At 35.7% G+C, this 68,716-nt stretch overlaps 8 protein-coding genes across 14 annotated transcripts in view; 4 read left to right on the top strand and 4 right to left on the bottom strand.

Annotated features, from left to right (window-relative positions):
- The first annotated feature begins 313 nt into the window (after positions 1-313).
- LOC109004375 (kinesin-like protein KIN-14S) lies at positions 314-6,154 on the top strand. Of its 2 annotated transcripts, none has more exons than XM_018982908.2 (14): positions 314-524; positions 638-721; positions 1,042-1,110; positions 1,220-1,264; positions 1,761-1,891; positions 2,160-2,256; positions 2,353-2,616; positions 2,744-3,023; positions 3,423-3,584; positions 3,821-4,036; positions 4,152-4,189; positions 4,416-4,579; positions 4,876-4,989; positions 5,079-6,154. In XM_018982908.2, exons 1-14 carry the CDS (start codon positions 518-520, stop codon positions 5,868-5,870), a joined length of 2,463 nt encoding a protein of 820 aa, XP_018838453.2. In that variant the 5' UTR covers positions 314-517; the 3' UTR covers positions 5,871-6,154. The 2 variants fall into 2 exon arrangements, with proteins under 2 accessions (XP_018838453.2, XP_018838454.2); XM_018982909.2 differs by having other exon boundaries at positions 315-524; positions 1,084-1,110.
- A 927-nt stretch (positions 6,155-7,081) lies between these two features.
- Positions 7,082-9,459, top strand: LOC109004374 (microtubule-binding protein TANGLED-like). The gene is made up of 4 exons (XM_018982907.2): positions 7,082-7,357; positions 7,671-7,813; positions 7,942-8,000; positions 8,358-9,459. Exons 1-4 carry the CDS (start codon positions 7,277-7,279, stop codon positions 9,194-9,196), a joined length of 1,122 nt encoding a protein of 373 aa, XP_018838452.1. The 5' UTR covers positions 7,082-7,276; the 3' UTR covers positions 9,197-9,459.
- A 1,153-nt stretch (positions 9,460-10,612) lies between these two features.
- On the bottom strand, positions 10,613-23,770 carry LOC109004371 (mitogen-activated protein kinase kinase kinase NPK1-like). Of its 3 annotated transcripts, none has more exons than XM_035693405.1 (17): positions 23,276-23,770; positions 22,726-22,767; positions 15,729-15,794; positions 15,539-15,649; positions 15,387-15,467; positions 15,242-15,307; positions 15,039-15,121; positions 13,543-13,624; positions 13,365-13,465; positions 13,098-13,137; positions 12,867-12,923; positions 12,738-12,787; positions 12,436-12,637; positions 12,108-12,344; positions 11,670-12,004; positions 11,514-11,581; positions 10,613-11,146 (listed from the first exon to the last, which is right to left on the bottom strand). In XM_035693405.1, the coding sequence occupies exons 1-17, from the start codon at positions 23,561-23,563 to the stop codon at positions 11,043-11,045; spliced, it is 2,013 nt and encodes a 670-aa protein (XP_035549298.1). In that variant the 5' UTR covers positions 23,564-23,770; the 3' UTR covers positions 10,613-11,042. The 3 variants fall into 3 exon arrangements, with proteins under 3 accessions (XP_035549298.1, XP_035549299.1, XP_035549297.1); XM_035693406.1 differs by having other exon boundaries at positions 12,436-12,520; positions 15,230-15,307; XM_035693404.1 differs by having other exon boundaries at positions 15,230-15,307.
- A 2,018-nt stretch (positions 23,771-25,788) lies between these two features.
- On the bottom strand, positions 25,789-38,040 carry LOC109006833 (mitochondrial Rho GTPase 1-like). Of its 2 annotated transcripts, none has more exons than XM_018986242.2 (15): positions 37,815-38,040; positions 37,345-37,597; positions 34,329-34,461; positions 33,922-34,071; positions 31,996-32,172; positions 31,631-31,882; positions 31,072-31,140; positions 30,852-30,907; positions 29,541-29,622; positions 29,089-29,300; positions 28,925-28,994; positions 28,150-28,262; positions 27,055-27,205; positions 26,447-26,633; positions 25,789-26,188 (listed from the first exon to the last, which is right to left on the bottom strand). In XM_018986242.2, exons 2-15 carry the CDS (start codon positions 37,560-37,562, stop codon positions 26,115-26,117), a joined length of 1,944 nt encoding a protein of 647 aa, XP_018841787.1. In that variant the 5' UTR covers positions 37,563-37,597; positions 37,815-38,040; the 3' UTR covers positions 25,789-26,114. The 2 variants fall into 2 exon arrangements, with proteins under 2 accessions (XP_018841787.1, XP_035549094.1); XM_035693201.1 differs by having other exon boundaries at positions 25,835-26,188; positions 37,345-37,613.
- A 1,107-nt stretch (positions 38,041-39,147) lies between these two features.
- Positions 39,148-43,400, top strand: LOC109006831 (peroxisomal adenine nucleotide carrier 1-like). Its single transcript, XM_018986240.2, has 5 exons — positions 39,148-39,407; positions 41,123-41,354; positions 41,977-42,123; positions 42,276-42,433; positions 42,573-43,400. The coding sequence occupies exons 1-5, from the start codon at positions 39,265-39,267 to the stop codon at positions 42,850-42,852; spliced, it is 960 nt and encodes a 319-aa protein (XP_018841785.1). The 5' UTR covers positions 39,148-39,264; the 3' UTR covers positions 42,853-43,400.
- Positions 43,401-47,243: 3,843 nt separating this feature from the next.
- On the bottom strand, positions 47,244-53,257 carry LOC109006830 (serine--tRNA ligase-like). 2 transcript variants are annotated; one of them, XM_018986238.2, is made up of 10 exons: positions 52,964-53,255; positions 52,792-52,862; positions 52,330-52,491; positions 52,140-52,245; positions 50,740-50,933; positions 50,126-50,229; positions 49,856-50,039; positions 49,027-49,206; positions 48,174-48,364; positions 47,244-47,616 (listed from the first exon to the last, which is right to left on the bottom strand). In XM_018986238.2, the coding sequence occupies exons 1-10, from the start codon at positions 53,094-53,096 to the stop codon at positions 47,490-47,492; spliced, it is 1,452 nt and encodes a 483-aa protein (XP_018841783.1). In that variant the 5' UTR covers positions 53,097-53,255; the 3' UTR covers positions 47,244-47,489. The 2 variants fall into 2 exon arrangements, with proteins under 2 accessions (XP_018841783.1, XP_018841784.1); XM_018986239.2 differs by lacking the exon at positions 47,244-47,616 and having other exon boundaries at positions 47,698-48,364; positions 52,964-53,257.
- Positions 53,258-54,001: 744 nt separating this feature from the next.
- On the bottom strand, positions 54,002-60,947 carry LOC109006829. 2 transcript variants are annotated; one of them, XM_018986236.2, is made up of 11 exons: positions 60,193-60,947; positions 59,823-59,891; positions 59,295-59,585; positions 58,909-59,211; positions 58,521-58,823; positions 57,199-57,873; positions 57,051-57,119; positions 56,369-56,536; positions 55,437-55,653; positions 54,904-55,242; positions 54,002-54,596 (listed from the first exon to the last, which is right to left on the bottom strand). In XM_018986236.2, the coding sequence occupies exons 1-11, from the start codon at positions 60,901-60,903 to the stop codon at positions 54,484-54,486; spliced, it is 3,258 nt and encodes a 1,085-aa protein (XP_018841781.1). In that variant the 5' UTR covers positions 60,904-60,947; the 3' UTR covers positions 54,002-54,483. The 2 variants fall into 2 exon arrangements, with proteins under 2 accessions (XP_018841781.1, XP_018841782.1); XM_018986237.2 differs by lacking the exon at positions 59,823-59,891.
- Positions 60,948-67,638: 6,691 nt separating this feature from the next.
- Positions 67,639-68,716, top strand: part of LOC109006828 (heat shock cognate 70 kDa protein 2-like) — a 3,070-nt gene continuing 1,992 nt past the window's right edge. The window contains exons 1-2 of the mRNA XM_018986235.2: positions 67,639-67,952; positions 68,220-68,716. The exon at positions 68,220-68,716 is cut by the window's right edge and continues 1,992 nt beyond it. Coding sequence (XP_018841780.2) covers positions 67,739-67,952; positions 68,220-68,716 — 711 coding nt within the window. The 5' untranslated portion in view covers positions 67,639-67,738. The remainder of the gene's footprint in view (positions 67,953-68,219) is intronic.

Consider the following 68,716-nt stretch of genomic DNA (forward strand, 5'->3'; position numbering starts at 1 on the left):
CTGGGGCAGCATAAAAATATTTCTCTAAAATGTATTAAATATAACTATTGAAGTCGGAGTCTTGTTGAACTTCAAACTCCGATTCCGACCATTTTAGGTGTCGGGAGTCCGACTCCAATTCTGAATTTCGATTTTTCTGATTCTGTTGGAGTTGAAATCGGAGTGAGCATCGGACGGACGGAGTTGGAGGGGCCGAATTTTTGCCCGGGTGGGTGGGGGCTCCGGCTGACTATCCGGTTGTGCTCTGTCGACAAAACGATGATTTATATGGCAACGTTCCGGAAAGTTTTATAGCCGTTACAAGCAGCTCCTCCATATTAATCTAACGGCTCACACTTCTCTTAATTCAAACTTGAACTGAATCAAAACCCTCCATCTTCGTTAAACGTAAAGCACCAACTCTGTGTCTGTCTCTGTCTAGATCTCTTTCACGCTCAAGCTCTCGTAGATCTTCCCTTCTCTTTAATCTCTTCCTCTCTCTCTCGGAGATCTACAATCTTGCTTTGGATTTGAAGCCATGGATGGTACTCTCTCTCTCTCTCTCTCTCTCCCTCTCCATGGTTAATTACTTTTTTTTTTTTTTTTTTCTCGAATCGATTTGTTTAAAATGCGAAAAATCGGTGTTTTATATAATCAGATCGAACCGTGGAAATGGTCTCAGAAAACTGTGATTATTTCGCATCTAATTGTGATTTGAAGCCTTCGCCGCCATCTCCTTCAGGTTCAAGTTTGCTTTTACTTCTTTTCTTCAATGTTGGAAAATAAGATGAGTTCTCGAGCAAATCTGTGTTTAATTAAAGCCCGAGCAGCATTGTGTGAAAAATATTTTTGCCTTCTTCTGTTCTGTTATCATTTCATTTTTGTTCACTTCTCTCTCTCTCTCTCTCTCTCTCTCTCTCTCTCTCTCTCTATTTAATTTTTTAAATGCAAGAAAATGTTGCTCTGAGGTTTGTCTGTTTTGGTTTGAGTTCAAACCCTAGGGGGGATTCAACCTCTGACTCGGGTTAGTTTTTGTCTGTTTCTTTATTTTAATTTTTTCAGAATTCATTAAAACATTAACTTCAAGTTCTGCTTACATTTCAGATCAAGAAACTCAAACTTGTGACAAAGGTTAGGCCTTTTCTATTATTATTTCTGTTCTTTACCAAGAAAATGGCTTATTAATAGAGAAAATTCAAGAAATATAGATTCAACGTGTTTGGATTTTTCTTTTCTTCAGAGCAAACTCTAGAGACTGAAACTAGCGAGTCAGGCATTGATGACGGTTTGTATTTTCTTCTCTCTCTCTCTCTCTCTCTCTCTCTCTCTCTCGCTGTTTTTGTTATTTAAAAATGCATTAAATTGGGTATTTAGATTTCCACAGCCTGCTTAACATTAAGCCATAAAAATTCATTTGTGATGTTTTTGTTTAAAACATCTTTATCTTTATGGCATCTGGAGCATGGAAGTGCCACAACAAGGTCATTTCGTTTAAACTAATAGTTTGATTGCTGAAAAATGTGAAATAAAATTCTATGTTCCTTGGGGTTATTGTTCCCTGAAAGTTAGAATTGCTTCAATCTGCCGTGCTAGATAAAAGTTAAGTGGCGATTAATGTTGAAATTAAAATGATATGTGTTATATATACACGTTTGAAATATTTTTCAACGACTGGATGTAGTAATTATTTGACTTCTATAATTTTTGCTTTATTCTTATAAAAAATAATGATTATAGTTTTTTGTTTTATTAATTGGGATGGCTTTGAAATATTTCTTTAGAACAAACTGAGGGAAATTCTAATTTCCCGGATGAGAATAGCTTGTCAAATGGAATCCAAGAAACTTCTCCAGACCCGGGACAGACACTTCCCATATTGCAGAAAATCGTATATTTGAGCACCAAAGTGCAGGTAAATTTAGTTACAACCAATTCCCTTTATGTTTATGAGAAATCAAAGTTTGAATAGAAAATATAATTTTTTAAAGTTACTTATAAAATAACATTTTTTTTAAATTAGATCTTTCTAATATTAGTGACCATAAGAACTTGCCCATCTATGTGTTTGGCTTGGTTAAAATTTCATCATAGTTTCTTAGCTACCAAACTTTGGTCTTGATTTGTATTAGAAGACTTTTGTACTGTTTGTTTGTCACTTGATTCTGCTCTTCATGTTTCAGGATCTGAAGAAAGAGCACACTATCCTATCTGATCAAGTGAAGCTCACTACAGATTCTTTCCCTGGCCTTGAAGTTCAGAACACTCTTCGTCTTCTAAGTGAGCCTTCAATACTGATTCATGAAATCTTTGTTCCAACCCTTTTTCTCGATCAAGATGTAATGTGTTGTCCTGCTGCCTTGTGTGGTATATTAGGTATTGATTATGAGCGTTTAAAGAAGAAGTACGCTGAGGAGTCATCTGATCGTAAGAGGCTTTACAATGAACTAATTGAGCTTAAAGGCAATATCAGGGTCTTCTGCAGATGTAGACCATTAAACGAAAATGAAATTACTGATGGGTGTACCTCCGTTGTTGAATTTGACTCATCTCAAGATAATGAGCTGCAGGTCATTTGCTCTGATTCTTCAAAAAAGCAATTTAAGTTTGATCATGTCTTTAGGCCTGAGGACAACCAAGGTACCTTGGAAATAACTGATGATTCTGTCACTGCTAAAAAATAAAATTTTCTGATCATGTTAATGGAAAGATAATCTAATGGATTTTAATTTTTTGAATTTTTCTTCTGGGATTTTACAATATGCAGATGCTGTTTTCGCTCAAACTAAGCCTGTCGTTGCTTCGGTGTTGGATGGGTATAATGTCTGCATATTTGCCTATGGACAAACTGGAACGGGGAAGACATTTACAATGGAGGGAACACCTGAAGATAGGGGAGTAAACTACAGGACACTAGAGGAGTTGTTTCGGATTTCTGAAGAGAGAAGTGGCATTATGAGATATGGATTGTTTGTTAGCATGTTAGAAGTTTACAATGAGAAGATACGGGACCTACTGGTTGAAAACGCCCATCAGCCTGTAAAGAAGTGAGTTCTTCTCAACTTTATTATCTACTGACTTGGCCTTGCAACTTTCATTTGAGTCAGATGACTAATTTGATTATTACAAACTGTGGTGCTACCAAAATATATTGCATTGCCAGATGAAAAATTATGCATCAGAAAAGAATAGTATTATCGCCAGGACTGTGGACTTGGATGATGATTACCATAATGAGCTCGAAGAATGGATGTCATAGTTACCTATCAAAAAAAAAAAAAAGAATGGATGTCATAGTTATCTCTTAAGCTTAACCAGCAGCCATATCACTGATTGACCTTATAGAACTCCCCCCAGCTACTATATTGTCTTAGAAACTAATCCAAGAGATTTTTTCATGATTTATAAGGTGATTTTATTGGATATTTAATGTTGTGTGAATGAAGATTGGAGATAAAGCAAGCAGCAGAGGGAACACAGGAAGTCCCAGGACTCGTTGAAGCTCGTGTTTATAGTACTGAGGATGTTTGGGAAATGCTGAAGTCTGGAAGCCAAGTGAGATCTGTTGGGTCTACCAATGCTAATGAGCTCAGCAGCCGTTCTCACTGGTAAATTTTGCACCCTTGGTTATCTTGATTTCTCTTCTTTTATATCTGTCTATGATTTTAAGAAAAAGAAAGAGAGAATCTCAATAAAAACTCATCTATAGAACTTGAGCACTCACTCCTTTGAATTTTATAATGGGAATGAATATTATAATGTGTTTTGATGCTGTTACGGTGCAGTCCTTGTGTTAGATATATTCCTTTTATTGTCGTATCGACCGAATTTTCTTTTACTGTAGCTTGTTGAGAGTGACAGTTAAGGCAGAAAATTTAATAAATGGACAGTGCACAAAAAGTCATCTTTGGCTTGTAGACTTGGCTGGTAGTGAGCGTGTGGGGAAGACTGAAGTTGAAGGTGAAAGATTGAAAGAATCTCAGTTCATTAATAAATCCCTCTCAGCGCTTGGTGATGTTATTTCTGCCCTCGCTGCAAAAACAGCTCACATTCCTTACAGGCATCTCTCTCTCTCTCTCTCTCTCTCTCTCACACACACACACACACACCCTCACACATGTTTATCAATCTTCCATTGACATATGATATCTGATGTTTTTATTTTTTGAAATCAGAAACTCCAAGCTTACTCATATGCTGCAAAGCTCTCTAGGTTAGTATTTTTTTCACTATCATATCATATTAGTTAATTGCGACACAATCCATGAGGATTGGTTATGCTGCTAATCCTACGGTCCTGGAATCACCAGGATCAGCTGCTCAATATCAAAAAGAAAGAAAATAAAAATTAATATTCTGATTGAAAACTTTCATGTGTTTCGAATCTTTCGATATTCTTTCTTTATCAACTCCCATGCCAACTGAAGCTTGAATTGTAGGAGGAGATTGCAAAACCCTGATGTTTGTCCAGATCAGCCCAAATGCAGCGGATCTAGGAGAAACTCTTTGTTCACTGAATTTTGCCAGCCGAGTCCGTGGAATCGAGAGTGGCCCTGCTCGCAAACAGGTGGACATAAACGAGCTTTTCAAGTACAAGCAAATGGTAAGTTGAAATGGCCCCCCTTCTACTCATCATCCCTACACTACCCACCACACTTGTTTTTTTAACTTTTTAATTTAATTTTTTTGTTTTATTTTGGCTAAACTAAAGGAATTCTTCTACTCATCATCCCATACAACACACATTTGCTAAGGGAAAAACAAAATTAAAAAATCAAGTGTAGTGTGTGGTGTAGGAATAATGAGTAGAATTTTTCTTGTTCAATAAGTCAAGTTTTGAAAAAGCTGACTTTCTTTGTAGTTTTGGATTTGCTTATGTAAGATTTTTAAAACTAACAGGCAGAAAAGCTCAAGCATGATGAGAAGGAAACAAAGAAATTACAGGATAACTTGCAGTCTGTGCAGTTAAGGCTTTCTGCCAGAGAACATATCTGCAGGAATCTTCAAGAGAAGGTAGCTACTTTTCTCTAAGTAGAAGTTATTAACTTACTGATTTTTTCTACTTGTTGATTCTTGACCGGTTTCAACTGGGTTTTTAACAGGTTCGAGACCTTGAGAACCAACTGGCAGAGGAAAGGAAAACCAGACTAAAACAGGAAAATAGAGTTTTGTCTACCAGTTCTGCTCAGCTGTCAGCATTGTCATCTTTAAAACAAGCAGCACAGAAGTCTATGACAGAGAAGAAGCCACCATTGGGTCCTTCAAAGCTGAGGTTGCCACTGCGAAGAATTACCAATTTCCTGCCCCCACCATCTCCGAAACCACCCAGAAAGACTGGCTCAACCACTTCTATCGTCCCAGCTTCAACTGCTGGAAAAGAGAACTTTTACAAGACAACAATGGTGGCAACAAACAGTAAAAGCCTCATGAAACCAAGACGGTTTTCTGTTGCCGTGAGGGCACCTCCTCTTTCAACAACAACAACAACAACAACACAGGTTCTTCAGCCGAGGAGACGGGTATCCATTGCTACCCTCCGCCCGGAATCCAGCTCTTACATGACAACACCACTCCACTCCTCTGCATCTCGATTCAAACATAGTAGTGCAATAGGCAGGCAGTCATTTGTGAGGGACCCACGGAAGGCACGATATTCTAGGATGTTCTCTCCATTGCCAGAGTCAAGAAGAGCAGTAGAGACAACCCCGACTGCCTTGAGGAGCAGTAGTAAGTTTATGGGGAGTCCCCCAACACATGCCGGTTCATCGCAATTGAGGAATCCAACAGTTGTTGCACTACAACGGAAGGCATTGGTGTGGAGTCCACTGAAGTTGAGAAGCTTGAAAACTAACAGGAAACCCTCATTATTGCCTTCTCGGCCCTCTATGCAATAATGAAACCATGGCTTCTTCACAGCTCATACAGTCTTCAAATATCGTATTCTTTTGTTAGTTCTCTTTTGGATATTAGTGCAAATGCACGCTGGTTGCTTACCAATGAGATTGAACTGCATTTTCTGTCCCCCCCCCCCCCCCCCGTATATCAAGCATTTTCTTAACCTTCATGTATCTCCTACTGTTCTGCTTAACTTGTATAAGTTTTTTTTTCCTTGTATCTAATGCAAGGATTTTCTTAGTTGGTTGAAAACTTAGAAGCTCATGTACAATCTTCTGTGCTCACCAGCTAACAAAAGGGGAGAAAAGTGGTTATAGTACAACAGAATATGATGATAAATTTTCTCTTGGTAGATTGCTGGAGGACCGACCAACTGGGAATTAGACCACAGGTTACAAAAACACCCTAAAACTACTGTCAAACTTTCGAAAACACCAAACCGTTGCGTTATTAGAGTCTTGATCATATTTATTTTGAGTAAAGTTAGATTAAGTTCTAAAGTGTGTAAATCTCGCGCATTTTCTTTGAAAAAAATAGGATTTACTGTTAAAAAAAATAATTTTTTCACGTGGATCTTAGACTTTTAGATGTATTCATTTTTTTCAAAACAAGTGCACGAACTTGTACATTAAAAAATTGTAAATATCATTTCTCCCTATGAGCGGTGCTACTCTACCCTACCACTCATATCTACCCACTGCAAGTTACCACTAGGCCAAAATCAGCTTTTCATTTTTTTTTAATGTTTTTATTCATATTTTTTTATCATTTTAAAACATTTTTAAAAAATATAAAAATATATCAATACACTAATCTTTAACTATTAAGTAAAGAAAAAAATTTAAAAAAATTAAAATATATAAAATAGCATTATTCTTCTCCCTATTATGTACGAGGGTTTCAGAAAAAACTCATTTTTCGCTATGTGATATGATTTTGACAAAAATAGGTGTATGTGATATGATTTTGACAGTCAAATCTCTGGTTAGATTGATGTAAATTTCAACTTTTTTAGTAATATGAAATACTTCAATTTAAGTGCAAAACACGGATAATTGCGAAGTGGATTAGTCCTTAGCATTTAAGGATGAGAATTAAAGTAACAAAAGAATAATGCCCGAGTTTAAAATAAAAGTAGCCGTTGTGCTTACGTTTTCGGAAGATAAGAGTCGACCGTTGGAACAACATAGATCCGTTAAAAGAGTTTATGTCGTAACCACCCGTTTTGACTCCTCCACTTCGGAAACGGACTGAGTAAAAAAGCAAAGGAAAAGAAGAGTTTGAGAGAGACAGAGAGCGTGTGCGTAGCTGAAAGTAATCGACTTCCTATCTCTGGGTCACTCATGGGGGGGCATATAGAGAAATAGGTTTGAGACCCACTTCGGGTTTTCTTCAGTACTGCAAAATGGTAGCGAGAACCCCACCAAAGCAGACGAAAATGGCAGCGCCTCTCAATCCGGTCCTACTCAGAGAAACTGTAAAAAAGGTAGAATACATCATCCTCTGATTAATTAATGGAAAACGATACAATATAAAAATCATTTTGCTTTCCTAGAAAAACGATCTTTTCTTTTAGCTGTTGATTGATCAATGTGTATTTGTCCAAATCCTCTATACTAATGTAACAAGAAAACTTGGTTATCGAATTTAATGGTATCTCGTGTTTGAATCAATGAAAAATCAGCTCCATTTAACCTATACGACTCAAAAGCTCATGTTTCTTTCCATTTCCTTCATTTTCTCGGCGGACGATCTTCTTTCAAACTGATGGGTTTCCATGTACTGATGGGTCTGTGAAGGTGGATAGGTGTATGGCTAGGTTGCAGGAGCTGCAGTATACCGTGACAGGCGGGACAAAGGTGATCTCCGGGGTGAGTCTCAGCCCTCGAAGTACCAGAGGCTATCTGAGGACTAGTCTCAGATGCAAGCAAGAGTCTGTAAGGTACACACTTGTGTCTGCGTCGGTTTTGTTTGTTTATCTGAAACACAGTTTTCTTTTGTTTTTTTTCTTATTTTCTTTAGCAATACTCTAAACGTGTTCTTCTGGGTTTTTTTCCCATGGATTTACAGGATCAAGAATGCTGCTTCCAAGATATCTCCAGGGAAGTTTCCAGCTCCTCAATCAGCAGGTCTCTCTCTCTCTCTCTCTCTCTCTCTCTCTCTCAGAGACGCGCCCACACATTGAATAAATTAGAGACAGTAGTTTTCATCTGTCGGGAATTGTCCCAAAATGTGAACTTAGGACTCCCTTTGGTTGCTTAGAAAGCGGAGGAAAATAACATTTTTTTTCCTCGTAGGTTTTTTTTTGGATTTCCTAAAGAAAATAACTCGAGTTGAATACGTTGTAATAAGCCCATTTGTGTTGAGAATACATTTTCTTGGTTATCAAACAAAAAAATTACCCAATTCTCCTTTCTTTCATATAGTTTTGACAAAACCAAAGCCGAGGACTAGTTGGATATGACAACCTTAATGTTTCCTAACAGGGGAGTGGCGCAGGATGTCATTACCAGCAATGCTTGTAGGAGAAACAGTTGGAGAAATTCTACAAGCAAGCCAATTTGCGAGAGAAATAGCAGCAGCAGTTGCCAACAAAACCACCCTTGAAGATCCAAAAACTCCGGTAACTCATCGGAGAAACCAGAAGCCACAACTCGAAAACACGGAATTAAGGAGCAGAAGAAAGAGGGAGAAGCAAAACAAGCTGCAATTAATTCGATCGGAGTCTGATTCACCATCACTCCAAAGGGCTCGATCACGAATCAACTTCAAGGTTTCTTCACCTCCAAAGGTCAGAGAACTGGGAAAAGAAAACAAACGATACTTGGCAAATAGGGTATCCCCAAAGAATAGGCCGTGGGTGAAAAAGACCGTTCTATTCCCTAACCCATTGTTCCTGTCTACAGCTTCTGCAAAGCAACAGAATTTCTGCAAGACAGGGTCTCCTGTTATAGCAAGAAACAAAGAGACACCACATAAGTTCTTGATTAAGTCCCCATCCTCGGCTTCTTCCAAGTTTCAAGTCAAGATCAAGAGCCCGCCGGTGGTGGGGTCTCTTTCTCCGACAAGGCCTAAGAGCTTGACCCAGAAGTCACCAAAGATGTCAGCTGCCTTGAAATTTCGCCGGTCTTTCTCTCCTTCAAGACTGGCAACCAGATTGGCGTCTCCATTGAGGAGCACAAAGGGTGTCCGTTCTTTCTCTCCTTCAAGACTGGCAACCAAATTGGCGTCTCCAATGAGGAGTAGGAAAGGAGGTGCCCAAAAGAGTGATGGGCTAATGAGTGGATTGAGACAGCGTCCAACTTTGACAACAATGCGATTATAAACTTGTTTGAGCAATCGATTTGTTTTTGCATAGTTTTTGGGTAAGTAGTCTGTGATTATTTCTTGCTGTCCATAGTTTTTTCTTTCACTTTGGTGTGGTGTGTGTCTGAGCATTCCCATTGTATTGGTTGACATTCAAGTTTGCAAGGATCTGATTCCATCTGAGAAAGAAACGAGTTACCGACTTAATCACTATTTCCTCTCACATCCTACACCTATAATTTTTTTATAGAGTGTGACATATTTTTCAAAGATTGTGACGATATTTTTCTATGAAATGTGAAGTAATGACTACGAAAAGAATTTTCCGTTTCCTAAGATGAGCTTTGCTACACAACCTCCACCACACTCCACACTCCACATTTTTTTAAATTTTTTAAATTTTTAATATTTTTTTTAAATTTTTTTTTGAGTTTATTCTTTTTAAATTATTTTAAATTTTTTATTCATTATTTATATAATAAATATTTAATAAAAGAAAAAAAAATAAAAATTAAAAATAATGTGGAGTGTGGAGGTTGTATGAATAGTAGGATGTTGAGTAAATTTTTTGTTCCTAAGATATATAGTTCTTTATTATTTACTGTCAACTTGAAAGCAGTTTTGGCCGATAATGTTGAGAAGAATGGTACATCACCCACATAAACTGCAATGTATGGAAAGATGACATGTGGCTTCTTTTATTACTAATTTTAATGAACTTTTATATGGTGGGAAAGATGTTAAATGATGAAAGAACAAGTAGTGCAAGACATGATGAATACTCAATACAGCTTACTTCATCATGAGTTGTTTAGTTTTCCTTTTTAATTATTTAAATAAAGCTGTCCACTCGATCGAGCTGAAATATATTTCTTATAGGTTCTGTTATGTTGGATGGGGTATGTCTTAAGAAGACCTTTTAAATTCCACCATCTTTCAAATTATTCGACATTTATGCCATTTATAGTCATTTAATACAAAAATTAATGAGGTGACCCAACATGAACAAAGTTGCCATTTCAAATATGAGTTATTTTATTCATAAGTCTCACAGGCACACCACTTAAAAAATATGTGATTTTATTATTTTATCTTCATATTTCATATTTCATGAAACATGAGGATAAAAGAATAAATTTACATATTTTTAAGTAGTGTGTAGGAGCGTAAGACTTATGTATATAATTTTTCCAGATGGTTTATATATAAAGGAAAAAATATGAAACATAGATAAAACAATACCAAGTGTTGTTCCAGATAGTTTTGAATTTATGATTATTTGAGACATGAATGGATAATACGACTCAATAAGAACAACTCTTGCTTCGAAAACTATATTTGTTATATATCCTGCTTAGCTTATATGTAACTATAATGTAAGTAGGTGGTGCATGTATTCTCTACTACACGTAATATGGTATAATCAAATGGAGTTCATTCAACACAAGTTATCACAGAAAGAGTGGCATAATAAAATGTTTTTTTAGGCCATTCTGTTTATGACCATATTATATCTCTATATTAGTATTACAATTTCTATGCATTTGAGACCAAATTCAGAAAAAGACAATTATCAAGGACCAACCAGCATTACAAAACACAATTATTCCAAAACGCCACCTTCAACAATGCTTTACATGGAGCATCAACATACACACTAGCCAGGCCTCACTAATGAAAGGACTGATTCATGGTATGAACAACAGTAATTGAATAGTACGCGAGATGCATAATGGATTCATTCAAAGCTGGCAAACTGGCAACCTCAAGTATTAGTATACCACTGGCCAAAACTGCAGGTCGTGTGGAACGCCTGGTGGGAAAATTCAACCATCAATGAACCAGCACAAACATTCAGGCACGAATTATCTGTCCGGGGATGCAAACCTCGTCCGTTCTCTCTGCCGATTTAGAGCTCGATCCTTTGGTGACGATGTTTTCCCTCCCACACCTGCTTGGCGCATCATCTCTGCAAGGCAGATTTGAAATTATACAATAAAGTATGTAAAACAGACTAGGGTACATCTATTTCAACACAACGCCGACCAGAAATCCAAAGACTTTTGGAACCTTTAAGCCAAAGTAAAACAAAACAGAACTTAGCGGTGGTATACTGAGGTGAAGATGTTACCCCAAAGGTACAATTTTCTAAAACAATTGAGCAAATTAAATTAAACAATGGTGTCACTTTTTTTTTTTTTAAGCAAAGCAATGGTGTCACTGAAAGTGAAGATGATACCCCCAAAAGAAATCAACGAATTGCAAAACTGCAAATCATTGGAGGAACAATATTTAGCACATTTGAAATTATACAAAGCAAGGCAGGAAATATTTACCTCGTTTTCTCGCTAGTTCTTGATCAAGCTCTTCCTTCCACTTCCTCTGTCTCTCCGAAAAGCTCATACTGTGAGCATATAGAAATTCAGGTTACTCCACATCTAACAGAACATCACACCAAGACATGCTATGGAACCACTAACTGAGGAACAAACCTTGGGCTACTTGGTTCTTGCTGATCATCAACTAGACGCTTTTTCCAATCATTGAGTGGAGAAGAACGGATGTCCTGTGAACTGTGATCACTTGCATTGATATTATTTGACACACACCTGCTATTACTTCCTGGGCTTCCTGTATTAAGAGCATCAACTGCTGGAGATGGAACACCAGTTGAACCTTGACTTGGTGACCTACTTTTTGGGGGCAATTTCAAGTACTTTGGGGTAGCCTCATCACATGTGCTCTTGACAAAACTTGGCGAGCAGGTTAACAAACTGTTGTTAAACTCTTCATATAGAGGCGTTTGCAGTTTCTTCAGCTCAAGAGCCTAACATGTTGAATTCAAGTTCAACTGTTCAACACGCAATAACAGGTGCTTGAAAGTGTATAAACACGATTGCTAATTTTGACTCTTCAACTGAAAACAGTACCTTCTCGTCCAAAAAGGCTTGAATTTTTGACTCGGTAAGTTCATCATCATCCACAGAAAGTAACTGTCCATGGGAAAAGGAAAAATCTTTGTCCCCCTCGCCAGAAACTCCAGAGCAGCTAGCAGGCTCAGAAATCTGTTCATCGGTGTCCAAATTTGTACCCCTCTGTTCCAATTCTGGTCTTCCATCCATTTTGCTCCCCCAGTCATTGGAGGGTTCAGAAATGGGGTTAAAACTCTGATTACATCCGAATAAAACGTAAACAACTAAATCTGTGTTTCTCAAGTGCTCATACAAAGTTAACAATGAGGACATAGAAAGCAGTTACCTTGAGGTTCTCAGGAATCAAAGAACTGGACTTGATTTCCCCCATGGTAAATTCATCTTTGTCAATCCGACACATGTCATCATCACTGTTATTCAGTCCCCAAATATGTTTATTTTCTGGTGATTTCACAGGATATTCAGCTGTGCAGCGCAGAATATCCAGATTACAAATATGTGTTGAGTCAGGGCAGGCTGACATTTTACTGGTGACAGTAATTGCTATCATGTCAAAGAGAGTACTAGCATAATAAAAGACACTATACATAGTTCTAAATTCAAAGGAAATGAAATTACAGAACATACGAGGTTTCCAGGATTGCGACGCTTGACAGAGAAGGGGTTTCGGAATTTTCCTGATGATGGAAAAAAGGTTATAACGAAAATGGTTCTGAGAAACGTTTGAATAACATGGTATCATTGAGCAGTACTGACCATGACAGAAGTATGAAGAGGATGAGATTTGACTTGGTCACCAGTTACAAAAGGATGCTGCTTATAAATAGCACATAAGAACAAACCTTAGTGATATATAACAATAGAATGGTCAAATTTGTGGCAATCACCAAAAGCACATGTAAACAGTAAACTGGATAAGTGACCACAGATACTGCAGCCTACAATGTTGCAATTATTACCAAGATATGTGAATAAAATTAAAATAACCTGCAGCAATTCAGACGCAGAAGGCCTCAAATTTGGCTCCCTACATTCGATTGTGCATCACAAAGTATTAGATAAGAAAAAGAAGAAACTCAAATCTGCAGTTGGAGTTTTACCCCTCTCAGTGTAAAGATCACACAAAATTTGCTTGAAATAATTTTTGTCAAGAAAAAGAAAGTTTTCAAGTGCAACATAGGTTAAGGACATCTTCAATTCAGACCAAAACTATTTGAATGAGATGGGAAGTTGAAGGCAATCAGGATGACATACTGTTGCAAGCATTTCAGCAGAAAATCTTTTGCTTCAACAGAGAGATGTTCAGGGATTGGTGGATGAGACTTTGTTTTCCCGATATAGAAGAGAGCAGCAACCTGAACAAACATGTTGTTAAAACAATGTATGTGAGAACGCCCTCACAAAAATTACTACAATCTAGCAGAATGGATACCTCTTGGTACTGTTGACTCCAAGGAGGCTTTCCAGTGGCCATCTCAATTACAGTACATCCAACACTCCATATATCGGCAGAGCTAGAGAGTGTTCTCATACAACATCAGAAACTTTCAATCGCCATATAAAGAATATAATAGCATGACCCAGACCATATAACTAAGATGACAGAGTTACAGATACAGTAAGCATGACCCAAATAAGATAAGGGTGCATGCATAAGCTAATACATATTACTCAAATAAAAATACAAAAAAAAAAAACCTCCTTTGTATTGATATAGAGGAGCATGAATGATATAAAGTATCCAGTTCTGCTAGATGTTAAACTGATGTTAAACTGATATGGTAATAACCATAGGGACGGATAGCTTGGCACCTGGAGATATAGGCATAGTGCAGGGCAGGATGGACGAGATAAGAATTCAAGAGTATACTTTGTTTGAGTGAGGCAAAATCCAGAGGTGGAGTATACTTTGTTTGAGTTAGGCAAAATCCAGAGGTGGAGTGAGATCTTCGAAGCGTAACAGAAATAGAATAAATAGAAAACCCTATTTTCATTCCCAATCCACTTTCCTTCCATTTTCTCCTAGATCCAAAGGACCAAGGAAAGTCTAATTTATAACTAATAATAAATGTTCTTCTTCTGCGAGGATGTCTTTAAGCAACCAAATAAGAAAGGATTTTACCAGCCAAATTGAGTTGGTCCAATAAGCGGAGTACTTATTGTTTGTCGAAGAACGACACATCCTCGCTTTCCAAGGTCTTTCCCTGCTTTCTACCATGGTTTTTGTTATTTTACTTATATATATATATATATAAAATAAAATAAAAAAAGATTTTGGTTTGTCAAATCTATACAAGATGGCTATAATGCTCTTTATGAATAATGTAGACTTCTTCTGATCTCTTACGTATTAGCGACAGAGCAAAGACAGAGAGAGATGAACCATTAAATAAATGGATTCTTGTGAAAGGATATAACCCTGATGTCAATAAATTGTTGAACGTAGAGTGTAAACTGTGTTAATCAAATCCTCTCAATGTAGCTATCATGGTGCCTACAGATGTTAGCAATGCTGCATTTACTTAGGATCAGTCAGTTAAATCAATCCCCTTAAACTTGAGGATTTTTATCAGCAAGGGATAAGTTTTATTTGTTTAAAGTATATCTAAACCTCTTTTGCATCTTTTATGGGGAGAGCTTTCCTCTTTACCTTCCTGTGCTTTCTAACTCTTTCAATAAACTGTCAAACTAAAAAATAAAAATGAACATAGGAAAAGGAAAATAAGACTTCCATGATAACTTGTCACCTGATCTAACAGTGTGAAGGGTGTAATCATGGATTCCATACACACCAGGTGCACGTGTAGTTTTAGCAATAAAAAAGTTCTCACTACCAACTTCGGGAAATCCCTCTTTTCAAAGCATACGGAAAATAAATTAGCGTGCTGCTAATTATTTAGACAACAATAAGGTTTTGATTGTACTTACAAGCTATGCCCAGTCTGGAGAATGACTTCAGGAGCCATCCAATATGGAGTACCCTTCATAGACTTGGCACCTGAAACAGTAGCCTACACTAGCGTACATATCTCCAATTAGATAGTACGAGAAGTACGAGTGTTTCCACAAAATAAAGTGGATATCTAAACGGAAAGTGATGGGAAAGACAGCAGTAGTACCAGCTCAACAACCTGTTTGGATGCACCAAAATCTGCAAGTTTAATGCACCCTTTATTATCTACAAGAATATTTGCCCCCTGAAATTGAGGAAATAATGAGTCAAGGAAAACAGATACTTTTTCACATGTATATCCCAATTAGGGTAAGAAATGGCACCTTAATGTCCCTGTGCATGATTCCATTTTTGTGCAAATACTCCAGCCCTAGTAATAATTGCTTTGTGTATGTTCTTATAACCTGCTTAAAGATTAGACCATAAAGTTTGCATTTGAAACACCTAATTTTAAGTTTAGTAAGCAAGAACTTACAGCCTCAGGGAAAGATCCAAATTTCCCCAGAAGTGAAGATATTGATCCACCAGGCACAAATTCCAACAAAATATTTAAGGTTTCCTCCTCCCTCACTGTACCCAAATATCTCTAGTAAACCCAAACAAAGCATGCCGTCAGAAGAGTGATAGGATTCATCAATTAAATGCATAAAGCATATTATACTCACAACAATGTTTGGATGAGAGAGATTTTTTAGAAGCTTCACTTCTTCCTCAAGCTCTCTGATGTGAGCCTACTTATAACATTAAAACTAGTATTCAGTAAATCGATATTAAACAACGAAATAAGGAGATCAATCATCACAAATCCCAAACTATTCACAAAACAAAAAGACCTCGGAGTTCAAACTATGAACTCCATTTGGCTGCTGAAAAAATTAACTAAGAAAGGAAACTAGAAAAAAAACAACAACAATGTCAACCACAAAATAATAAATATTGTGTTACATGATGTTGACTTTCAGTTTTCAGACTTGAAATTGTATATTTTTGTTATTATTTATATTTTTTTACCTCTCTTAACTATTAAAAGAGTAAGGCCCCGTTTGGTTTCACAGATAGTCTCAACCCATCTCATCTCATCTCATCTCAACATCCAAACACTATTCAAACACAAACACGTTTCAATTTCAAATTTTTAACTTTTCAATTTTTTCATCTAATCATTATCTAAACATTACAACTTTTTCAAACTTCTAAACAAAATACAAAAAACAATTCAACTTTTTCAAATCCCAAAACAAAAATTATATTAAAAAATTATATTCTAATAATATTTTTATTTAACTTTTTCTATTTCCTTTCCCAAAACCCCATAAAACATCTTAACTCAAACCATTTCACTACTATTCACAGATTTCTCATGTCATCTGTATAACCAAACGAGGCCTAAGAAGTAAATAGCAATGCTTCTATTTATTAGCATAAATAAAATAAATGCCCCATTTGTCAAGTCCTGTCTTTAGTTTCAAATATTGAAAAGAAAAAGTTCAATGCAAAAGTAAAATCAACCACCTCCACTTAGTGCAGTTTCACACAACCATTTTGCCTTCAATGATAGAAGTTCGTCATTCTTCAGAATAAATCAATATGGAGCATAAAGTTTGAATATGAAACAATCTCACAGCAATTTTACAGAAGAACCAAAACAAAATGCAGTGAATAGGTCAGGAAGAAGCTAATCAAACAGAGATCAGTAACAAACAAATATTTATGAATGTTATCTACCGCATTTCGAGGAACCTAAAAGACCAAGGCTACCAATCAGTTGAACCTAATGCAGGTAATCTAAGTGCCTCCGTTGATGTCTTAAGATCTACAGTCAGTCAGAAATAATAAAATCTAAAAATTTAATTTGATTTCTTTCCCCTCCGTTTTCATGCCAACCAAACAGAAAAGAAATAAGTCGCAAACACCACAGAATTGATGTCAGTCATAATCTTAGCATTGATATTAAAGTCAGGCTGTGCTTTGGCTCCCCCCCACCCCCTGCCCTGAAAAAAAAAAAGATGGTCTGAGTAGTTCACTCATATCATTATTCCCAAAAGGTGATGGTTATGATGGGTCGGTTTATAGAAATAGTTATTGAATCAAAGTGCTTTATCTTAGAAAAATGTGGAAGGGGTGGTTTGAGAGTTACTGAGCGTAGCTGGAAAACAGAGAACTCAGTGATGCTGGGGTATTCTTCGATTTCTTGGCTTGGGAAGGTGCTGGAGGAGAGTCTAAGCAGGGGGAAAAAGGAGGTATATTCAGCGACTCGTGATGGATTTAGTAGCATTATTGCTCAACGTTGTGCTAATAGGAGAGGGAGATATGTTGAAATATCTGAGTATAATCAGGGGGGGAGAAGGAATATTTTATGTATTCCAGAAGGGGAGAATGGATGGGGTTGGAGAAAAATGAGGGAGGCACTGTTAGAGAAAAGGAAAGAAGATTTTAATACCGGTGGAATTCATGGAGGGGGCCATCTGAGTGATGGAAGAGGGGGACTGAAGCCCCATGCGCAGTCGTATAAGGAGGCTCTTTCTTCATCATTTCCGAAAGTTGAGAAGGAGAAGATGGCTGGTGTAGAGGTCTCTGACAGAGGCAAGGGTATTTGGTGTGGTGGTATGTTGAGCCATACTTTGGGCAGGGATTCTGTGGCATGTCAGGATTCATGGGAGGTGAAACGTAAACTGCTGGAAATGCAGGGACAGTTGCGTGCCCTGCAGAGAGATATGGCTGTAATTGTTGCTTTTGTTGGTTCTTTTAAAGAAAATGAGGTGGCTGATAAGACTAAGGGCTTTGTGGAGAGAAGCTGGCCGAGCAAAGGAGCAGTCTGGCAAAGGAAAAATAAAAAGGAAAAAAGTTGAGTTTGGCGTCGGCACAAACAGACTGATGGGGCTGGGCCATCCCAACCAAGGGCCCAGAACAGTGGGTCTCAACCCAGGGCCCATTGTGGTGGGTCTCAACCTAGGGCCCATAGCTGTGGGACTCAGCCCACGACCCATGGAGGGTCAAAGCCCAGCTCTGGGCCTCAGCCCACGACCCTTAGTGGCGGGTCAAAGCCCAGTACCCGTAATAACGGGTCTGGACCCGATCCGAAGGAAATCATGATTCTGAACCCTAGCTCGACATCTACCGAGCTGTTCAATCTCGGATTCGTGCTGGAAAGCTTACCGACGGTGAGGGGTCAGGCCGCGGGGTCACAGACGACGCCGATGGAAGCAGTGGGGGCTGCCGGTGAGGTTTCGTCGGAGGTTCGTGCGCAACAGGCTTTGCTAGTCGAAAATCAAGTTTCTTCTCCTATGGAGAAACAGAGCTCGACGAGGACAGATTCTGGGGTGTTTCTGGCCCCGGCGACAGATTCTGGGATAGGTGAGGTTTCGCCGGAGGTCTGTGCGCAACAGGTTCTACTAATTGAAAATCGAGTTTCTCCTATGGAGAAACAGAGATCGACGAGGACAGATTCTGGGGTGTTTTTGGCCCCGGCGACAGATTTTGGGATACCAGAGAAGGGTTTCGAGTTGGCTGAGGTTGAGGATGATTCGGATGATGTTATGCATTCCGTGGAAGACGAACTGTTCATCCCAGAGGTTTGTGGTTTGGAGGAGTTTTCAGTGGGGACTGAGTTTCAGAATTTTCAGAATAATAAATTGGGAAATCCGATCCCATTAAGTTACTATTTTCCAAATCAAGCATCAGATTGGGTTATTCATAAAGCAAAGGAAATTCAACATGTCGTGGGTATTGAGTGTGATGGATATGAGGAGCAATTCATAGCCTTGTTAACTGCTATGGAAGATGAACATCACCAAAAAAAGAGGGGGAACACAAAGAAAACTCGAGAATTAAAAAGATTGATGTGGTCAATGAACTCGGAAGCTAGTTCCAGCAGGAATAAGGCAAAGGGGAAGGGGCTGAATGTTCCCCAATGAAGCCCAAGATAGTATATTGGAATGTCCGAGGTCTAAACGAGGTAGAGAAGCGCCTCCGGGTTAGACGTTTACTCCGTGAGTGGAAGGCGGACATAGTATGTTTACAGGAAACGAAGTTGAAGATGATTAGTAGGAGGACTATTCGGAGTTTATGGAGCAATATTTATGTAGACTGGGTATATTTGGCCTCTTTAGGGGCTTCGGGAGGAGTTGTGGTTATGTGGGATAGAAGGGTAGTGGTGAAAGTGGAGGAGTACATAGGGAGATATATGGTTGCTTGTTCTTTTAAGTGTGTGTCAGATGATTTCTTATGGGCATTTGCAGGTGTGTATGGGCCTAACTTAGATGTTGAAAGAAGTGTATTATGGGATGAGCTTGCAGGGGTACAGAGTTGGTGGGAGCTGCCTTGGTGTATTGGGGGGGATTTTAATGTGATTAGGTTCCAGAGTGAATGTCTTAGTAGCAGGAGATTGAGGCCAGCAAGCTTGGAGTTCTCAGAGTGTATCTTTGAATTGAATTTGTTAGATCTTCCGCTAGCAGGAGGTCCAGCCACATGGTCAAATAATCAGACGTGGTCCCGCTTGGATCGCTTTTTAATTTCACCTGAGTTTGAATGTCATTTCCCGGATGTATGGCAAAAGCGTTTGGCACGTATAACTTCGGATCATTGGCCTATTATGCTGGATTGTGGAGGTATTCAGAATGGTAGAAGGTATTTTAAGTTTGAAAACATGTGGTTGAGGTCAGAAGGCTTTGTGGAAAGGGTTAAACAATGGTGGACTTCGTATCATTTTGAAGGTACAGCCAGTTTCATTTTTGCTAACAAACTGAAAGCCTTAAAAAAGGACTTAAAGGAGTGGAACAAACTATCCTTTAATAATGTGGAGGAGAACAAATATACAAAGTGGATGGAAATTCAGGAGCTAGAAAGACTGCAAGAAGGGAGGCCACTTAATGAGGAGGAACAAGCTCAGAAAACTTTATTGGAGGCTGATCTTGAAAGGATAATCCTACAGAAAGAAATCTCATGGCGTCAAAAATCAAGAGCTCTTTGGTTGAAGGAAGGGGACCGGAGTACGAAGTTCTTCCATCGAATGGCAAACTCACATAGAAGAAATAACAACATCGAAGTACTGAGAATTGAGGGTGCCGAGCGTAGAGAAGAGGAAGTTATTCAAGAGCATGTGGTTGTTTTCTTTGAAAAGCTTCTTACTGAGCAGGTGGGCTGGAGGCCTACTTTAGATGGATTGGCTTTTGATACTATTGATCCTGGGGATGTTACCAGTTTGGAGAGGGCTTTTGAGGAGGAAGAGGTTTCTGGAGTGATAAGGAAGATGGCAAAAGATAAGGCTCCCGGACCTGATGGGTTCTCTATGGGTTTTTTCCAGGAGTGTTGGGACGTGATTAAGGAGGATCTTTTGAAGGTTTTTCAAGAGTTCTTCACAATAGGTAAATTTGAGAAAAGTCTCAACACTACTTTTCTTGCATTGATCCCTAAAAAGGTTGGGGCCATTGAGATCACAGACTTTCGGCCTATTAGTTTAGTAAATGGTATTTATAAGATCATTGCAAAAGTGCTTGCCAATAGATTAAGTGGAGTATTGAAGAAGATTGTTACTCAACCACAGAATGCTTTTGTCAAAGGTAGACAGATCCTGGATGCGGCTTTAATAGCCAATGAATGTTTTGACAGTAGAGTGAAGGCTGGCAACTCAGGGATTATGTGCAAATTAGATATGGAAAAGGCGTATGATCATGTGAATTGGGATTTTCTTCTCTATTTACTGGGTAGGTGTGGTTTTGGAGAGAGGTGGAGGTCTTGGATAAGATGGTGTATATCTACGGTACGTTTTTCGGTGTTGATTAATGGCAGCCCAGAGGGTTTCTTCCCAAGCTCTCGTGGTTTGAGACAAGGGGATCCGTTATCTCCTTTACTTTTTGTCATAGTTATGGAGGCACTAAGTAGGATGATTTCAGCCACAGTGACTAATGGTTTCATCAGTGGTTTCCAGATTGGATCGCCTAATAGGAGTAGTACAACTATCTCTCATTTGCTGTTTGCAGATGATACGCTCATTATGTGCGAGGCTGATCAAGGCCAGTTAAGGACTGTGAAGGCTTTATTGCTGTGTTTTGAAGCAGTGTCTGGTTTAAAAGTGAATTATGATAAATCCGAGTTGGTACCAATTGGGGAAATTCAGGATATAAGGGAGCTGGCTGATATACTGGATTGTAAGATAGCGTCTCTTCCTATGACTTATCTGGGATTGCCTCTGGGTATAGTATCGAGGGCACGCACAATTTGGGATACAGTGATTGAAAAGGTAGAGAGAAGACTAGCAGGGTGGAAGAGAATGTATTTGTCTAAAGGGGGCCGGATCACATTAATCAAAAGTACACTTTCAAACCTACCCACCTATTTCCTATCATTATTCCCTTTACCGGCAAGTGTGGCGGGTCGACTCGAGAAATTACAGAGAGAGTTTCTGTGGGGGGGCTTAGGAGAGGAGTTCAAATTCCACCTAGTTAAATGGGAGATGGTATGTCGTCCTATCTCCAATGGAGGTTTGGGTGTCAGAAATTTGAGGTTGTTTAACCGGGCATTACTTGGCAAATGGTTGTGGCGATATACTAAGGAACCAGAAGCCTTATGGAAGATTATGATCGAGAGTAAATATGGTGTTCTAGGGACGGGGTGGTGTACTAGAGAAGTTGGAGGAGCTCATGGAATGGGGCTATGGAAACATATTAGAAGAGGATGGGTAGTCTTCCATCGTCACACTAGATTGCAATTAGGGACAGGTTCTAAGATCAAATTTTGGAAGGATGCTTTGTGTAATAACAGTGCTCTACAAGATCTGTTTCCATCTCTTTTCTTGATTGCAAGTTTTAAAGATGCCACAGTGGCGGAGGTTATGGAAGTCTCAGGTGAAAGCATCCATTGGAATATCAACTTCAACCGAGCGGCACAGGATTGGGAGTTGGAGAGTATAGTTGATTTTTATAGCCTCCTTTATTCTGTTCGTCCAAATATCCAGCAGGAAGATGGTTTGTGGTGGTGTCCTGCAAAGAATGGGGTGTTCTCTGTTCGCTCCTTTTATAAGGTTCTCACACAAGTTCCAGAGATACAGTTTCCCTGGAAAAGGCTGTGGCGTCATAAGGCTCCTCCCAAAGCCTCTTTCTTTGTGTGGGCAGCATCGCTGGGTAAGATTCTCACTACGGATAATCTAAGAAAGAGGAGGATTATTATTGCAGACTGGTGTTGTATGTGTAAAAGCGGTGGTGAGTCGGTAAATCATTTACTTTTACACTGTGAGATAGCCAGGACTCTTTGGGACGAGGTGTTTAAAAAAATGGAATTAATGTGGGTTATGCCGCAAACAGTTTTGGAGGTATTGGCTAGCTGGGTTTCGATTCGTGGGGTGAGACAGATCAAAGCAGTTTGGAAGATGATCCCTATCTGTATTGTGTGGTGTCTATGGCAAGAGCGCAATGAGAGGACATTTGAGGACAAAGAGAGATCTTTAGAGGAGCTTAAACTGTTTTTCTTTAGGACCCTTTGTACTTGGGCCATTGCAATAGACTTTAATGGCATGGACCTTCATGTTTTCCTAGATTCTAATGCGCCTACATAATTAGGGCATTTTCTCTGTATTTGACATGTGATATATTAATAAATTCTTGTTTTACTTATCAAAAAAAAAATATTAAAGTCATCACAATAAACGCAGGAACTTGAAAACAAAACCTGGGCTTTGTCCTTTGAAGCACTTTTTGCTGCAATCAGAACCTGGAAAAGAATAAGCACAACACAGCTAAATTCAGATCCCAAACCAGAATTATTCAAATCCCAGAAACACCACCAAGTAACCGTTACATACTCCAACTTCAGGCACAAAAGTAAGGAACACAATTAGAAGCAACAGGTGTGAGAAGCTGAAACTATTAAAAAACCATTAAAATCGATCAAGAAAAAAAACTCAAAAATGGAGCTCTTAGCATCAAATTAACCAAAGGTCTAAAACCCCTTTCGACCAACTAGAAGAAGACTCAAAACCAAACAAAACTTAAAAAACAAAAAAAATCAGATATAAAATCACAAGAAAAAGAACTAAGAATCGAGCTCCCGAATAAAAAACCAACAAAAATCGAGATATAATTAACAAGTAAAAACCCCAAAACTTCCCACCAAAACCATAACTAGCAAAAAGCTATTGCCATTATCCACAAAACCATAAAACCGCACTCCTAAACCAAAAATGACACCCCATGAACACAACAAGAACAAGAAAAAGAACCTGCTTCACTGCTAGCAGCTCCCCTGAATCAAGATTCATGCCCATATAGACATGCCCGAACGCCCCGCATCCAATCAACTCGCCCTTTCGCCATCGGATGGGTGGCAGTGGAAGAGAGGATTTCGAGAAGACTCTGGATTTGCCAATGCAAGAATTGAACTTGTCCACTAGGGTTGATGAAGCCAATGGTGATGTTGATGGTGATGGTGACGGTGGTGATTCTTCATTGTCTGGTGGGGCTGTTCGAAATACTCGCGATCGGCGTACTGATTCAAATATATCTTGCATTTTCGAGAGAGAGAGAGAGAGAGAGAGAGACAAAGAGAGAGTATTGGGATTGGTGGGGTTCAGTCCCTGGTCAAGAGCGAGAAAACGAGAGAAAATAGAGAGAGAGAGGAGGGAAAAAGGTGGAAGAAGATTGTTTTTTCAAAAGGAAGAAAAATAATAATTAAATGAAATTCAGAAAGGAATGGGGCTTGTGCCTTGTAATATTACAGAACTCATCGTTCATCTATGAGCCATATTGAATCAAATTCAAACCTTTATTATAGACATCTCCATACTTTTTTTTAAGTGAGCTTCTTTTGATTAAATTTGAACAAAAACTTGGAATATGTGAGCAGAGAAATTCTGCAACCGTGTCATCTATGAGCCATATTGAATGAAAATGCAACCTTTTCAGAAAATTAAAATTTCATAAATTTATCTTTGTATTGCGGAATTGTATTAGAAAGAAATATGAATTGAAGAAGTTTATGCCAAAACAAGAGGAGAAACCCTTCTTAACTATATAGAAAATCATGACTTTATAATTTATATCATCTCATTTAGATGTTGAGATAAGATAAGATAAAAAATTTATGAATAGTAATAAAATAATTTGTAAATCGTAATAAAATTGTTTGAATTAAGATATTTTATTATATCTTCCCTTTAGCCTTTAGGCCTTGTTAGTAGGAGTGTAACTTGTCTAGTTGGTCTAGTTTTGGATATTTTTTAAAACCAAATCGGTATACATCGGTTTTGGAAATTTAAAAATCAATATCAGACCAATTCATCACCAAAACCAGAACTTTCGGTTATTTTGATTTCAATATAGTTAAGTCCAATTTTTTTAATTTTATGGATAAACAAATTGTTAACGTTAAAAAACGCACACTCTGAAAGGGAAGAGAGATCCATTCCCAAGACATGCTAAGGTGGGCTGGATCTCAATCGGTGTTGCTTGGAGCCCCTGGCGGTAATCCGGTGCGGCTGTACTGTGTTGGTGTGTACATCCATAGTGGTGAACAATATTTAAATGCAGAGGAAATAAGAATAAATGATTACATAGATTTACGTGATTCAACACTTGGCCTACGTCCACGGGAGTTTGGGGAGAGGAAATTCCACTATAATAAGCTTGTTTATAGTCTCTCATAACCTCTCATTTTTCACTGTACAATGAAAATTATGGATCTATTTGCTAGAAAAGAAGTTCTCTCTAAAGCTCTTCGATTGAAGAAGTCAAAGAAGAACCAAAAAGTCCGAAGAAGTTGAAGAGTCCCTGAAACCATAGGTCTTCTACCCATTTTATCTGATCCCTCAACTTGTGTACCCCTCGATAATAATGAGAGATGTATGTTTTGTGTGTTTGACTCTATCTTCCTCTCCAACGTTCTTTTGACACTTCTCTACAAACACATTCACTCCTGGTACTCTTGTTTTATGTCAAATCACCAATTTTCCTTTCCTGACATTACTTTCCCACTCGGTTCACCAGTTTTCCCATTTTTTTTTAACGGCCCTACTTGTTGGTACCATGTTTCACTCTATTTTTGTGGGATTTCCTTTTTTACAAAGGACTTGTACGAAACTTTGTCTATTTAAAATTTGTACCTAATACTCTTTTCTATTTATTGATATGAATGTCCGTACGAATACCATACCGACGCCCCAAACTGCCACCTTGAGCTTCAGATCACTTCATCAATGTGTATTGTTAATATGGACCTTTTTTTTTTTTTTCCTTTTAATTTCTATAGGCAACAAAGTTTAATGAAGAATTATTTAGAGAACAGCCTTGTCCTTAGCTAGCGTGCCCTTGTCTGCAGAAATCATCTATAAATTTGCCTACAAAAGTGCTGGCATTATTTCACCAAAATCAATGACAACAAAACAAAGCAAACAAATTAATACCTTTGCTGGGAATAATTTATATTTTTGGTTTTCCTTGTCCTTCCACTATTTTACAACCTACCAATGCTCATTTTTTTTATAACCATGGAACCCAAAGATGCATTTTGGCAGTTGTGGATCAAAGATTGCTACCAATTTGGAGAGGTTGAGGATGATGGTGTAGGAGCTTCCTAAATTTTTTTATGCATCCTGGAAATAACACGATAATAGTGTAGGAAATTTGCTTTCTTTTTCTTCAATTGATTCCAATACCCAAGCATAGAGGGTCCCACGGCAATAGCCCTAATGCCTTTCCATTATGGTAAACCAGAAAGCTTGAAACATAAAAAATGAAATTATCAACAAAATGGGTTTAGGAAGCTTCATATACACATTGGAAGATTTTTAGCAGAACTCTTCATATTTTACACAATTCCTACTACTTTTCAATTCTAAAATTTGAAAAGCCGAAGAAAAAATCCTACAAGGAACAATTCAGGGGGGCAGGATGCACAGCCCTCTTAAGTACAAGCCAAAGATGAAGATAAGTTAAAATTGAGGTTGTGATTTTTCAGTAGAAACTTTATCAAGAAACCCAACAAGGTGCCAAGAGTTGAACAGCCAATTTTATATAAAATGGTGAGAGGACAAGTACGCTGTTTGATGTGCAAACTTCCAACCCTCAGCTAGAAGCATTTTTCCTTGCAGCATAGACACGGTAAGCTGCAAGCCCAACAATGGCTACGGCAGCTCCGACTGTCAAAGGCACAAGATAATTCAGAGAGACAAACTTAAACAAGAAGATCACAGAACAACATAACTCAGCTTCATTGTCATAAGAAAATGATCATCCATAAGGAACAACTGGCCAACAGATTCAAGGATAAAGCAATTTTAGCAGCACGGGAAAACGCGAGACTGGAAAGATATCACAAACTTAACTTGGAGAACTCATACAAGATATCAAAGATGACAAGATCTAAGATATTAGTAAAACAACAGTTTCAGACGAACCTGAAAAGAACACAAGTGAGTGATTTAGAAGCCGATGGTATTGCTTTCGGCTTCGCCCAGCTTCAGTTTCAGGTATGCTCAAATGTGGGTGTTCGGAAGTACTTACAATCCTTCGGAAAACATTATTCAGATCACCCAGCTTCACACTGATAGGTATAGGAGCCTCTATTCCCATGTCCTGACTAACCTACAAATACAAAATTGCATTGAAAATATGTTGACAGTCTAGGGAAAGAAAAACACTATTACAGTATTACTATGTCATTATTTAGACCTCAGATTTTAGGTGCTCAAGTCCTTTAATTATGACAATTTTATGTAAAAGAATTGATAAAATGTTGTCCATGTATGTCAAGTTCTTGCTACCAACACTCCTCAATGATTTAAAGAATTGGTTTAATTAATTTTACATTCCCATTACAGAGAAAAAAAAAAAAAGCATGCATAAACAAGGGCAGTAACACCAATACGCCAATGATAGAAACCATTATGTTCAGAACAAGCAAACAACTTTTTTGATCGGTAAAACAAGCAAACAACTAACCTCAGTAAATATTTTTAAGGGATGGTTTAGCTCGGATAAGCAAAATTTTGAACAGAATAAATACCCTGGTAGATTCTTGTATGGCCATGGGAAATGAATCCCGATCATCTTTAGCTGCAACTATGAGACAAGGCACCTCAAAGCCAGTATCCTCACCATGACTAGCAACTTCTACCAGCAACTCAGTCGCTCTTTCCCATGAGAATGCATCAGTACTGTAAAAGTAAAATGAATCAATCCTTGGAATCTCCAAATGCAAGGGCAAACTGTAAAACAGGTCATAAATATATATGTCGAAATATAATTAGAGCAAACTTCAAGTTCACTTGTCAATAGAGTTAGTAGCTTCCAAAGTATATAATCAAAGACCCAAAATCCACATAACAGGAGCCTAGCATGCAGACAAGTTAAAATGCTATTAAGTTGAAACCTGCACCATGTTGTCAACGTCCTGATTACTAGTAAAGATAATTTAATTTCCTATGAAATTCAGAAAATAAAAAGGATAACAAAAAGATAATAGCTATCCAGCATCCCCATCCATAAAACTTTGTAACCTTCACTAAAGGCACCTCAAGATTACCAGTAACATTAATATACAGGCCTAAACCGACATACAACAGCAATGTTAAAAGAATATATCAAGCTAAAAAATACAGTGAAACCAAGTTAGAAAAAAACATGAATCCAGAGTGAGAAAATTTAGCACTTATTTTTCAAAGATAAGTAATAAAAATTCATTAAAAAGATGATTAAACACTTATCCCATGCAGAACACTGAAATAACATTTATTCTTATTTTTTATATTTTTATTGGCACCGTGTATCCGGGAACAGTGTCCCAACTAATCCCAGGGGTGCACAGGCCCTCAATAAGGAGTTTTCCGCAAATGCACCTCAGGTAATTCAAGGGGAAAATCCCCCAGACCGATGGCTCCTAGAGATTGTTTGCACCCAAGGGGATTTGAACCTTAGACCTGGGGGGAGCATACCCCCAAGCCCAAGGCCTTCACCACTTGAGCCAACCACTAGGGGTTAAAAATTCATCTTAACCCCTATTTATAACATTTATAAAAATTCATCCCATGCAGAACACTGAAATAACATTTATAATTCATCTTATCACTAAATACAACAATATTTGCAGCCTTTTATTTACCTGTCATGAACAAACACTGCTATGTCACAAGCAGCCAAAGATTCTTTTTCTAATAGCAGTTTCGAAACTTCATCTTCGGGTATCTCTCTCAACACAAGAGTTTTCTTTGCTCCCTGGGAAGAAAATAACAAACAAATACTCAGACAAATAATTTAAATATGAACAAGATTAGTGATTACGGCAACTGACGGCATTTTGATTTACACAAAAGAAATAACAAACATCAGATAAGGGGAAAACAGAATTTAGTAATAAAATCAAACTACAAATTCCAATCAGATGTCAGTAATTCAGGTTGATCAGAGAGAAAACAACGACTACATATTTGAAACCCTCTTCAACCAGCCCAAAAATAAAACACAAAATAAACTTTTCCATTGATAAATAATTCAGACATCAGTTGTGAATTAATTCAAGGCTGCAAAAACTCTCATAAAATTGCTCTGTCACATCTAGAAAAGCTTATGCAAAATCTACATACACCTCAACATGATTTGGCTATCGACATAGCATAATTATGTAATGCCAACTTGATACGTAAGACTCGGTAAGAATTACATTGGTGACAGCAGCTCCCCATCTTTTAGACAAAAACGTTATTGATTCAAATAGGTCTTTTGTTTGATTTAATTTTGCAACCAACCAATGGTGGACGGGGCTTATATCATGGTGTTGCTTAAGAATACTTTCTCCTCTATGGGACCTATCAAAACTGGCCTGACCAATGCACATGTTCAACACTAATTTCAGGGGTGCGTGATGCAATTGCACTCACCCCGGGCTGATCAACAACGTTCACTGCATATAGCTCGTCAGTGGTTGAAGTATAATTATCAGAGAAACTCCTGCACTTCCAATTCATATAAAATAAGTGATATTATTTTATCACCAACTAAAATTATTGAGATATATTATATTTAAAAGGATGATTCAAAAGACCTTCCAAGAAAAGAATTCAATAGTGCAGACTTTCCAGCCTTCTTGGGCCCAAAAACAAAACACTGGAAAACATTTCTATCTGTCTGCTGCTTTTTGCGATCCACACGCCGCCTTCTGGTTACACGGAAAGCAGACAAAGGATCACCAGGATAACCAATGTATATCAGATTCTCCATGCTCCAAGCTGGGTCTATAAGAGTCATAAGGGCCCACTGCAACCACACATGTCACAAAATTTAAGCACAGGTCTCCAGAGAAAAATGTTAAATTTTTTTTTTTTTTAGATAAGTATGTTAAATTTAAAACTTTACGGCAGCCAACTAGCTACATTGAGACCATAATAAATTGGAAGTTGTCTTATAAGACTATGGAACATTTCCACCCAAACCCCCCCCCCCCCACTATGAAAAACAGAAAGGAAAAAGGGAAGAACGAACGAATGAAAGACATACCTCTGACAAAAACCCATCAAGTGAGAGCCCACCAAATGCATTTCTCTCCACAGCATCCACATAAGGGGCTCTATCCCAAGGACTGGCAAAAAAAGTATGTCAAACATCCAAACCTTTCAGATGCTAATCATAATAGTTGTTAAGAAAGAAATAAATCAAATATACAGGTTGAGCCCTTTCCTCTCCTTGACTCGAATAAATCAAAGATACCAAAAATACGTCTAAACATTAAAAAACCTCACAACGCCACGAGGAGGAGGGCCCTTCACAGGGGATGGGATGTGGGGATGCAGGACACATGATATGCATGGTTATGCTCATATCAGAATTATCTCAAACTCGCGAAAGATTGAAATGCCCAGACTATAGTTTAAAAAAAATGAGAGAAAAGAAAAGAAGAAAAGATACTTATAAAAAAAAGTTAAAAAGAAGAGAAGTGACTGAAAGATAACATAAAAAATAAATAAGCATTTGAAGTAAAAGGTTTATACTCATAATCAAAGCCATAATTTCCAATTCCTAATTGTTCACTTATGAGATGAAAGACTTCTGAATGATGGAATTTTAGACGATAATTACATCTTTCTGAAAAAATATTTCTAAAGACAAGTAAATGGAAATAAAACATGTGAAAATGAAAGTAAAATTTAAACAATTCAACACTACCAAAAATAAAGAAATTTGGTCTTACATTCTGGCAACGGGAATATATCTCCATAGTAACCAGATTTCTAATTTTTCTTAATCGGTAAACAAAATTTTATAGATCATGAGATTAGGCAAGAGCCCAAGTATATGGGACATATACAAGAGCATTGCCTATGCGTGATTGTTCAGACCAGATCTCAAACATTATCATATCAACAAACAAAATCCAGGATTTCAAAATCAATAAACAAAATTCAAGAAAAAAGTATGTGCAATTTAAAATGGCCAGGAAATTACATTTCTGGTGTAACAAATGAGCACGTTTTCTTCTGCGCTTGCAAATAAATAATGCATCTTGCATATATGCAAGGCAATTAATTGTTAGCCATAAAGCATCACTTCTAAAAGTAACCAAGCCATAAGCATTGTGAAGTTACAATGACTATGACCAATAGTAACTGAAAATTAACAGAAGATGCATTGGTAACAAGATTGATGAGGGTTGTCATGATGAACCACTTAATAAACATAAACGAAAGGAAAGAACCCCATGCAGGTAAATTAAATGAACATGAAGCTGTACAGGATTTCCCATGAACCATAAGAGTTGTAACAAGGTAAAACAAGCCACATAGTCACAAATGATCTTAAGAACAAAACTACCTTTCTGCGGCAGTGGAAAACAAATCATCAATTTCACGAGGTCGAAGAGCCCCATCCTAGTAGAAAAAATAAATATCATATATGATTTCAAGTTGGTGATCGATAAATAGCAACTTGAATTAACTGTGGCTACCACAGTAAATACTGATTGCACAAGTTATATGATAATATAATTAACAAACTTGGAATAGAAAATACTCAGAGAGTAAAAAAGGCATACATGATCACTGTCAAACAATTCAAAGATTCCTCTTAGATACTCAATGGCTTCATTTGTCAGCTCCACACTCTACACAAAAGAGAACCAGCAGTAAGCCTTTTTAAAAAAACATTGCATGCTTCACAGCTTTTTTTTTGGGGGGGGGGGGGGGGATATGGTTCATGTATGATTTAGTGACATGTTACATGATATTAGAACTAAATGGTATGTTATACTCAAGCAAAGAAGTTTAATAGAACTTCAAATTATGTGCACATAAGGGGATTAGGGTGGGAAATTCAGGGCTTGCCCACCTCAAAACCTTAGCAAGACGAATAATCCTGGATGTCAATGCCAAGGCCAACAAGACTTGGGAGCCACAATATATTTTAAGGGTAGGGCTTGGTCAGCTAATTACTGATAGACCCAGCTTGGCTATGCGTGACAGTTAATTTCACCTCAAAGTCTAAAACTTCAAGAAAACAAATACATCATTTCTGCATGTAATATAGTTATTTCCATATTCCAAGTAAAATTGTGGATATTGTATAAAATGTGATTTGAATAAACAAGATATTACCTGATCAGGGGCTCGTTTGAGAGACGAAGGGATGAGTTCCTCTGAAAGTCTAATATCGTTGTTATATCCAAATTTTCTGAGGACAGTCCATGTAGTCTCAAGACGACCTTTTTCTATGAATAAAGCGTGAAGAAAGAGGAATCCCGTCAAAGTAAGCCCACGTTCATTGACTCCTTCGGCCAACTTTTCTGCGACAACCCTCTTAACACCTACTATTTCTGAAGGTTGTAATGGAGCATTGAAACATTTGACCTATTTACAAGTATTTGGATCCCTCATTTATCTTTAGCAAATATTATTATAACTTTGATAGATGAGAAACCTGCTGCAAGTAGAGTTGCAAATAAGCGGAAAAGAAAAGAAACCTGAAAATCATTCAACTCTGCATCGCTGAGGGCCCCATCCTTATCATGGTCACAAAGAATAAATATCCGCTTCAAGGCTCGCACACATCGAGGCTTCAAAGTCTGTGTTTCCTGATCAAATAGTGGACCTGTTGGATGAAGCACAGCTTTTTGTGCGTAGTAGAAAACTTCGGGAATCTACAAGTAGAAACATTTTGACATTAAACTCTAAAAATTATAATGACAATGAAAGAATTCAAAGAATTCCATATATTTTTCTTTTATAAGTAAGAATTCCATGCATTTCTTCAGATGATGAGAGTGCTTTACAGGAATTCCACACATTTCTTCAGATGATGAGAGTGATTTACATACTTTATTAGAACTGAACTTACTCGATATAAACTCCTACTCCAATCTCAAGCCAGAATTCATATAACAATATTTGTTGCGATTAACTATATAAATTAGACTACCTCAAAATTTTCTAATCCTCGATACCCAATCTTTAAGTCAATTTCTCAAGTTCAATTGTTACTTTTTTTCCCAACAACAGTACAAGGAACATAGCTAAATTTATCCTAGAATTGAACTTCCTCAATATAAACTCCTACTCCAATCTCAAGCCAGAATTCATATAACAATATTTGTTGCGATTAACTACATAAATTAGACCACTTCAAAATTTTCTAAACCTCGATACCCAATCTTTAAGTCAATTTCTCAAGTTCAATCGTTACTTTTTTTCCCAACAACAGTACAAGGAACATAGCTAAATGTCTCCTCTAGCATGGCTTCCATTTCATTTACGAAGTAGATTTTTTTTTTGATAAGTAATAATCTTTATTGATGTGAATGAAATTAGGCGATGCCCAAGTACACAGGAAGTATACAAAGTGAGACACCTAATTACATTCTAGTAGGCTAGAAAGAAGATAAAAACTCATGAACATTCTGTCCCTTCAATACAAGAGCAGAAAACCACTGGAAAAGAGAGAATACAAAAAAGTTCCAAATTTCCACGCTCCTTGTTATTAAAGCACCTGTCATTCATTTCCGACGATAAACACCACATTAAGCACAAAGGAATCACCCGCCACACGGCTGCTAGTTGGACACTACTATGAGATCTATTCCAGCATGATAATAGATCCACCACACTTTTGGGCATAGCCCAACTCAGCCCAGCTCTACTAAGAATACCAGCCCATAGCTCCCCAGACACCTCACAATGTAAGAGCAAGTACTCTACCGATTCCCCACTCTTTTTACACATGTAGCACCACTCCGTGATCATCATACCTCGCTTTCTTAAATTATCAACCGTCAAAATCCTCCCATGAGCAGCTGTCCAAGTAAAAAAAACAACTTTAGATGGAACTAATACCTTCCATATACTCTTCCATGGAAAGAAAGTGGGCTGTAGGACTGTCAAGACCTTGTAGAAGGATTTTACGAAGTAGATTTGTGCTCAAAAGCCCATTGGACCCATATAAATTTTTAGAGCATGGTATTAGAGGTAAATTCTCGACAAATCAGAAAATAACATCTATAAGGCATTTGAGTCTAGCATTAAAGTTCTATTCAGTAGCAGCTGGCATATTGGTTTTTGAGTTAAAAAACCAATCTTCCATAGGAAATTTTGCACAAAAAATCACAGTGGTCTTAGGACCCCAAACATTGTCTCATTATCATCTCCTAAAATATGTTGCCCAATACCGAAAATTATGCAGGAGATAATATATGCATGGTAGACAAACATATGTGTCTCTACTCCTCTGTGTAGATTTTTTTAATAACCAATAAATTTTTTTATCAAAGAGTGCCAAGGCTTGGCCAAAGTAGAAGGGCTGTGCTTCTGTGTGTTTAAACCACAAATGAAATCAACAACACAGGTACCAAATAATTTTACAAAAAATAACAGAAAGGAGCATCAACGCATAACACCTGAATTTGTTTAAGTGCTGAACACTCGATACAAGTTTCAATCTCCCGAAACTGCTGCATTATTGGTGACATCACCTGCTCCAGGCTCATCTGCTGGTTCTCATCTCTCAAATCCAGCTTACAACCCACCACTATGACTGGGACTTTCACCTGCTCATTTGATTTCATATGGACAAATCACAGATAAATAATAGCGAAATTCATGGTGACTCCACATATTGTTATGCAAAACACGTTCCAAAAAACCCCCAAAAGCAAGAAAGCCAAAGGGGCTCAATTTATTACAATGCATGATCATGTAGTCAACCTCAAGGTTTCCAGCAGCGTATTTTTATCTTCCATGATAAGTTCTCCATGATGCAATAGCAAAGAGGACATGAAAACTAAATGAAATGAAAAATAGAGACCTCTAATTTACGAAGCTTAGGAAGCCAAAAAGTACTCAATCGATCAAGTGTAGAAGGCTCATCACAAGCATAAGTAAACACAACTGCATCAGCCCGCTTCAATTCTTCGGCCACTTTACCATCATCCTCCACACTGATTGAGAAAACAGAAAAAAACAATTAGCGATTCAATATCGAACTGGAAAATTTGTGTGATTGCCACATATCAAAAGCCAAAACGATATAATTCTTTTCCGATTTTACAATTTCCGGCTTCAAATCAATCCAATTGTACTAAGGTCAGTCAAGCAGAGGCATTATTTTCCATATGTCAAATACAGCAATAGAATCTCTAACTTTTGTCAGTAACCACACTGATATTAAAAAATAACAGTAATGGCAAAAAAAAAAAAGACAAAATCATCAAGTAAACCTTAATGCTGTCTAGTTCCAGAAAATGTTGTGCATCAGTAGGAGGGCCATGATAAATCCACTTACTGCAGTGTTTCAAAGCCTTTCCACTACTCTGAACACTAACAAAACTAAAATGAAAAATTTCATAAGATTCGGTTCTAGTTTTCTTGTTGACCAAAAAAATAAAACAAAAAAAAATGCCAACAAGATTTTTCCTTGTAATCCATTTCAACATTCTCTCCTAAATCACACAACTTAAGATTGAACAAGGCATTTTTCCTATTTTAAGAGAGATATACATATTTCACTCTCCAAATTGACACGGACGCCGGGGCGAGTGGCTCCCGGCGGCACAAAATTGATTGACGGACCCCGGCGGCCACGCCAAGGGTCTTTCGGCGTTGGTCACCCTCCGGCGACCTGATTTTCTTCTAGATCCGTTTCGGGCGTCCGTGTCGTTGGTTCTATCTCCTAAGAAAACAGATCTGCCGCCACACACCCTTATAGGCGAGAGACACAGCACGGTGGTCACAGACCACCCTCTGTCATTCTAGCTCGTTGGTCTTCAGCAGTGGTTCTTAGCCATGAACTGGTTTCAATGTGATGATGAATGGCTGTTGAAGGTGGGGAGTTGGTCAGTATGGGTTCTTCTATGGTATTAGCCATAGAATCTAAATCCTTTATTGGTGAAGGAGGGGAGTATGTTGGCCATTACTGAAAGGGGTCGAAGGGTGATTTCTAAGTTGGTTTTGGGTTCAACAACAGTGTAGTGGCTGGCTAAGGCCATGGAAGCGTGCACAAAGGATGAAAAACAAGATTTTTTCTCCACTGTTCAGGAAGGTAGACGCAGCTTCACGGCGCACCGCTGCTTAAATACTCGAGGACGTTATATGGCGATAAAAGAATATGGTGGTAGTGGGAGGAGGATTTTTATCTTCATTCCTGAGGAGGGGGGGGGCAGTGGTTGGAGAAGGAGGGGGGAGGTGCTGCATGACTTTTCCTTCGGCAAGAGAGGGAGCGAAGGACAAGGTGCTGCAGGACATGGCTCTGCTAGGGAGTCGCATAGCAGACATGTCGGTGGCGTGTCATGAAAGGAAAACTTGGAGGTGCACAAAAATCCTAGTAAATCCTCAGTGGCGAGGCGATCCTATGTGACAGCTCTAAAGACGGGTCATGCTTCGAGAGTTCAGAGTGAAGGAGATTCGCAAATCATGTCTCAGGACCAGCTTGTTGAGATGCACAATTCCTTAAAGGAGATGGAAACCCAACTTGTCAAGCTAAAGGCAGCGATAGCTTTCTTGTCTTCGAAAATAGATCGGCTTTCAATTGGAGGCAACATGGTTGTAAAAAACAAGATAGGCCCAAAGCATTTAAACTCAGTTAAAGGAAAACGGAAGATCGGATTCGGCTCTATCCCTATATCTAGATCCAGGAGAGTATGGCGGGTCAAAAAGAAATCTGGGTAGTTTGAAGCAGGGTCTACATCGGGTATCGGCGTAGAGACACCAGTAATGGAATGTCATTCGCCTCATGTAACACAGGATAGACCGATAGTCGGTACTACACCCTTGGTCCTCGATCCCTCACCAGAGTTGAAGGAAAATGGTGTACTGCCAAGGTTTGAAGGAGATGTAGGAACCCCAGAGGTAAAAGAACTTGCTGTCACTCCAGAATCTCCAATGAAGACCATGATACCATTAGAGCGAACCAATGGAGTTACTGGAGAACCAAAGGGTTTGGAGTTGGTGTCTCATGTAGAAGAATGTCTAGAGTCGAGAGTGCATTTAGATACTGTGTCTGGGGATAACGTTGCTCCCTTGGTGTCTCTTCCACCAATAGCAGACTAGATTTTGCCTAGAGTTAACGAGATTCAACAGTTTGTAGGAATTTCACATGGAGGATGCGAAGACCAATTCAATGAACTAATCACTACGATTGAGGCAAGCCACGCACTTGAAACCAAAAGTTTCAAGAAAACCAGGGAGTTATAGTGTCTTTCTTAGACAATTAACTACGACGCTAAGGGTGGTAGCTCAACTAGAGGGAAGTCTAAAGGGAGGACATTAGGAAGACGGGAATCAAGGGTTTGGGGTTGGGTGTTCGGGTAGAGTTTTAGGTCTACGAGAAACAAGAGTTGGGGACTAGTCTGGTGTATTTTGGGTTATTTATTTCAGGGGCTTTTTGGGTCATTAGGGTCTTTTTGAGTCATTTTGGACAATGTGTTTTCTTGTATACATTTTGTGTACTTAGTTTCTCATTTGATATATAATATTTTTTTACTTATCAAAAAAAAAAAGTTGACAAGAAGACACATTGATAACAAGACTCACGTGCCTCAAATTCTTGCAGTTTTGACAATTTCCACGTGCACTAAATAATAAAAACCTAACCATGATTTGGAATCCTAGTTTCTTTTCTTTCCTTTCACTACAATTCCTCAGCAACCATACAGGTATTTCGAATTATGCAAGAATAAGCAGAATCGCATCATCAATTATATATACAACTTTTACAATCGAACACCAAAACAACACCTGTATTTTCCTTTAATTTCCTGAAAATTCTCGTCAACCAAACATAGCGTTAGAAAATGAAATTCAATCATTAATGGAGGAAATGATACCGAGACGAAGTGTCTATGATTGTAATGGGCACGCGGTCGGGGAAGAAATCCTCTGGAAGCCTCGTCGGCGGCAACACCGGCGGCACGTTTGCTGCAAAGTTCTCAGCCGCGGCCGTCACAATCAAGCTCGATTTCCCGGTGCCTCTGTCTCCGGCAACCACGATACGCACACCGGTTCTGCCGAACGGGTTTGTAGGTCCGGCCCAAGTTTTTGCCATTGAAGAAGCTTCACAGCCCTCGTCCCCAAGAAACCCTAAAGCATAAAAAAGCTCGCACAAAAACGACGTCAGAAATGTGAAGACACAGACTTGGAACATGGAAATTGCGAGAGAATTAAGTAAAACGGTAGAGAAGGGAAAGTGCAAAACCCTTGTGTATTTGAGTAGATTGAAGATTTAGACGGAAAGAAAGGCAATAAAGGCACAGATGTAAACAAACGTGGAATTGGGGGGGGAGGGAGTTGATAATACCTGGTGCCGAGCGTTATGCTGGAGAGCTGGAAGAAGAAGAAAAAGAAGCGAAGCAGAAAAAGATACTAGCTAGAAAGCTCTGGAGTAGAGGCTACGGAGAAAATCTCTGTTAAAGAAAGCCCGACGGCCAGTGAGGGTCAGGGAGGAAGCTTCGGAACTGGAGAAAATCTTGGCCTCGACTGTCTAGGAGGGGAGCGTGCGTGCGTTCAAAGCACGGCATTTTCGTACTCTTTTCTTCTTAACATGAACTAATAATTTGATACTTTGAAATGGTGTTAAAGGATTTTTTTTTTTTTTGCAATTTATTTTATTTAATTATTATATTTTTTAAAATTTTTTATATAAAATAAAATAAATAATTTAATTTTTTAATTATTAAAATAAAAATAATATTAAAAATATATATTTTAATAATATTTTATTTAAATTTTAACTTTAATTTTAATTTATATCATCTTATTTTATTCTATCGCTAAAAATAAACCATATAAATATTGTTCACATTTTTTAATAATTATTTATTAATATTATTCTGAAGTGTTGGATATTTTGTTCATATCTCCTTTGTCCTTAGTTATATTTTCACAAATTTTTAAATGAAACACAAGTTTAAATTAATAAACTACTATTTTGAGCCATCAAATGATTAATTTTAATAATTTAGAATGTTAATAATTAAAATGTGTAATATAGCGCATAAAATAAAATAAAAAGAAGATGCTTTTCAGTTTTTAAGAAAAGTCATTCTATGAGTCTGTCTATTAAAGCATTCTCATTAAATTAGCTAAAAGTTAAATCCAATAAGAATTTAACTATTAAGTCATAAAATAGTTTATATTGAAATAATAATAATAATATTAAAAATAATATTCTAATAATATTTTATCATCTTAACTCAACTCAATTCAATTCAGTTCAACATTCAAACGCAATCACATTTATAAATTTTAACTTAATTATCAAGTTCAATCTCTACTAAAATAATTTCTGGGGCCTTTAGTTTATTTCAAATTAGTCGTTAAATTTTAAAGAGACTTTTCATTATATGCTTAGATAATGTGATGATAATTTTTTATTTTAGATAAAAATTTAAAATATTATTTTATAATATTATTATTATTTTAAAATTTAAAAGAGTTAAATTAAGATTTAAAAAAATTAAATTATTTATTATATTTTATATAAAATTTTAAAAAATTATAATAATAAAATAAAATAAAAATTTTGCATCTTGTCTCACTTGCCAAACGTCGGCTTCGTGGTGGCCCAGGTGTTACACTCTCTGTCGCTTTCCCTCTGTACACAGTAACACAAACACAATGGACGTCTCTACTCTGCTCCTGCTTCTCTCTCTTCCACCAATTACCATGTCTCTCTCTACACAAATGTAAACATGCACTGTTGTGTGTATTTTTTGATCTCGGGTATTGTGGAATCTTGAACATTGGAGATGGCTCTTGATCTGGAATCTCTATCAGAGGCAACTTCAGGGGCCATAGGATCCCTATTGAGCACCACCATTTTGTACCCACTTGACACCTGTAAGACCAAGTACCAAGCCGAGGTTCGGACCCACGGCCAGCAAAAATACAGGTTACCCATCTCTGCGTTTTCTCAATCTATCATTTCCTTGTTTCATTCATCATAATTTGTCATTTTTTTATCTGGGTCTGTATTTTTAAGTCTTTCCTGTCATCATGGCCCGAAAATTCTTTATCTGGGTAAATCTTATTTTAGCTTATTTGTTACGATTCTATTGTTTGCATATTGCCTCTATATGTATGTGTTAATGCAACTCTTGTTTATAGCTCCAATTAAGCTCGTACGCTGCATGTTTTTTTTTTTTTCATGCTTATTTTTTGTATGATCGGTGGGCAAATGAAAGAAATTCCATGCTTTTGTGATGCGCGCTATAGGTGGACTTAAAAGGTCTCCTAGATCAAACAAGGGTGGATTTTATATTAGGAGGGATTTTAAAGTTATCTTGTTGTATTTTATGATGCAGTTGTTCGGAACACACATACACACACACACATAATCTTTACAAGCAAAAACATATATTATTAATAACAAAAGAGATGTAATCCTGGTACACAGAAAACATAGACTACATCCATCTATGATCTAACTAGCAAAAGGAAAAGGTATTGAGATTATAATGGATCATTCCATTATTTTGTGATTATTGTTTGTTAGGCAACCCGCAACTCATCATTGACTCATTAGTCTCTCTCTCTCTCTCTCTCTCTCTCCTCCTATTTTTCATATGTTATTTGTTGCTCTGTGATAAGCTTTGACATTAAGACTTTGTTCCAAAGCCATTTCATCTGGTTATTTTCGAGAGTGATATCATCTTGTTTGGTTTTTACTTTTCTCTAGAGTTGCACTTTATGGTTTCCCCATCTCGATCTGAAGCCATTCTACTGATATCATTTCAGTTGCTTTATGATGGAGAAGTTTAGTTTTAGGTCATATGCCTATGGTACCAAAATTTGGCATTCAATGGGAAACGGTTTGACACCAATGGTTATCGTTTGATTTCAGATGACTCTCGCGGTGCACTGTAGATCCATGATGGTCCTGTGACAAAAAAAGTTACAAATAAAACGTAACTTCAAGACTTTTCTCCTTTTGCCTCTTAACTCTGTATCTAGTAAATTTTTAAACTTTTGACTCTTTAAGCAACACCTATGATCTTCGTGTTAAACACATAAATAGTTGTTAATCACTTGTTCCAAGTGCATGTAACATTGCTTTCTATAGATTATTCGTATTGAAGTTGCTTTCTAAATTGTCTTTTGCTTGCCAGACTGCCATTTTCTTCTGGCTCTTTTACAGTTATATCAGCGAATGCAACCTAGGTTCAGTTCTATTACTGTTCTTTCCTTAGAAAGTTAATAGATTTGAACCTTTTTTGTGTAGCGTCCAATATTCTCTTTGCTCTTGTTATTATTTGTTTTCTTAGCTGAATTGAAGATGGGTATGGAATATGCTTATTACATGTTCTAGTAGCGATTCATCCACAAAGTCTGGAGTAATGTTATATACAGTCGTAGAGTATGCAAGCGCCGTGCAGTCGTTTTGAAAAAGAGTAGGGTTCACTATTAAAAAAATAATTTTCTTTTCACGTGAGTCCCGTATTTATTCACTTTTTTCAAAGTGATTGTGCGGCGCTTGCACACTCATGACTGCAACTTATCATTTCTCATAGGATAAAGCTCAGACCAAATTTATCATGTAAGAGGATTCTTAAGTCAAAAGTGGCTCATAGTTATATTGATTGTTCTTTTTCTGGTTTATGCATGCAGGAACCTATTGGATGTCTTAAGGGAAGCAATATCTACCCATCAGGTACTTTCTCTGTACCAGGGCCTAGGTACAAAAAACCTGCAATCCTTCATTGCACAGTTTGTCTACTTTTATGGGTACAGCTACTTCAAAAGACTATATTTGGTAAGGAGTGGTGCCAAAAGAATTGGAACGACAGCAAACTTAGTTCTTGCTGCTACGGCTGGAGCTTGTACTGCCATTGTAACGCAGGTAAGCCCATTGTTACGACTCATCTTCTTGATTTTGGTTGAGAATCATCCCTTAGTACACAATTTTAAATCAAAAACTAATAGGCATCAAAACTACCATCATATGATATATACATCATGATCATAGCATATGGAGTTGGAACCAAAATCAATTATATGAAGAAATATGTATGCTTTATATTTTCACCTAATGTTCCATTTGGTTGCTATAAAGATGGTGGAAACAAAGTGTAATAATTGGAATATGGAAAGACACAAATGAGTTTCTCTGCCAGTAGGTTACGGAACCTTGGTCTTTGGTTTTGGAATATATAGCCTGGAATTGTAGTTTGATATGAAGACAAGCACTTGTTCACTTCAACTTCTATCTTATCTTTTGTTACATAATTTTGAATATACAGCATGTCATTAGTTTTTTTACTTATTAAAAAAAAACTAATCAAATGTTATTTACATAAATTTGGATGAAATAAAGAAAGAAGGGGGGGAGGAGGAGGGATAATGAATATTGTAATCTTATTGCCAACATTCATATCTATCATTTTCCTCTTCTATCATTCATGGCTGAAACATGTAGAGATCTTGAAGAGTAATGGTAGACTATGTCATTTATCACTGTGTAGCCCCTGGATACAGCTTCCTCTAGGATGCAGACAAGCGCCTTTGGTAAATCCAAAGGGCTTTGGAAGACCCTTGCGGAGTGCAGTTGGAGTGATGCATTTGATGGCCTTGGCATCTCTCTTCTGCTGACCTCAAACCCTGCAATTCAGGTATTTGACGTGGCCTTCTGGTTTAGAAGTATATTTAATATCATCTCAAGCACTTGACGCTTCACTTCACATGGATGTGCCATTCATGAGTTACCTTATCAGACATTTGGTTTGAGAGAATAAAACAGACTTAAAATTTTGTAATACTGCAGTATACAGTATTCGATCAGTTGAAACAAAGACTCTTGAAGGGAAAACACAATATAGCCAGGAATGATTCGTCCCAAGAAACCCTTTCTGCTTTCTCTGCCTTTTTGTTAGGTGCAATTTCAAAGAGTATTGCGACATTTCTGACATACCCTGCAATAAGGTGCATAATTTGTTTCGCTCCTACTTATAAAGAAAATTGTTTCTCACTCCTCTCTAAAAAATGTAAATCTTCTCTCTCTCATGCTGTTACATGTTAAACCTGGGTGTTAAGAACTATTTGGGATTTTTACTGCATACAGGTGTAAGGTCATGATCCAAGCCGTGGACTCAAATGATGATGGAACTAAGAAAGCTCAGCAAAAATCCAGAAAAACAGTTCCTGGAGTTATCTATGCTATATGGAAAAGTGAAGGAGTACCTGGCTTTTTCAAGGGTTTGCATGCTCAGATCTTGAAGACTGTTCTGAGCTCAGCTCTACTTTTGATGATTAAGGAGAAAATCTCTGCAACTACTTGGGTTCTTATACTTGCAACCAGAAGGTATCTATTGCTCACAAGGGGGAGGCAAAAAAGTACTTGATGGTAATATATGGATGGGAATTCACATAGGAAAATTCTATATACCATACTATCATCCAATTTTCACCTCATTAAGTATGATGTGGCATATTTATTACCATTAAATGATCATTTATTGCATCCTTCTTTATCATTTAATGGTGATTAATATGCCACATACTACTTAGTATGATCAAAATAGGATGAGAGTGTGGTATATAGCATTACTCATTCACATAATACTAGACTTAAAGAGTGAGTTTTTATTGGGTTTTGTTGGAACAGTTGTACTTTAAAGAGGTGGGTTTGATTTCCCTGGTAGAAACTTCTTTTTTACTTATCTTCATTTTTTTTTTGGAAAAAGTGGGGCTCTTCTAAGTTGGAGAGCAATTACGTATGCATCAGACATGAAAGATGCCAATCCTCTGCAGAGCTGTATTTCGAGGGAGAGAAATAATGCAGTGCGGGAATATTTTTCTGCATCATGTACTGATTGAATGTTTACATTTACGAGTATTTTCGGGTATCTTTCTCAGATCAAATATGAGAGCCTCAGACTTTAATTATATAATTTGGAGATTGCATTGGAGCAAATGGATGCAGTGTTCCTCAGGATATTATAAACATAACGGAAATTTTTGTATCTTGCCCTGTTAGATGAATAAAATGGATGAGTCATGGTACAAGGATGAATACAATTCCCTGGGTATATTGAATTGCAGACAATTCGGACATGGAAACAAAAAAGGGGATTGAGGGCTCCCTGAAAGGTGCCGGCATATGACTGATAAAAAGAAAAGAAAAAGAAAGGTGCCGGCATAGCTCATTTTTCTGGATAAGTTTAGGGTTATCATTACTTGATCAATTGCATCATCATCATTTGAAGGCCTGCTGAAGTCATGCATGATTCACCTGAATTGAAGGCTCTTTATGGTCATCGGCATTTGCAGTTGCTCGAATTTTGAGTAGACCTAATGGAAAGAGTTTCATCTATTAGGGTTGGCCCAAGTGATGAAGGTCTTGGTTTTGAGATATCACTCTCTTCAAGGTCCGAGGTTCAACACCTCATGGGTACTAACAATCCTTTCGGACTATACCTCTGGTGAAAAGTCAGCGACTTAACTATTTTTGTGTAGGGAAATTTTTGAGAGTGCGTTGCGCGAGACCAAAGTTTACTTTGCAGCGATGGGTCCAAAGGACTCTACTTTGGAGAGTTTTCCGACATAAAAAAAAATAAAAAATAAAAAGAAAAGAAAAGACTATTAGTTTTCTCCCATGTATCACAAGTGAATTTGAAGAAAGTAAAGCCTCATAATAACTTTGAAATCATTTTGTCAAAAAGGAGTGAGGTGCGGTGCACGAGATCGGAATTTATTCTGTAGGAATGGGTCCAAAGGACCCTACTTTGGAGAGTTCCTAGACATTAAAAAAAAAAAAAAAGATAGAAAGAAAGAAAGAAAGAAAGAAAAAGAAGAAGAAGAAAAAGAAGACTATTAGTTTGTCCCTACATCACAAGTGAATTTGAAGGAAGTAAAGCCATATATAACTTTGAAATCATTTTGTCAAAAGGGAGTGATCACTATGTAATTAGAGAGTATTTAATAACTACACTTTGTCAAAATTTGGGTCCCTAATCTTTCTTAGGGACCTTAAAAGTCCAAGCAATTAATATCATGATGAAGATGTCGGCGGCAGTTTGGACTAATTTGCCTGTCGACGCTGCCTGCCAACTTCATCATCTTGTTAATGCGTGTCAAGAACAGGAGCCTAACTTTTGCCTGACTTGTAACTTTTAAGCGATCATATCTCCAAAGTCCAATTAAAAGTGTTTGGTTCCCTGTATTAGGTTGAAAATTGTGTTTCCTTTTCTTAGTATGAAAATTTCTACGTTGACTGGAGTCCATCTTGCATAAGTGGCTACAGTTTCCTAGTCTGAGAATTGTCATGCATGTTTCATTTTCTTCATTTTCTTGCTCGAATTGTAATTGAGATATCAAATGGATTAGTTTAGAGACCACTAATGTAGAAACCAACTATCTATGTAAACAAGACAGCATGCCGATCTCAGATACATGTAATTCGATTAAAAAATTGGATAACGAGATGAGATGAAAAATGAATAAAATATAAATTAAAAAAAAAAAAAAACACGGCACGAATAATTATCATTGAATTACTGAATCTAAGTAAATTCAACTGAATATTTTCTTAGCATTCTTGATGATATATATTCAAAAGAAAAAGCATGGCCATTTCAGATACTCACAAGACTTTACTTAGATGAGAGAGAGAGAGAGAGAGAGAGAGAGTTAAATATTAAAGAAAGGAGAGCAGAGATGCCATAAGGCAGTCCAAAACAAGAAACAAAGTAGAGAAAAATATATTACACGAAACCTAAATCCCAACAAAGCCAAAGCAAATAATAATTTTGAACAAGACCATCTTGTTACTTCAAAAGGCAAGCACCGAAGTTTGTGAAAGAAAAACAAAGTTAACAAATTAAACTATGATAAGAAAACAGAAAAAAGTACAAACAGCTAACCCTAGATAAGTGCATTAACATGGACGTACATAAGCATTTCATACATTATATATAAGAGAGAAACGAAGAAACCCCGAAACATCTATAGGAAAAGTCAAAACCAAGATCCTGAAATTGAGGTACTCTTGGAGATGATACTTCAGTTGCAGTACTTGGTTTAGATTACTGGTAGTGGTAGCGTGTTTGAAATTTTTATCAGAGTTCTTGAGAAGACTGGTTGTTGAGGATCGAACTTGAACCTTTTTTCCGTCCAGAGTAAGAAAACATCAGTCAATAAAAGTAGTACCCAATGAACTATTTGGATTAAACATCATTAACCATTTGCACAACGTAACATCATTAACATCATTAATCATTAATATTAGAACGATAGGAAAAAAAACCTAGACCAGGCGGACCAGTATATATATTACGTAGCAATAACCAACACACCAGTCAAAACAATGGGTGCATCACCTATCCACAGTAATCCATGCTTGGGGATTTGACTGAAATGGTTACCCTTTTTACACCCATTTGAATAACACTCCTCAGTACTCCTTTAAACCTAACCAAATTGCCCTATAAGTTCAGCTTCTCTCTCTCTCTCTCTCTCTCTCTCCCTCCCCAACTCTTCATCCTTGATCTCTAGATTTAGCTCAAAGAGGAAGTTAAAAGAGGGGACAAAAGCAAGGGAAAGAAAGACATTTTTCTAGATCTTGGAAAGCCATCATGTTTATCTCAAGGAGTCAAGTACTAGGGTGTCTTTTACTCACCTTTTTAATCATTTCAGCCTTAAACCGTGAAGTTTTGGGAGCTAGACATCCAAAAGAGAAGGCGGAGAATTTAGAGAAGCCTCAAGTTTGGAAACAAGGCTCTAATACAGAAGATGATCAGGACTCCTTTGCAACCATAAATAGAGAAGTACCCTCTTCTCCCGACCCCTTACACAACAGGTAAGTCTGTCTGCGTACAAGTACTGATTCTATCAGAGCTGTATATAAAAGTACTACTGCTTACATGGGAGATTGGTCAAGAGCTTCTGCGTGATACAACAATGAATATACAGGGAAACAGGGATGTTTATTTTTCCATTTAATACTTGAAGTACTTTTATAACGTTTGTTAGAAGATGCATGAGATATGCCAATGCAAAAATAACGGTGTAATTAATAATATTGTCTACAGAACTTGTAGTTTCGATGGATCATGACTTAATTTGTTTATAGTTGTGTTGGATTGGGTTTCAAATCATATATACATGCAAAATATTCTCTCAAAACCCAAGTCAAGGTCTATGATCGATCTATAGGACTTTTTATGCGCAGTTAATTCAAAATTAATGGCTGCTTTTTGAATAGAAGTGATATTAATGAGCATGAGTACTTTTGATGATCTATGAGAAACGTAAGACAAAAAGCGATCTCAGTACGTAGATGATCTCAACAAGTGCCTGTTGTAAAAAGAACAGGGAGTTGTGGAGAGGGAGAAGCAATGGCCTTGTCCTTGGGTTTGTGTGTGGAAGCTGATTATTGGCAGTATGCCTAATGTTCAAAGTTGGTCAATGAGCTGGGAGGATCGATGTCCAATAGCATGTTCATCAACAGTAAAAACTTGAATATGTCCAATCAATTTTTTTTTTCTTTTTTCTTTTACTTGTAAGTATCTCTAACATATTAAAATCTGATTAATAAGAAAAAATTAAAATTAATTTTTTTATTATTTATAAATTAAGTCATGCCATATCAGCATATATGCAGTATCATGTCTAGTAAGTATAATTTTTCATATTGATTGCAATATTAGAAATATAAAAAAAAAGAGGTAATTAAGAGGCTTTGAGATAAATGAATGCTCAAATATATAGCAAAAGAAAATCTCTCCATGCCAAGTAAAGATAATGTGATTGTGGACCACCAAGTACTGTTATTAAATGGCTAGCAATGCTTCAAATGTCATATATCCCTCTGATCACCTACATATATGGGATTTTTGGATATATATGATCATTTGGAGGGCAAAACACTAGAACGTTGTGGACTCTAGTTCAAAAAGTCTTGCTTTCAACAGTAGGATAGATGGGTTACTAGCTAGCAACAAGTCAAAGCATAACGCTTTAGAAAAAGATGGCTTCCTCATTACAAAAATTTGCCTAATATTTTATACCCAAAGTTCCAGTACACCATTTTCCTCTTTTGAAACAGTTTCATGATTGAAGTGAATTGTGTGCCAGCTTGACCGTATTCGTGAATGGGTTTGCGCATCCTGCAAAATTTGAAAAAAATAAAAAATGGATATTTCAGAATTTTGGAGTGCTTATTCCATTAAAAATTGAAGAGTAATACATTACAATTAAAATGGAAACATGCTAATTCCAAGTTCAATCAATTTAAGGCAATTCGATTTCTTCACACCATCCCAAACACAACCTTCCCAAGAGTTCTTATCAAGAATGATCGCACTCATCCTGTTTGCACAAACACCAATAGAACCCCAACTAATCCATATTTACACACCAATCATTAACTCTTAAGGCTGTGAAGGCTCATAAGCAATGGTGAAAAATGCATGTATATTTTACAAGCCGGACTCAAATAATACAAACACTCATAAAATCAACTTTAAGACAATGCCAAAATATAAAATAAAATTTTAAGAAAATGGTTAAAAAATGTTTTCCAATTTCTGAAAATGCATTAAAACGATATAATTTAGTGGCGTTTACATGCATTTGTTTTTGCCTTTTTTGAAGAAAGAGAGTGGCGTGGATAATATCTCAGTCAAAGCTTAGTAAAGCAATAAACTAGGCCTTCGGTTTCTTCCCTTTGGCTTCATCAGCCGGTTTGTTCTTGAAAGGTAGGAAGGTCTTTCCACTCATAAATTGTCGCAAGGCTTCTGGTATCTCAACACCATCTGCTCTCTGGTAGTTCTCAAGTATAGAGCATATTGTTCTCTCGGTTGCTGTGAGTGTTGAGTTCAATAAGTGAACATATTTCTTTGCTTGCTCATTGCTCTGCAACAGTTCAAAGAAAAAATGGGCAAAATAAATAAATAAATCTTTCTTATAAAGCCATATCATAGAAGTAGTTGATTGCATTCAATGCTGAAATCATCATCTTAAGAAGGAAAAAATGTCAAATCTAGGTTCAATGGCCAAAACATTTCTTTTGCATACCATCTTTTTTCAGTGTCTAAGAATGGGATTCACTTTCCAAAGTAAGATTTATCAACAAGGCATTACTATAATCCATCTGGTAGCAGCAAGCATACCCTGATATTTCTTATATTTGACATGGTCTAAGGCATACAGTTTCAATACAAAAGTATTCCCTCATTCTTTGATAATCCTCATTTTGGATCAACCAAAAAAGCCCAAAGCAATTTCAACTATGCTTCTTACCCATGATTAAAATTTCTGATGATAGTAGAAACTTAAAAGAGAATGTTCAACATTATATGAACAATGTCTTGAATTACTAGAGACTCCCAGTTTTTCCTTTTTAAAGTTTTTATACCTCAATAAAAATAAGACTTACAAGTAAATTGTATGTTTCTATTAACTCTATTTCATGAATATACTCCATATTATTATTTAAAGTATCCTTGTTAATAGAGGAATGCATATTGACCCTATGGCCTGGCTCCAAGATACTATTGAGAGTTAGCACAATGAACCTTTTTCTGCCCAAATCGAATCTCCAACCTTCTGGACTGATAGTCTGTACAGTTTGAGCAGGACACCAGCTCCCTGTACGTCTGAGAGGCAGGAAACCATCCTTCCAAATCATACTTCTTTGAAGCAGCATCATTCAGGGCACCAGAAACAATAGCAACAACTTGATAGGGGATGTTTAGCTGCAATATGAACAACCGAATCAGATTTTGAAAGAAAAAAGCATGGCATTATTAAATTGAGAATCATCACATCAGCAAGAGGAATTCCTATGCAGGAACCAATGACAAAGCTTGAGATTTACTGCTGATTGAATCCAGATCCATATCTTACCTTCCTTTGGAATTTTCCCAAGATTGATCCATAATAAGAAGTCAATTTGGGTCAGGGGCATTCGGTCTCCTAATTCATGGAATTAGTTTTCTCTTCATTGTTTACTTTCTAAAGCAGCATTCTCCCAAGACCATCCCTTTTTGAATGATGGAATTTTCCCCGAAAAAGCATGCCCACAGATTAAACACTTGATGGCATCTCTTAACTGGGAAACCACAGAAGTTTTTTCTAAGATAGATAAATTCTTTTAATTATCACAAAGGCACTATCTGATTACACATGGGATATTCATAGATACACCTAACTAGAGAAAGTAAAGAGGTCAAGCAAATCTTAGAAGCTAAAGCTAGGGAAAACACAGAAATTGGACCATCAGTTCATCTGTGGATCGCAAAGGTCAAGTGGTAGGCACACAACTAACCTAATCATTAGTATGCAAATCAAGAATTTCAAATGAATGTAAAATTAAATACATTCTAATATTTATGAAAATGATACCATCTTGTAGAAATCCTCGGAGTTTTTGATCATTTCCTCATGCATTGTCCAGGATTCATTGTTATCTGGGTCAGTAAGGCAAAACTGCTCCACCTTCTCAAACTGATGAACTCTGAATATTCCCAGAGTATCTCGACCGTGTGAACCAGCTTCTTTACGAAAGCAGGATGAATATCCAGCATATCTGGGAAAAAATTGAATAATCATGAGCAAGAGGCAACAACCATACTTTCCTAGACATTGGAACAAGCTTCAAGGAGCTATTACAACCTTAAGGGTAGTTCAGAAGGATGGATCCAATCATCCAAATGATACGCACAAAGTGGCTGTTCAGCTGTAGCAATCAGATATTTGTCATCTCCCTCACCCGTTACCTATCACATGCTAACTATATCAGTTAGCTCTTACACTGGAAGATATATTGTAGGAAAATAATTTTAATGGATGATTCATCTTTTTCTGATGTAAGATTCTCTGGCACAGTCTCTCTCTCTTTTTTTTTTTTCTTTTGTTCTCTTCTTTTCTCATAATTACTTAAATAAAAAAGGTGCCAAGAGGATGGGGAGCACACACAAAAATATACAAGAGCCAACTTCCGATGTTAAAACAAAAACAAAGAAAAGAAAATTTCCAAAAATCCAAGAAATTAATGATGTCGAAGAGACAAAATTAGAGCCCAGAAAATAAGATGGATAAGAAGTCACCTACTCTGAGACTATCTTTAAAGAAACCAACTTAGTATAATGTAAAATTTCCAAGCAGATACCCATCCAAATGAAACCAAAAACATTAAATCTTAACATGCAAAATAAATAAGCTTAGACGTTAAATAATTCTTTTCAACCATAGTACTAAAGATATTTGCAGAAGTAAACAGACATTACCTTGTAAAGTTCTTCATCAAATTGTGCTAATTGAGCACACTTTGCCATGATATCTTTTCTCATAAAGAATGGAGTCTGCAATGCTGTATATCCTCTTTTCTCCAAAAAGTCAAGACCAAAGTTAATCAGAGCTTGATTAAGACGCACTCCGTCTCCTTTCAAGTAGAAACCTCTACCTCCAGCTACATCAGCACCTACATATGTCGAGCATACTGGGATTAACAATCTTTTTTTTTTTTTTTTATAAGTAAATAAATTTTATTGATCAAAGAATCGGTAAAGCCGTATACATATGTCGAGCATACTGGGATTAACAATCAAACCAGTTCCATGACAGATTGAGATAGATTTAGTGCTATGAAGCCCAGCTATCACAGTGCAAAAGAGTAATAAATCCATACAGAAGAGTGAAGGCACAAGAGAATGTGAATGAGACTCATATAACTTAAAATCACCAATTAACCTTTCTGGACTCGGTGAATATTATTATACAAATTCAAGAGGCTGACCGCATTAGATGAGTAAGTAGGGCAATTTGTTGAAAACTTTACTCTTTTTTTTTTTTTTTTTCAGTAAACAAGAATTTTATAGATGATATAAATAGGCATAGCCCAAGTACATAGGACACATACAAGAATTTGTTGACAACTTTACTATTCTAATCCAAGACAAGAGGAAACAAGTTAGCCACAATACTGAGAATGAACCTCCTAAACTCAAATCAAAATGAAGAAGCATATATTAAAGTTTTGTCCAGTTATAGAATCATAAATATTAGTGACCATCTATTGCAGAATCTAAGCAGTTTTACTTTTTTCATAGAAATACAGATATTCAAAACTGAAAGATGATCAAATTACAATGAATAAAATTAGACTTCATGTAATCAGACACTTCATGTAGATATAGATGCTTTTCTGTACAGTATATATTTATTCTGGTACTAAAAGTGTGCAAAGCCATAGTTAGGTTTTACAAAAATAGTTGTAATACAAAGTGAAAACATGTATCCAGCTCAATCAATGCATTAATAAAAATAAAAAAGAACCTTTAGCATGCCCAGGAGTTTCAATGCCACACCAGTGTCATGCATCAATTACATTCTATAACATTTTTTTATAAGTAAATGTGAAGTTCTATACCATTATATCCACCACAATACGCTTTTTTCTCCTATAAGTGATTAAAGATTTTATTGGGAAAAGAAGTATACAGGTGAAAGCGGAGGAAAAAGGGGTGGCCCAAGTACACTGGAAGTATACAAGTGGAACACCTAGCTAAAAATGGTAACAGAGGCAAGAATAAATGGCACCGCCATATGTATACTACAATAAACCATAATGCTTTCAATCCAGGAATAAATGTTGCTGCCTTAGAGCTGGACGACTGCAATTTAATACCTTTCTTCAAATCTGCAATCCCAAGGAGCTCAACAAGCTCGACATGATTCTTTAATTTTGGTTCCAACCGTTTCTCACCCCATGATCTGATCACCTCATTGTTTGCCTGCAAGCACATTTACAAAATCCAGAAGTTTCAGAATAAGGATTAGGTAAAATGAAAAGAAACGAAAAGTTCCAAGTCATATACCTCATCGTTACTGACTGGAACTGAATCATGAACGAGATTTCCAATTGTTTCCAATTTTGAATTCAATTGTTTTAAAACTTCCCGAACTTCGGCATCTCTCTCTGCTGCCGACTTCTTATTTTCCTCTGTATTCTTAATCATATCGGTGGTGTCTTTACCCGCCTTTTTATGAAACAAGCCCACAATTTGATTACACATCAAACCAGCCAAATAATCACGTAATAAAAAAATAAAAAATGACAACATTTAAATCACCGAAACACTCAAAAATTCAATTCAAACATATTATGATAGAAAAATTTAATCTGATTCAATACCTGAGTTCTGGAGTTCAAAACTCTTCTATAGAAAATGATGTTTTCAACAATTCCAAGTTGGCTCATTTGCAAGCAAACAATAGCAAGCAAATCGAGAGAAGAAACTCGTAGAGAAATGGCAAAGGGAAATGCAGGAAAGACTCACAATTCGAAGTTGAGCGATTTGCTTGTTGATCTTGTTGAACTCCTTGCGAAGATTCTCGACCTCGAATTGAACTGAAAAATGAAAACGAAATAAAAGCTAAATTAAACTAAAAAGAAACATTAATAAGTTTACAAAATCTAGATATGTGGGGGAGGGGGCGGGGGGACAATACGTTGACGCCATTCTTTATCGAGCTTGATGACCTCGTCGACGAGGTCGACGTTGGCGAAACGACGCCGTTGAGATTCACGGATAACGTCGGGATTGCCGCCTTTCTCTACCCTGAAGAGATTGATGTCCAGCATTCTCTCTCTCTCTCTCTCTCTAAGTGAATGTCTCTGCAACTGCGGGGATGGAAAGAGTAGAACAAAGGAGCAGCACAGTAGGTGTTCTGTTCGCTAGACGAGAACAAAACCTAGCTGTGAGAAAAGAGGTTCTGTTTGGGATGCGGGTTGACGCTAAACCTTACCCGGGGCATCAATACCTGGGTTTATCTACGGATCTTGTTTACAGTTATTATCGTTGGTCTCCCAAGACACTGATAGGCACGCGTCAAGGGAAGAAGTCATTGAGTTGAGATGAGAGTTAAAAATTAAATAAAATATTATTTTTTAATATTATTATTATTTTAAAATTTAAAAAAATTAAATTTATTATATTTTATATGATAATTTGATAAAATTGTAATGATAAAATATGATGAAATATTTTCACTATCTAAACGGGACCTAACAGATCAAAATATGTAACATAAAAATATTTTATTTGCCTGATTTGGTTTGGTAGATCACCTCATTTTATATAATTATTATAATTTTTTAAAACTCATACATAAAATATAATAAATAATTCAACTTTTACAAATTTTAAAATAAAAATTATATTAAAAAATTATATTTTATCAATATTTTATTCAACTTTTAACTTTTATCTTATCTGTACAACTAACGGCAATTTTGACAGTTGCCCATAATTTTTAGTTCCCAATACATCTTGAAATATAATATTTTCTTTACTTCTTTGCCAATTGTCACTAAATATGCCAAAAAAAAAGTTATTATTTGAATAGTTTCATTATATAATTGAAGGCATAAAGAATTAAAAAATAATTTCGTAATATTAAAATTCATTTTTAATGAGGTAGCGTGACTGATTGTAAAAAAGTTGTAAGAGAGTTGTACCATAACTCATTCCACATGTTGCACAAGTGTATTATTCAACATTCTCATTATTCCTTCTCAATGCTTGTGAAAACAGGTGGAGGAAGAAATCAATGATTGATTGTCCTCAATGTTTCACAGCTCTATTTTATCTATGTTTATGGGAGTTGTTTTTTTCCTCTCCCCCATTTTCTGAAAATTGCACAGACTAAACAAGAAAATAATACAATAATTACACTTACAATTGCTAACCAAAAAGAATGGTAATCAATAAAGAAAAAGAAAGAGAATGAACTGTATACTTCTCCTGATCAAAAAGCCCACCTGGATCTTGAATACAAAATCTGTTTTCCTTCACCTGCATCTTGATAATTAAACTCTGTTTTTTGAGTTCTCTCGTGCTATCATTGTGGTTAAGCAGCTGCAGTCAGTGCTTTAAAAGCCCCACTCCAGAGGAAACAATTCAGATTTTGATCCCAGCAAAAGAGCTACCAAAAAGCATCCAAACTTGTTTTGGTACAGTTCCTTCTCATCAGCTACCATGTATTTGAGCCAGCTTAGGAGGATCTGGACATATTAGATTTGCCCACAAGTTTGCAAGCTTGACAAAGTAGTGCTCCCCATTCCAAACCACCAGTTTCAAGCCTGATTCAGGCAGTTTTAGAGAAGGTTAAAAAATGCCAGGCTCCCCCACAAGCCCACACCCATCACAATGAAAGAAGATTAAAAAAAAAAAAACTTCAAACTACTTGAATTCAATGAAGTAGGAAATTTGCATCGCAGCATGTATAAAGAATAAATGAAAGAATTTGTACTTTTAAGTTTTCTCATTAAATTTATCATGCATTTTAGAATGATATATAAAACAGCATATGGTAAAAATTCCAAAACCCCCAGTAGAGGAAAACGATTAGCTTAATTAAAACTCGAGAGCTATAAACTCAATACGTACCTGGCACAGCGCTTGCAGTTAAGGCTGATAACCGACATATAGGTTGATCGGAGAAAATATGATTTTGAAGTGTAACTGCATCAATATCATGAATATACTTTATAGATTCCTGTAGTGCCTTTACAGTTTCATCATACTCAACACCAATATCATCACGAATACTCTTGAGAGCATCTTCAAGTCCTGAACCTGACCATATGCTATAACACTCGCTTAGAAGACTATACAAGCCAGTAGCTCCAGAATTTAGAAATATCCATGGTTTATAAAGCTTGGTTGAGGCTCCGATAACTTCAATCACTCTGTAAATTTCTCCAAGGGCAAGGATATACCGCTTCCCTGTATTTTCACCCAATGGAAAAAAAATATCACATTAAGGACAAAATTTTGATGACGCAGAGTCGCACCAAAAGTAAAACCCAAATACACAACACCACCCGTACATTTAAGGATAAAATTTAAGGACAAAATGTAACTTTTTTTACGAGGAAAAGACAAGCTAAAATAAATCTGCCACAACAGCCAACCGGTACCTTCGGGTTCAGATAGTATTTGACTTTGTACATTCTTTTGCAATGACTGCTTCCAAATTGAGACTCCATGTTTCAGCTCTTGAGCACAAACAGAAAGTATACTAGACCATGTAGAAACATAATATTCTTGCTCCTCCACTGATCCCAATTTCAGAATTGCTAGTGTTGATGCCACATCTTTTAGGAGCTCAATAGCTGATATCGCATCCTTTTCTGCCTATTATAACAAAATACATGGAGGTTACAAGCCATAGTCACCAATATGCAAAGTATTGCAACCAATTCAAAATTTAATAAAAAAGAAAGTATTTTCTGAGTTTTTCACATAGTATTCCTTGAATTGTTGTGTTGAAAAAAAGCTACGGGAGAGAGAGAGGGATTCAAATATATAATGTTGGTTGTAAGCTTTATTAGTAAGAACCAAGCTTATACCTCACTTGGAACTGTATTATTCTGAGATGCATAGTTACTTATAAATCTAAACTTTTAGTTCATCCAATGTTTTTCTTAAGGTCATACTGGAAATTGAACTCCAACAAAACATTTTTTTTTTGGTAAGTGAACTCCAACAAAACATAAGAAATACCTACTCAAACAATCACAGCAAACAAGATCAGAACAGTTCCTAGAGCTGGCAAGTGAACAGTTCTGAACAACATATCTAGCACCAGCAGATGTACTACTGCATAAGCACATCTTAACATAGGCTGAAAAATAAGCCAAGCAGCTTATATCATACTATCAGTAGAAGCACAGGCTTATTGTGTTAACAAATTTTATATATCAAGATGCATGTTTTTGATTGGCATATATCAAGATGCAGGTTGTGATGAGAATATAACCAACACACAACTTTCAAATATGGAAGCTTTAAGCTGTAATATTGGATATTTTCCAGTTGTTCATCGCAGATCCTTGCAAAAGATGCATACCAATGGCAATCTTCTTGATATCTGAAATTCTGACTCAAGCACTTGGAACTTGGTTTCCAGCAATACTTCAAGAAATTCATTCAAGTGAATCTCTCTTGCTGATAGATTCTCTGAACGGACTTCTTTAGTAGATATCAGATTATCTTTGTGCAGTTCATTGTACAATTTCTACAACAGAAAGCAATAATAAATAGTAACAAAGTTAAGACCCTTTTAAAAATTGGCTCATCAAAGAATTTATAATCAAAATTCTAAACACAATTTAAGATAAGCATCAGAAAAAAACAAATTCAAATAACATGAAAAATATTCATCATTCTTACATTCTCGATGATGAGAGAGAACCAGAGCTATGAAAAAGAAGGTTAAAAGAGGTGGAAAAAAAACCACTCCTAAACTGTTTGCGTGAATCAAATTGAGAGAGGACCCAACCTCTAAAGCCTTGATCATATTAAATGAATTTCTTATTCATTCAAAATAAACAGCCATGTCAACCTTTTTACCATGACCCTTGCCACTTGAGCCAATTCCTAGGGTTGCCATGTTTGTTAACCTAACATGCTTCTGTGCAAGTTTCTTAAGCTTTTTTGTAGCACATACTTGAAGCATAAAGCTAAATAGGAATTGCGAGAAGAGTGATAATGCATGTTATGAAAGCATAAGACCAAGTCTAGTCACCAACCTGAACATCCTCATCAAGAGATTTTGCTTTGGCCTCTTCACCAGAAAGAACAGCAGTACTTTGAGCTTTCTAACAAATTGCATTTTCACAAGTTAATATGGTGAACAACTTTAACATTTTTAAAAAAAATCTTATTAACTTTGCCAACCTTCAGATTGTCGAGATGATACAGTGCAATTGAGCACAGTTCATCCTTTAATTTGCTATAAAAATCAATGCAATGATTCATGTCTAATGCAGTAGAAAGTGTTTTCTGTAAATCTCCGAGATCAATATCAGAAGTTCGATCGTCAGCTCTGGTTTCTGAACCAGCAGCTTTAAAATCCCAGGAACCATCATCAAAATCATCATCACTGTTCACTAAACCCTCCTTTAATTTGCTATAAAGATCCTCACAATCATTAAGCTCTAAAGCAGTAGAAAGTGTTTTCTGTGAATCTCCGAGATCAATATCAGAAGTTCTATCTTCAGCTCTGGTTTCTGAACCAGCAGCTTTAAAATCCCAGGAACCATTATCAAAATCATCATCACCATTCACTAAATCCGATTCAAACACCATTGTGTTGGAATGCATCCCGTAGTCACTTGCTGGTGATGTATGATTAAAAGAAGCACTCTGCTCAGCTTGACTGTATAAAGTTGATATGATATCATTGATAGACATGTTAGAACTGGGACTTTTAATGGCATCTCTTGGGTTGGAAATGGGTGTAACAGAAGAAATATCTTGGAGGATTGAGAACTCATCCAAATCCAGATTTCCATCACTGAAAATAGACATGGGCAAGGGTTCCCTGTGATTCTTAGACCCTATCTCATTCCTCTGGGAAGAATAGAATGGAGGATGGTCACATAATTAGAAGAAAAGAAGTTTGCCAACCAAAATTTCAAAAGACAGACCTAAATAATTTCGCAACCAAGAATCAGATATAAGAAAAGAGAAAACAGGCCAACATCAAGGCACACATATACACTTATCAAGAAAAGGCAGCACATATATGCTTAAAAAGCAACATCATCTGACATACATGCTAAGGATTGCCTTTGTATACCAGCACCATTGAAGTCAAAATCAACAAAGTATCTTATATCATTTTAAACACACACCCCCCCCCCAAAAAAAAAAAAAAAAAAAAAAAAAAAAATGTGGAAGATGAAAACTGAGAACAAGGATTCACCATAGTTGCTAAATTGACATTCTGAATTGCAGGAAACCTAATATGTGGATTTTAATCAATGAAATAAGTCTGTTAACCTGACTGCTACGTGGATTTCACCACTAAAAGCAGGTGTTTGCACGCCAGTAGGAGAATAATCAGCAACGTTGTACTCTTTTACATCCTAAACTAAAATTTAGTATTATCCACATTCTCTACATATCATTTTTTTTTTTTTTTTTGTAAGTGAACATTCTCTACGTATCTTATCATATAAAATAAATTAAAGAATCAAATCAGAAGGATATAACACCTCATGCTTTGATCCAGTTTCTGAAAATGCATCCTTGAACTCCCCAAAGTTCTCGTCAGATTCATCATTCTCATCAATTAGAGAGGAATTAAATCCATTCTGTTTACTTTTAGAGTAAGACCAAGAGATCATATCTTCTTGAGTTGAAGCTGGATTGAAATTAAATTCAACCTCCCATCCTGCAGATTGGTGAGATATCCCATCAGATGCTACCAAAGGATGTTTAGAATTGTTTGCCCAATTGACATTGGAGGTAAGTGCTTCTACACCAGCAGGAGAAATATCAGCAGCCTTTGGCTCTTCCTACAAACAAAAGGAAGTTTGAGCACATTTTTCCAAAGTTTCAACATTGTATATGGCATAATAAATTCAAATCAAACTGACTCACCGATTTATGTTTCAATCCAGATTCTGTACATGCATCCTTAAATTCCCAGAAGTTATTTATGCCACCGACATTCTCATCACCCAGAGAGGATACAAAAGCATTCTGGTTGCTTGTAAAGAATGACCCTGAGATGCTACCATTCTTAAAACACTGGTTGAAATTAAATCCAGAGGCCAATTTTCTAGAACTTGGAGAGATCCCATCTGATACAGCAAATAAATCATCACGACAGACGACACCGTTACCATCAAAGGTTTGCGCTTCTCCACCATCAAGAGATGTGTTGGTAACCTTTGGCTCCTCCTGCAGCCAAACTAAAAGTCTGACAAAGCACATTCTTTGATATCAACATTATGACATTAAGTAAACAAAATAAAATGACTCACCAACTTATACTTTGATCCAGTTTCCAAGAATGCATCCTCAAGTTCCCAAAAATTCTGTTGAAGTTCAACTTTTGCATTAACATTGTCCATGCTTTTGGAGAAGAAACCCGAGACAAAACCATCTTGTTTAGACATATGGCTCGAGTTGAAATCAGAACCAAGATCTGATTCACCACTACTGGGAGAAGTCCCCTTTGACTCCACAAGCAAATCACCAGGACCACGGATGCCATTTCCAAACGCAAATGTAAGTCTGGCGCCATCAGTATTTTCCAGTACTTTCCCTTCAAACTATACACAAGAAAAACTTTGATTTAGACTGAATGGCACCCCATGCAAGCACAAGTATTTGTATATGTTTAAGGGAATAATTATTACATATATAACATCCTATTTCAAGTCCACAACATAGTTTACTGCCAAACCAAGTAGCTTAAAGAAAGCTACTTGCTTCTGAATTCCCAAGGAATTTTCAATAGTTTACAAACATTATCAACGTACAAATACAGAAACATGAACAATACCCGCCTGGATTCCTCGGTCAATCCACGCTATTGGTTCCACTTTCAGTCCTGATGATTCAAAAACCCCCACTTCCTGATATAAATAGAAAAATAAAATAAAATTCAAGAGCAGATAGTTTCCCTGATGATCCTTTCAGATTTTTCAAGATTGCAAACTCTTTAGGAGCTAACGAAACAAAAACATCCACTTCATCGTGCCTGATAAAATTTTAAAATCAAACAAAAAAGACGAAATTTTAATCCACAAATTTTCACTCTGTGCAAAATTTTAATTATCTAGAGACACAACTTGAAATTTATTGTAAAGTTCTTCAATTAATTATTTCCTTATCTTTTTGTTTTTAGCCACCAAACAAAGGAACTTTTTTAAGTACCTTTACTATAGAATCTCCATTTCCGATACGAGATTCCGCCTTCGCAGCTTTGAATTCCCACTCGCCATACTCATCATCGTCATCAAAGCGATCATTCCCTTCCACTAAATCCGAACCCAACCCATTCGGATTCAAATACAACCAGTTTAGATTAAAATTTGACCCATTTGTACTCAGCTCTGATACATTTGAATTCAAACTCGGCCCGTTATGGGTCTTGATTTGCTGATTCTGATTAAATAGATTTGCAATCAAATTATTACGATTCAAATCCGATCCTTTTCTCCCAGAATCAGTCTTTTTGTGGTTAGATAAAACGGTCGCGACATAGGGAACTGTAGCGTCTGCCGCAGATCCCCCTTTCTCCTCCTCTTCCTCTTCAAATTCCCCGAATATCGACAAAGGCAGAGCTCCCGTTGGCTTCACCCAGCGGGCCTCCCCTGGATTGACCCAACCCGGTTCACGGGGTTCTTTTTCATTGGGATTGTTGGTCCGAGGGGAAAGAGTGTGGGCAGGACAGCCGGGGAGCTTGGATTTGGCCCATTTGGGGGTGGTGCTGAACTCACCCCACGCAACGGGGGAGGATGATGAAGTAGAGGATGATTTTCGGAGGTTGATTTGGGTTGAAAAGGAATGGACGGTGGGATTAGGGAACGATGCGGAATGGAAGTCCCCGAAGCTCTCGTCTTCTTCGTCCTCCGCCAATGCCATAGCTCTGGTCTTCGCTCTCTCTCTCTCTCTCCCCCTGAGGGTCGCTTTTGAGTCCTTTGGTGCGAAACGGTGCGCACGTGGTGCATGTTATAGAACGAATTGCAGTCTGACGTGGACGCAACCCAACTCAGCTTTAGCAGCTTTATGGAATTTTTTTGGGCCCAGATGTACAAGTAACACGCGAATCTAAAACGATAGTGCTATTTCAGAAGGATCATGCTACAGCCCCGGGGGCTCTGGCTGGGGCTGCAGCATATATTATATGTGTTTTTTTTTATAAAAAATCTACTCAATTTCTTACTATTTATACAACTTCCACACTTTATATTATTTTTAATTATTATTATTTTTTTCTTTTATTAAATATTTATTATATAAATAATGGATAAAAAATTTAAAATAATTTAAAAAGAATAAACTCAAAAAAAAATTAAAAATTTAAAAAATTTAAAAAAATATGGAGTGTGAAGTGTGGCGGAGGTTGTGTAGCAAAGCTCTTTTTTTTAAGTTTTTTTTTATATAATTTTTTTTAATATTTTTTAAAAAATAAAATAAATTTAGAATATTATTAAAAACATTTTCTTAATCAAAAAGTAAAAAAAAGTTATTAAAAAATACTTCCTTAATCACGAAGTAAAATAAAAAATCATAAAAAAATATTTTATATTTTACTTCGTGATTAAGCAAATATTATTTAATAATATTATAAATTTTTTATTTTTTAAAAATATTTAAAATCATTAAAAACATCTATATAAAAAAAAATTAAAAAATACACATGATAAAATATACTAGAGCTCCAGCGGGAGCTCCCAGCGGAAGCCCCAAGCGGGAGCTCCAGCATTTTCCATTTCAGAACTCTTTGATCCAAAAGCTTCTCCATCCACTCTGCTAAAAACAAGAAAACACTTATCAGAAGTCCGTTTGTTTTTATAATTCTTTTTAATTTATTTAATTTAATTTTTATAACTTTTTTTAAAATTTTAACATAAAATAAAATATATAATTTAATTTTTTTTAAATCTACAAAAATATAATATTAAAAAAATATCTTCTAATAATATTTTATTTATATAGATATTTTCTTCTATTGACATTTTTTTAAAATCTGAATTACGTTTTGCATTATCCAAAAAATAATATTTGAAGGAAAAATAAAATTGATGTTTTTCCTCAAACGTAATTTTTTGCTTATTTAAGATTAAAAGTACTTTAATTTGTAATGTTCAAATAACTTAATTCTTCTATTAAAATTTTTTTAAGGATATTTAAGTATTTTTTAATATTCATTCCGCAACCCAAAAATACCCTATAGCTTAGCAAGCACATGTGCTACATTGCTTAAAGTTTAAACTCTTAGGAACCTGTTTAACAGACCAAGACTCCATCTGAGTGAGCAGTTGCTTGATATCTTTAGGTTGTGTTTGGATGTTGAAGTGAGTTGAGTTGAGTTGAGATGATAAAATATTATTAGAATATTATTTTTTAATATTATTATTATTTTAGGATTTGAAAAAGTTGAATTGTTTATTATATTTTGTGTTAGAATTTGAAAAAATTATAATGATGAATTGAGATCAGTTGAGAGGAGTTTGGTAACCAAACGAAGCCTTAATAATCATGCCTGTCGAGCTCCATTGTTCTTCAGTACTATTGATTGCATCAACAATTTTCAAAGCATCTCCTTCCATAATTATCTGTAAATCCAATTCAGTAATATTAAGAATATAATATAAATAATAAAAATTTATATTTTCTCATCAGATTAAATTTTTGAGATAAGTAATGATTTTACATAGCATCAGATCATAAGTCCTGAGTTCAAATCTTGACTTTACACACTATCTATTTAATTAAATATTTTAAGTGTTGAGTTTATTCATTGAAGAAGAGACTGGTCCACACGTGAAGAAAAATGTAAAGAATATAATACAAATAATAAAAATCTATCTTTTTTTATCAGTTTAAATTTTTGGAATAAGTTATGATCTCACAAATACAAAGTATTGATGCCTTTAAAGTTGCAACAGCTTCTCCAAGGCATGCATCTGGAAAATTTTCTCTGTTTGACCTCGAAGTTGAAAGGATTTTGCTATCCCAATGTCGCACTATTACTCCTATCCCCATTTTGCAATTTACCAGCTTATCAATCGCGCTATCTTAGTTAATTTATAAAAATATATTTTTTAAAATAGAAATAACTATTATTTGATTTTTTAAAAAATTATGATCATATTTTAAAAGTTTCAAAGATATAATTATTTTAAAGTTGTATATATATTTTCGTTTATTGACAGTCTTTTAAGGAAGTTTTTTTTCAAATGTACTTTTTTAACTTATTTGAGATTAAAAAAATATTTTAATATGTAATATCCAAACAATTTAATTTTATTATTAAAGAGTTTTTAAGACTATTTCATTACTTTTTAAGACTCATAACGCAAGTCCAAGTAAACCCTAATAATTTTATTGGTTCTGGCCTGGTTTAGATACAAGAAGTGTTTTATCTCATCTCATCATTACAACTTTTCTAAATTTATGCACAAAATATAATAAATAATTCTTTTTTTTAATTCTCAAAATAATAATAATATTAAAAAATAATATTTTAAGAATATTTTATTCAACTTTTATTTTTTATTTCAACTTACTATTTAAACGACACATTTTTACTTATTCCTACCGAGTGTTACATCTTTTGGTAGATAAAAAAATAAAAAAAATGATTGACCATTATAATCTTGTAGGTACAAGAGGGAATAAAAGAAAAAGTGTGGATATTTTTTTACAAATCTTGAGACAAGGGAGATGTATTTTTTTTTGTTTTTTGGTAGAACTTTAGACTCGACCACTTGTGTAGGGTTGGTTTGAGTTATATGATTGTTAATGTATATTGAAGAAAACAAGTCAAGAAAAAGTCTGCTGTACCGGTTCATTTGAGATTTTGTATTTCACAGAGAACTTAAATCTCCTTAAAGAGCAAGATATCAGTATCTCCTTAAAGAGCAAAATCATCGTATTTTTATAAAATATTCATTTAACATATTCAAAATATTGTGAGTGTATCATTGCTCCTTTTCTCCGAGTCTCCATCAATTCTTTGACAGAATGTGATTGGACATGATTCAAGAAGTCTGGACCTGGAGGGAAAAAAAAAAAAGAACAGAGTAAAAATAATCTACCGCCCCCATTCTCACTGTTCTAGTTGTTCTGGTTGACCGCATAATTATTTTTTATTTAATAATTAAAGAAGTTATTTTAAATATATTAATATATATTTTTTATTTTTTAAAAATATTTAAAAATATTAAAAAATTTAAAAAAGAGAAAAAAAAAAACAAGAATAAGTGGTACGTCCAGCAATAAGAATGGGCAACATAGTAGTCCTACACAAATTAAAAATATAAATGAATAATAGATCGGTAGTGTAGCATGGTAATCTCAAATGGGTATCACTGTTAGTTAATGGTACCCTTTCAACCGGTTTACTTCTCCTTTACTATTAATGTTATATTTTTTATTTTTTATTTTTTTAACATATTTAATTATTAAAAAAATTAAAAAAATATATAATTTTATTAATTTTTTTTCTTAACTATTAAGTAAAATAAAAAATTAAAAAAATTAAAATATAAAAAGAGAAATAAATTAATAGTAAATAGGAAATAATCTTAGCATTTTCCTTTCCGTATTGATATGTCTTCTGAAAGTGAAAGTTACGAGTTGAACTCAACTCATCTCAATTCATCATTATAACTTTTTTAAATTTCAATACAAAATATAATAAACAATTCAATTTTTTTAAATTATAAAATAATAATAATATTATTAAAAAATAATATTCTAACAATATTTTATCATCTCAACTCAACTCAACTCAACTCACTTCAACATCCAAACACATCCATAATGTAAGTGTTCAATAGTCCTTATCTTTTTCCTGGGCCATTGTACCAACACGCTTATTTTTAAATCTAAAAAATTATATGGATATATTATTGAACAATTTTAATTATTTATAATCTAAAAGGTCAACATGATTGATGAGCCTAGCTAGCATGTTAGCACCTCGTGACGTGGATCGATGACACTCACCTAGGCGACTACGACCAAGACTTTAGGTCCGGTCTGGTTTGACTTTTGAGACTTGAGTTGAAACATTTCAACTCACTTTGTACGGAAAATATGCATAATAATATTATACATATTAAAATAGAATTATGCTACTTGTGCCGCTGGGAGTTCCCGTTAGGTTCTGTTACATTTTTTTTTATTTAATTTATTTAATTTTTTTATATAGATATTTTTAATAATTTAAAATATTTTAAAAAATAAAATAAAAATTATAATATTATTAAAAAAATTTTTCTTAATCATAAAATAGAATAAAAAATAATATTTTTTCTATTTCGTGATTAAGGAAGTATTTTTTAATGACTTTTTTTTTTACTTTCTGATTAAGTAAGTGTTTTTAATGATATTTTAAATTTATTTTATTTTTTAAAAATATTTAAAAGTGTAAAAAAATCAATATAAAAAATAAATTAAAAAAATACACATAGAAAAGTACATATTAAGCCCAACCAGAGCCTCCAATGAGATTGTAGCATGTCCATTTTAAATATTTTTAAAAAATAAAAATATTGTAATGGACATATTGTAGCATGGACATATTTTTTTAATTTTTAATTTTACTTTATGATTAAGAAAGTATTTTGTAATAATATAATGATTTTTTATATATATGTATAAATATGTAACCTATGTTTTATATATACTCTCTCTTAAACATTTGAAAATCATTTTTATATATGTTTTAAATAGCTTATATGTAACATTTGGTCATTTTATCTTAATTCGTTTGGATACAGAAACCATCTCATCTCACCTCACCTTATTATTATAATTTTTTTAAATTCTCGCACGAAATATAATAAATAATTTAACTTTTTCAAATCACAAAATAATAATAATATTAAAAAATAATATTTTATTAAATTCATCTAAAATTATCTCATTTCATTTCACTATCTAAATGAATCCTAATCATTTTGTAAAAAATAAAATAAAACTAAAGAGTCCGTGCATTTAGAAAGCTTTTTTTTCTTTTCCTCTTGGCCATTAAAAAGACATTTCAAATTAAAGCGGTCTAGATTGATTACACATACGAAACTATATCATTTCATATAATTTTTATAATTTTTTTAAATTTTTTTATAAAATATAATAAAAATTCTACTTTTTTTATCCATGCTTTATAGCTTTATTGATGCTTCATTTATATATTTGATTTTGGCTTTTTCTTTGTGCTAGTCATGCTTTTTCTGAATCCTATGACAATATATTACGGGGGTAAAGAAATAAAAGAACGATGATGACGGACAACGTACGAGAACGACGAGGAAGACTTGCAGGCTAAGGCTCGAGACTTGCAGGCTAAGGACCTTAGGTACTGTTTGGATATAGAGAAGTCATCTTATTTAAAATATATTATTATTATTATTTTTCACTACTTTTAATATTCTATTTATATTTTTTATTAATTTATTTACTATTATTTACAAACATTCACAAATATTCTCGTTACCCAAAAGTCTCATCTCATCATTATAATTTATTTTAAATTTTTACATAAAATATAATAAACAATTCAATTTTTTCAAATCTCAAAATAATAATAATATTTTATTCAACTTATCTAAAACCATCTGATTTTATTTAATCTCATTATCCAAACGAGCCCTAAGTCTGCTTGTTGAACACGATACATAACAAGCTTTATTTGTTTTCACATATAAGAAGAAATTAATTGAGATTAAAATTAAAAATTAAAATAAATATTATTAAAATAAATTTTTTTAATATTATTTTTATTTCGAAATTTGAAAATCTCTAATTATTTATTTTATTTTATGTTAAAATTTGAAAAAATTGTAATAGTTAAATGAGATGAGATGAGATGATATGAAGTGGGTTGAGAGGAATTGTGAAAAGAAAATGACAATTGAACCAATAAAAATGTCCGATAAAAGTGACTGATTAATTTTTTTATTTTTATTTTTTTTAATTTGTTTTACTTAATAATTAAGATTTTTATTACGAGATTTGAAAAAATTGAATTATTTATTTTATTTTGTATTAAAATTTGAGAAAATTGTAATGGTTAAATGAAATGATGTGAGATGAAGTGAGTTGAGAGGAATTATAAAAAGAAAATGATAGTTGAACCTATAAAAATGACCGATAAAAGTGACTGATTGATTTTTTTTATTTTTATTTTTTTTAATTTGTTTTATTTAATAATTAAGAAAGTGCTACACAGCATCCTTAGCCTTCACACAACACATTTTTTTAAATTTTTATTTTTTTTCAGTTGATTCTTTTTAAATTAATTCAATTATTCTATTCACTATTCATATATTAAATATTTGATAAAAGAAAAAAATAGTAAAAATTAAAAAAAAAATGTGGTATATGGAGGTTGTGTGAATAGTAGAAGGTTGTGATTTTTTCTTAATGAATTGATAATTTTTTTTCTATTTTTTAAAAATATATAAAAAAATGTTTAAAAAAAATAAAGGAAAAAAAAAATTTGCGCTTACGGTTGAATTCTTCGGTTGATTATCGGTCCTTGTAGAGCTACCTATTGCGAAAACGAACGAGGCTTAACTCTTCTGTTACCTTCCTTATAAAACCGGTACTGCGTGCTTAAACACTGCGCTGTCTCTTCGACTTATCAAAACGTAGTGCAGATCTTTCTCTTTACAAATCAGAAAGTTCTAGACATTTTCTTCTTTGTTTTTCTGTAACTTTTTCCGGTTAAGTTTTGTTAATTATGGCTGGTAAAGGCAATGGTCCGGCAATTGGGATTGACTTGGGAACGTGCTATTCGTGTGCGGCAGTTTGGAAACAAAACCGGGTGGAGATCATACCCAATGAGCTTTGGAACCGAAAGACTCCATCTTATGTGGCTTTCAATGAGACCCACCGTTTGATCGGTAATGGGGCCATGGACAAGGCTGCCATGAATCATAGCAACACTGTTTTTGGTATGTTTCTTGTTCTTTGGTACTGTCAATTATTTCTCGGACCCATATATAGATGCGTTCTGTTGAAGTTGGGTTCTGTTAAAGAAAAATGTGCGAGTTGTAGATAGATCTTTGTTTGGCTTCAGAGAAATCTCTATCTTTGCATAAAAAAGTTGACCCTTTTTTTTTTCTTTTTTGGTTGCTTTCTGATGGTTTCGATTTCTGAAGCTAAGGATGTTTAATGTAATGATTTGTTTTTATGTTGATGTTCTTGCCTGTGGTATGAAGATGCTAAACGTTTGATTGGAAGGAAATTCGACGATGCCTCGGTGCAACATGACATGAAATTGTGGCCATTCAAGGTGGTTCCTAGCCCTGATGGGAGGCCACTTATTGTGGTTGAATACAAGCACGAGGAGAAACGGTTTTTGCCCGAGGAAATCTCTTCAATGATTCTCATAAAGATGAAGGAGATTGCTGAGGCTTACTGTGGTTCAAAGATAAAAAATGCTGTTATCTCTGTCCCTGCTTGTTTTAATCATTCACAGCGTCAAGCAACAATGGATGCTGGTGTCATTGCAGGCCTGAATGTGATGCGAATAATCAACGAGCCAACTGCTGCTGCTATTGCATATGGGCTTGACAAGGAGAATAATGTTGGTGAGAAGAATGTGCTCATCTTTGATCTTGGTGGTGGTACTTTGGATGTCTCGCTTCTCACCATGATTGAAGGGGGTCTTTTTGAAGTCAAAGCTACGGCTGGTGATACCCACTTGGGAGGTGAG

This window comes from Juglans regia, chromosome 8 (genome assembly GCF_001411555.2).
Source record: "Juglans regia cultivar Chandler chromosome 8, Walnut 2.0, whole genome shotgun sequence".
NCBI lineage: Eukaryota > Viridiplantae > Streptophyta > Magnoliopsida > Fagales > Juglandaceae > Juglans > Juglans regia.

Excerpts from the sequence above, each read along its gene's own strand:
- LOC109006829 (XM_018986236.2), bottom strand. The coding sequence starts at position 60,903 with ATGGCATTGGCGGAGGACGAAGAAGACGAGAGCTTCGGGGACTTCCAT. Across the intron at positions 57,874-58,520 it reads AAACTGGATCAAAGCATGAG|AGGAATGAGATAGGGTCTAA; the intron begins GTGTTATATCCT and ends TATTCTTCCCAG. Across the intron at positions 56,537-57,050 it reads CTCTTGATGAGGATGTTCAG|AAATTGTACAATGAACTGCA; the intron begins GTTGGTGACTAG and ends TTTCTGTTGTAG.
- LOC109006833 (XM_018986242.2), bottom strand. The coding sequence starts at position 37,562 with ATGGCAAAAACTTGGGCCGGACCTACAAACCCGTTCGGCAGAACCGGT. Across the intron at positions 31,141-31,630 it reads TCAAACGAGCCCCTGATCAG|AGTGTGGAGCTGACAAATGA; the intron begins GTAATATCTTGT and ends TCTTTTGTGTAG. Across the intron at positions 26,634-27,054 it reads CCATACAAGAATCTACCAGG|GTTAGTCAGGACATGGGAAT; the intron begins GTATTTATTCTG and ends TTGTATTTGTAG.
- LOC109006830 (XM_018986238.2), bottom strand. The coding sequence starts at position 53,096 with ATGCTGGACATCAATCTCTTCAGGGTAGAGAAAGGCGGCAATCCCGAC. Across the intron at positions 50,230-50,739 it reads TTGATGAAGAACTTTACAAG|GTAACGGGTGAGGGAGATGA; the intron begins GTAATGTCTGTT and ends AGCATGTGATAG. Across the intron at positions 48,365-49,026 it reads TTCGATTTGGGCAGAAAAAG|AGCAATGAGCAAGCAAAGAA; the intron begins GTTCATTGTGCT and ends GAACTGTTGCAG.
- LOC109004371 (XM_035693404.1), bottom strand. The coding sequence starts at position 23,563 with ATGCAAGATATATTTGAATCAGTACGCCGATCGCGAGTATTTCGAACA. Across the intron at positions 13,138-13,364 it reads CTGCTGAAATGCTTGCAACA|GGAGCCAAATTTGAGGCCTT; the intron begins GTATGTCATCCT and ends AATCGAATGTAG. Across the intron at positions 12,638-12,737 it reads GTCGCAATCCTGGAAACCTC|TAAAATGTCAGCCTGCCCTG; the intron begins GTATGTTCTGTA and ends TACTGTCACCAG.
- LOC109006831 (XM_018986240.2), top strand. The coding sequence starts at position 39,265 with ATGGCTCTTGATCTGGAATCTCTATCAGAGGCAACTTCAGGGGCCATA. Across the intron at positions 41,355-41,976 it reads GTACTGCCATTGTAACGCAG|CCCCTGGATACAGCTTCCTC; the intron begins GTAAGCCCATTG and ends ATCACTGTGTAG. Across the intron at positions 42,124-42,275 it reads CCTCAAACCCTGCAATTCAG|TATACAGTATTCGATCAGTT; the intron begins GTATTTGACGTG and ends GTAATACTGCAG.
- LOC109004375 (XM_018982908.2), top strand. Across the intron at positions 722-1,041 it reads TTCGCCGCCATCTCCTTCAG|AATTCATTAAAACATTAACT; the intron begins GTTCAAGTTTGC and ends TAATTTTTTCAG. Across the intron at positions 2,617-2,743 it reads TAGGCCTGAGGACAACCAAG|ATGCTGTTTTCGCTCAAACT; the intron begins GTACCTTGGAAA and ends TACAATATGCAG.
- LOC109004374 (XM_018982907.2), top strand. The coding sequence starts at position 7,277 with ATGGTAGCGAGAACCCCACCAAAGCAGACGAAAATGGCAGCGCCTCTC. Across the intron at positions 7,358-7,670 it reads TCAGAGAAACTGTAAAAAAG|GTGGATAGGTGTATGGCTAG; the intron begins GTAGAATACATC and ends GGGTCTGTGAAG. Across the intron at positions 8,001-8,357 it reads TCCAGCTCCTCAATCAGCAG|GGGAGTGGCGCAGGATGTCA; the intron begins GTCTCTCTCTCT and ends GTTTCCTAACAG.